This window comes from Lepidothrix coronata, unplaced genomic scaffold (assembly GCF_001604755.1).
Source record: "Lepidothrix coronata isolate B3197 unplaced genomic scaffold, Lepidothrix_coronata-1.0 Scaffold112, whole genome shotgun sequence".
Lineage (NCBI taxonomy): Eukaryota > Metazoa > Chordata > Aves > Passeriformes > Pipridae > Lepidothrix > Lepidothrix coronata.
Genome location: NW_016690292.1, coordinates 238,975 through 308,856, shown reverse-complemented (window position 1 = coordinate 308,856; position 69,882 = coordinate 238,975). Strand labels below are relative to the sequence as shown.

Sequence of the window (69,882 nt, the reverse complement as noted above, 5' to 3'; positions counted from 1 at the left end):
TTCCTCTTTGAAAAATGTGAGACTGTTTTAATGGAAGTTGTTTGTCTTTCTCCCTCACTTCCTTCCTTCCTCCCTCCTTCCTTCCCTCCTTCATCTTCTCCATTTCCTCCCCCTCTCTCAGACAGAGCCACAAAAATAAAAAAAAAAATCTATGAGAGCAACTCTGAACACCCCCTAAAGAAGAGATTGTATTTTTCCTAGGAAAAAAAAAGTAATTATAAATTTGTTACATTTCAATAGCTGCTAAAAAACATCAAAAAACCCCGAACAAAAAACCCTCGACACAAGCAAATAAAAAAACCCCACAGACCCAATTTTTAATTGCTTGTTTCTTTTGACATTTGCCATCAAAAACAAACATTCCTTGCTCGTGCCAGAATTCTCTCATTTCCCGTTGACACTTGTCTTTCAAATCCTGCCCAGTACGGATGCTGCCAGGAGAGAACTAGGAGCTACAACCACTGTGAAAAGGGCATTTTCTTGGCCTGGTGTGCCAGTGTGGATAAAAGGCAGCAGAAAAAGGCAGATCCTGCTCAGCTTGTCTTCTTCCATCACAGCTCTGTACCCAACTTGTCTTTAAAAATGCCTTTAAGCTGCGACATATTTTCTTATTTATGTGCTGTTGAAAACTCCAGGTTTCAATGATAGGGCAAAAGGGAATCACCCCATGCCAGCCTCATCCTCCCCACACTACACAGGGTTCAGCTGGACTGTTTGCTCCTCTTCTGAACACATGCACAGGGTCAAGAAAAAAACACCTCTTGGCATTTTATTAGACATTTTGTTACTCCACTTGTGTGTCCCCGAGGGCTGATGCTGATCACAAGCCTTGAATAAACAGCAGGGAGACGTGGTGGTGGCCATGATCCCTCTTGGTCCCTCCTTTCAGGAGAATGTGTATTTTCCCCTTCTCCTCCCAGGCAGCCTGGATGCTACAGTGGGGTCAGCCAGGACCTCACCTGTCAGGGCACTCTCTGGGAGCTGGTACCCAGAACCTGTGTGTGATGGGACACAGACGTGGCACCAGAATTGGGCTCCAGGTGTGCCCTTCTTTTTCCCTAAAGATCTGCTCAGTAGCTTCACTGTGGCCCATGAGTATTTCATGGGACCCTCTGGATGATATTTTTTACGTCAGTTGATTTTGGCATGGATCTCTGGGCAACACTCACACCCTGCACTGTCTGTGCCTGATGCTGCAGCTCCATATATCCAAGGGCAGCAATGGCCTCTCTCCTCTGTCTCTTGTCCTCTCTGAGCTCCCTACTCCTCTGTCCCTGACAGGAGCTCTGACAGCACATTCACATCAGCTTCAGGACCTATAGCCTTGGAAAATTAGGCTGAGAAAACACCTCTCTGATCTGTTCCACCTTGTCCTGGGCTGGGAGGACTCAAACTAAAAATCACGGAAATGAGAAGAAAATCTTCCTGCCTCTGCTGTGCCTTATTGTCGGGGGGTGAGCCTGCATCTGTGATTCCCCCTTGGCTTTCCCGTCTGTCCAGAGGGCATATTCCACCCCTAATCATCTCTGAGTGTGGGGGAAAGCACCACTGCAGATAGGCAGGATCCCAATGTGATGCTCAGAAAGGGAAAACGGAGCTGACTTCGCTCTGGATATTCCCTCCTGCCCAGAGATACCGAATGGAATGAATAATTTGCTATCCGATCATCTCTAATCTTCATCCCATAAAATCAGCAGCAAGCTGGGAGGGTTTTTGAAGCCTCCAGCTGCAGTTGCTGATAAGACATGAGGCAGGAAAGATTGGAAGCCCATAAAAATGATAATCTCAGGCTTCAGTGTAACTTGGTGGAAGGGTTTTCTCCTGTCCTTTCATTAAGGATGGATTTCATGATCTTCCTTAAATAACAGCAAGCCTTCTCACGAGGAATCTCCCACCCAAAAACTGATTGCATTGTCACTAGGAAACAGGAGGCCAAGAAGCCAGAAAAAAATAGATGGAGCACAGCTTAGAGCAAGGACCAAGGCCAAGGGGTGGGAGGAAAACAGGGGACTGGAAGTAATTTCTGAGCACAGAGAGAATCTTTAGGCGTTGGGGCTCTGCCTGGGAGAGTCAGGCACCAGCACCATGTCAAGCTGCTGGCCATGAGCCTGGCTGTGGAGTAAAGCCTCATCCTCGTCATCTTTCACCTCCTTGGCATGAAGAGAAATATCACGTCCCATTTCAGTGTGGTTTGATACATCATCCTTGTCACTGTTCCCAAAATCAATGAATCGGGAGAGAAGAAGGGAAAGGAAAAAACCCAGCTCATCAACCATTTCCATGTGGATCTCAACCAAGATGGCCAAGAGGAGAAGGAAAAGGTGGCTGGCTTAGTGGGGGCAGATAGTTTCAGGAAATAATTACCTCAGATACCAGAATAGGAGAAAATTAAAAGTGTAAACTATAATCAGATGTTAAGTTGCTTTTCTTCTGCTAATTGAAATAATGTTTTCTCTGCTACCCACCACTCTACCCCTTTCAGATGCTAATCCCTATCAAACATGGACTTACAATTACAAATTCATAGGCATTTTTCCCAGGAGCAGAAATTGCTTTGCCCTGTAACCTCTAAGATGAGGTCTTAATAGGAATTCACGAGCAGTCGCTGGTAAAGCTTCATTAGCCGGAGAGAATAGACAAGGGCAAGTTGCAGTGCTCCCTAACCACTCTAGGGAAAAATTAATTTAAATTACTTTGTAAAGTAACAAGGCCAGATAATGTGTTTCCTTCTTGGATTACTGTTTTCCAACACCCTAATGTGCTGACAGATTAGGTTACTTTGCCTGTCTTGGTGGTGGTCCATGCTAAGTTGTGATTTATGGAGTGCAGAAGCCTTTGGAAGAAGAAACACTGACCCCTTGGGCCAGAGCTGGATGGAGACGAGGTGAGGACCTGGCTGGATCTCACCAGGCTGGGTTGCTTGGAGGCTGTTGGGGTGGCAGCCACCTCCAGCACAACTTCAACACAGCCTAGAAGAGAATCCTGGCTATTGAAGGTGACACTTCAGTATTTCCCTGGTTGAAAACTGATCCAAGACTCCTGCTGCTTTGGAGCAGCTCTAGATTTGTTTCTCGAAGCCCAGACCCTGAGTGATGCTGAGTCCTGTTTTCCCAAGGGCTGGACCAGTTTGGAAAACCTCTTCCAGAAGTCCCTCAGGAAAGGTACTGCTTGGGGCTGATTCCCAACCAGCTAAAACATGAAATGCACTAAAATATGCTACAAACCAAGTCAGCAGCCCCAGGATGGGGGGGCTGTGATTTCACATACCCTCTCCAGCCCTTGCCGAGCCTCCCCAAAAGGAGCTATAATTCTCTTCCCCTGGCACCAGGCTGGATGCTCTTCATGCCAGTGTGTGTTTATGGAGCTTTGCAGCGAGCCAAGTGAGGGGCCACAGGAAGATGGGGCGATAAGGGCTTGGCAGAGGGGCTGTGACTCTTCCCAGCAGCCTGGGCTTGAAGTCAGCTTCCGTGGGCACTGCCAGTGCCTGGCATTATTAACCTGAGACTTGTCACACAGAGTGGGCCAGTCTGGCTAAATCCTCAGGGGATGAGAGCATCATTCAGCGAGGAGACAAAGAGTTCAAAGGGCCCTTCGGCAACAAACAGCGCTGATCATCTCAGCTGATTAAATAGGTTCCCAACTGAGCTGGGAGTCCTAGGAGACCAATCTGAAGCTGGGAAGATTTATGGACAGCTACCTGAATTGGAGAGGGAATGTATTGATTTTATTCCTGGCTTCTGAAGGGGATTGCTGTTGTTTTTCAGAGCAAAGATAGGGTTGGTGAGAGATGCATTGAGACAGAGGGGTAGATAGGAAGGTAGAGGGTTGCACAAACAGAATTGCAACCCATCTAATCATTTTCTTGTCCCCACTTACCTGGGGGAAAATAAAAACCCCAGATCTAAATTCTGTTATTCTCCCACCTAAAACTACAATACTTCAAAATGGGATTATAACCCCCAAGGATGAGGTTTTGTGTCACCCCAGTTTCTGCACTTACTTGAATTTTTGTTCATCCTCATCAGCAACCCATTGCTGTTCAAGCCCTGACAAATCCTGGACCACCTTTGCTGGTGACAAGCTCTGTGTTTCGATAGCTCCAAGCACAGTTAAATGTGCCCTTGAGTTTTCTTAGCTTTGCTGTCTTGCATCAGGCCGCACTCAGACTCCCAGAAGGTAGAGGAACATCAGGAAATGCCATGTCCCATGAGGAAGACAGCCCTGCATGGCCATCTAGGCCCCCAATGGGTAGATAAGAGCCTGATTTCAATAGGGCACCCCTGCTCAGCACCATCTGAGGAAGGTGTTTTCCTTCTCCAGCCTCACAGCCTTACTGGGGCAGAGGAGGGTCCCTGGGCAGAGTGAGGAGTATTCCCAATACAGATCAGCCTCAGCATCCTTGAACCCTGTGGTTCAACCTACAGAGCCCCGCCAACAGGCACCAGCCCTATCTATTTCCGTGCTCATCAGCAAGAGCAGCACATTTTCAGGTGTCATCTCTCTCCTCTTCCTTCTCAGCACCAGAGGTTTTGCCTGGAATATGCAGGGGGGAAAAAATAACAGGGCCATCGGCAGCGAGTGAAATGAATCTAATAACCTCCACTTCTTTTCAACAAGCTCCAGTTGTTGCTTTACAAGTGTACTCCAACCCCGGCAAGTGCCAAACAAAAGCTCCCCTCTCCTTCTCTGAGCCTGTTAAACAGCCTTATTATTTCAGCGAGCTGCATCTGCCGGGCCGGCAGCCGCGATTACCATAACAGAGGGGCGCTATTTTGGTCTGGATGCTTCCCCCTCGATTCTGCAACAGGCGAGAGAGTGTTGGTCTGGTAGAAAAATAAAATGAAAAATAAAGGGCAGGAAGAAAAGATTGAATGCATGAAGTCACTTTTCTGGCTGCTACCCAAGCAAACAGATGCAGGTAACGGAGGAGATGGGAAAAGTCACCTTCTCCTCTGAGCAGCGGCTTTTGTTGCTGGGGAAGGGAATGGGAGGGACATGGAAAGGCCAGAGGGATTTCATGTGAGTCCAAGGGCTGAGAGAGGCATTTCTGGGAGTATATTGATGTTAGGAGAGCTTTTCGGGAACCTTAACCCATTCCTGAAGCCTTGGAGGCTGCCAGCCCCACCAGGATGCTACTGTGACCAAGTTGAGTACTATGAGATGGGGGCAGGGATCCAGGGCTCCTGTGGGAGGGATGGGATTGATAGGAAAAGGCTGAACAATGCCAAACTGCTGTTGTGCCGCAGCAGCTGAGAGCAGGCTGCACTTGGATCCAGCCCTGAACAGGTTTTGCGGACAAAAGGTGAACACTCCTGAGAGATGCCTTTGCCTGGGACTGAGGAGGAGAGACTGTTTCCAGGACTGGGAGGGACATTAATTAGAACTCAATAAGTAGCAGGGCATTGGCACAGCCACCGGAGCCTCCACTGGGAAGTGTGAGTCTTCCCAGGGTCACCTCACCTCTGCTGAAATCCCAGGAGACTCAGCACCCTGTGCTTTGCTGGCAGAGCCAACAAGGAGCCAGTGACCACAGGCTCAGAACCCAGTGTCCCCACATTCCAGGGAGTGGGGACCAGAGGACTAAGACCTCCAGAGCCCGGCTGAGCTGTGGGGAACACCAGCTCTTCTAAACTTTCTCTCTACCTTTCCACCCCAAAGTACAGAATTCTACAGGAAAATAACTGCGGTGTTCAAATATAGTGGGTTTAACATAATGGTTGTCAGTCTGTGGTAACTCCAGGAAGACCTGTAGAGGGTGGAAGAGTGGGGAAAGGGAAGGAGAGGAGAGGGAGAGAAAAAGAAAAGAAAAAAAAGAAAAAGAAAAAGAAAAAGAAAAAAGAAAAAGAAAAAGAAAAAGAAAAAAGAAAAAGAGGGAAAGAAAAAGAAAGAAAAGGGGGAAAGGGAAAGGAAAAGGGAAAGGAAGAGGGGAAAGGACATCCTTCACATACTTTATTGGGAAGACACCGAGATCCCCCAAGCCCCCACTGCCGGCGCTCCGCTCCCTCTGGCGGCCGCGGGCGGAGCGGCGGGAGCGGGGCGGCTCCGGCCCCGCGTCGGCCCCGCCGCGGGGCGGGAGGCGCAGTTGCTGCGGTCGGTCCGATGTGCCGTCTGTCTGCGAGCGGGGGTTCCCCCAGGCCTGTTCGCAGGAGGTGCCGCCCGGGCTCTGTGAGGGGCTCTGGTGGGACCCACTGGGACAGCCCCTCTGGCACCCCCGGCACTGTGGAGGCGTCGAGTGCGAGCTCCTGCTGCAGGGCGGACGGGCGGGCAGAGCGGTGGTGTTGGCATTGTCAGCGTGGGGACAATGTCCCCGCCGGAGGGAACAGACAGGCTCCCGCTCACGCCTGTCCCGTTGCGGGGTGTGGATGTAGGACCGCATCCCCAGTCCCCGGCGCCTGCACGCAGCGATAGAGGGGGCAGCTCAGAGCAGGACGGAGCCAGCTGGAGGGTGGCTGGCCCCAGGAACGGGCAGACAGCCGAGATAGGAGCAACGGCTGCCACTGCTGGGCCAGTTCAGCCTTCCTGTAACCCTAAGAACACCCTGGGAAAACCATGGTACCTGCTGTGGATGGTTTGGTGCTATTTGACCCAGAAGAAGGGATAAAGCAGCTCAGGGTTTGCTTGGATGAGGCAGAGAGCAGCTTGGGAGTGATTTCTGCTGACGTAGCCCAAAGCAAAACCACCCTGGTGTTTTGTCTGGTGGGGACAACCAGCAGGGCAGCATGCAAGGGACAGAGGACATGTGTGTGAGCATGTCATGGGCTTGGGTGACTTGAAGACACATGCAGGACTGCATGTCCACATCCATCCAAACGTGTATTTAGGACTGGTGCATCCGTGGACATGGCCACAGGTGTGGGACCTGCAAAAATGAGTGTGTGCATTCGTGAGTGTGTTTGTGCCCCATCACACCTGTAACAACACATGGGCTGTGCATTTGTGAGCAATTAGTGTGCACACTCACCTGTCATGTGCAGGCACAGGTGTTTGTGGAGTGTGAGTCTGTTTGTGACTCCTTGTCACATGAGTACTGATGTGTCACTGGTAACACAGCTCAGTGATGTTCCACATTGGAGCCTCATCCAGGCCTGTTCCTTGCCTTCCCCCTAGCCCAGTATTCACAGGGCACCAGTTCACCAACAAACACAGAGCCTTCACCACCCCAAGCAGCAGCTTCCCACCCACAGCATCCATAATGGCACACTGCTAACAGTCTCCATCTACCTGCCAGGCCACCCCCACCAGCCCCCTGCTCCCATTTTAATGCCATTCCTTGGGATGGAGCAGACTGGATGCTCAGAGGAGCAATGCTGTGATGCTGGATAGTTGCAAGACACACGACTGGGACGGTGTTGATATGTTTTACTTCGGCTCCAGTAGTGTGTGAAGGGATATATCACAGCAAGCAAAGTGCTCTGGAGATGTGACAGCTGCTGTAAAGCATTCCCTTGCTCCCATCCCCTCCCAGGGATCCTTGGATGGGCAGCAGATGAGATCATGGCTGGACCCTTTAGACATGCAGGAGGGCCCTGTCTTTGGTTTCTGTGGGCTCTGGGCAAGCCCTGGGGCAGCAGAGTGCTATTCCTGCCCCGGAGACTGTGATGTGGATGGTGATGATCGTGGAAGCAAGACAGTTGTAGGATAGGGCTGGTCCTGCTCCCTTCCCTTCCCTGGGCTTTGGCCATTTCACCAGCTACACCTCTGGGGTTGTTCCCATCCACAAAGGGTGAACAGGGCATCCAGGCAGTCATGCTCCTCTGGCCACTCTAGGCTGTGATGCTTGGCATTTTTGGAGCCATTCACTCCTCCCAAGCCCGACTCTGGGTCCCACATCAGGAAGGACCATGGCTTGATGGCACCTCACACCTGCCACCTCCGCCCGCTGTCAGCCAGCTCATTTCACATGATGCAATCCAGGATGCTCTGTCATGGCTTTCCCAGACACCTTTGGGCAAGTCCTCAGACCTCTTCCAGCACAGTCACCTCCTCCCCTTGTTTCCAGCATTCCTTTAGCAACACAATGCCAGCAGAAACCTGCCTGTCATTTCGCACCGTGCATGCACCGAGGAGCACGGTGCCACCGCGGCTTTGCCAAAAGCCCTTTGCTGCAGGACCCATTCCCACCCTGGCACGGTCAGATTAAGCTGGTGCCATCCAGGATTTACCGGAGGGATGGGCAGGGAGCAAAGCCCCCGGCCCAACCACGTGCTGCCGGGCGGGTTCGGCCCCGGCACATCAAAGTGCCGGGGTAGTCTTAACTGTGATCCAGACGCTCCCTCCCATTTCCTGCTAGATTCCCGTCTCGCTCCCTGTGCCCGCATCAGCAAAACAGAGTGCAAAAATAGAGGCTGGGCTTTACCATAACACAATAGTAAATTGTTCCCCGGAAAGGTCACTGGGGCGGCTGAGAATAGCTTCAAGATCAGGGGAAAAGGAATGTCTACCGGGGGTGCCTGCTGGACCCCCCGTCAGTGGTGCAGGTCCGTCCTCCCGAGCCCCTGCAGCCTCAGAGCATCCTCATCCTTCCCCACCCACCCCCAGCCCTGATGAGCTGTGGGGCTCTCCCCGCACCCCGGGACCAATTTTGGGATGGAAACTGAAAAAAAACAAAAACAAAAAAAAAAAGAGAGTGAGAATAAAGGTGAATGGAGAGGCAGGAGGACCAGAGAGAAAGAGCAGAGGTGGGAGGAGAGAGGGGATCCTGCTTGCTGCTCATCTCCTTGCTGTGTGTGACAGTGTGGTGTCCCCTGGGCACCACTGGCCGGCTGCAGCCTTTGTGCGGCGGTGGGAATGTCAGGGATGAGCCCCGGGATGAAGAGCATATTGAGCAGTCCCAGAGAGCCATAAATTACTCCCTCCTGTTGTCACTGGCCTGTCGTAGCGAAGAGGAGAAGCTTTCTCATCAGCTGCCAGGGTGGGAATGTTTGGGTCCTGTCGTTCCTGTGAGCATATTTAATTCAATTATGTGGGAATGCCCTTAATGAAGCAGGTCCTTGCTCCTGGCTTCAGCAGTGTTCCCAGGCAGGGCAGCCAGTGCAGGCTGCCCTCAACGTGGCTTTGCCAGAAAGGCTGTAATTAAAACCGGACGAGGCTTGAAAATAAAATCTACTCAAATTTTGGTTGGTTATGGGGGTTTCTTTGTTTGTTTCTTGCACATCCCTTGCACCTTCTCTTTTATTTATTTCAATTTTATCCTAAAGTCACTTCCTCTCTGTTCTCGTTCCCCAGTGTCATCCATACAATGGCAAGGGAAATTTTCTGCCACTGAGAACCTGCCACCAGGCTCCTGTGACACATTAGAAACATGGGTGAACAAAAAATACCCTTAAACACACCTGTTTCAAGCTTGTAAAGAAAACACTATTTGCCAAAAGGTTTCCTGCACTACAGACCAGAACCCCCATCACCTTGTGGTGCCACCAGTGAGAAATGGTGGCAATGCCAAGGGCAATGCCACCCACAACACCCTCCTGCTGCGCTGATCCCTTCTGTGCCGTGGAAACCAGGGCTCTAAGGTGCTTTTCCCAACTTTCCTTTCTGTTTTGCATGAAAACAGAGGAAAAAAAAGAGGTTGAGTTGGGGGTTTTCTCCCATGTATTTGAATCCACAGAGCAGCACACATCACCATTTGTAACACAACACAATTGTGAAAGAAATTACCATTTGATGAGAAATGAATTAAATTTTCCACCAGAAGACGAGAATGAGAAGGGCTTCCGAAAATTACTTTTAAAAATAAATGCAAAGGCAGGTGAATATCTGCTACCTTCTGTGAAATATGCATCTTGGTGGCAGAGCAGCAGCAAGGTCCAGATACTCTGGAGAAGAAGATACAGGAAGAAGGATACTCTTCTCAGCATGGCCAACACAAAGCTACCAGACACCCAGATGGGGACAGAACCCTGGAGAATGTCCCAGCACAGCAGCACTCATGGTCTCCCCACCACCAGAGTCAATCTGGAGTGATGCACATTGGCCATCCCACCAGGGAGCAGGTGGCACTGGCAAACTCTCATCCCTTTCCATCGGTTATGGAGCTTATAAATGTGCCCAGAGTGGTTTGAAACCTTCACCTGGAGAGTGGTTTTCCTTTTGCTGGTGGTAAAAGCCGTGTGTCCATGAAGGACATTTTAACTGAAGGAAGAAAAAAATGCAGAAGGGGGAGGTGGAAGAAGAATTGCCCTGGTGATGGAAGGAGGGAGGGAGAGAACCAGGAGGTGGGAGGCAGAGATAACCAGTGGCTGAGCTATCAGCTCGTGCTGGGCTGGCAGCAGGGCGAGACGGGTTAAACCAGCTGTGCAGCCCTGATCTCCCAGCTCCAGATAAACACCCAACAGCCACACACTGCCCCACACCTGCCCCGTGCCTGGTCCCAGTGCCTGGGATGAAACCAGCCCGGTCCTGGCTGCAGGGGCTTTGCTCAGCCTGGCTGTCAAGGAGGGGCCCACGTCCCTAGTCTGGGACTGTGCCTGGGCAGGGCTCCCTGCACACCCAGGTTGGAGGTTGAAACGGGGTCCCCTCTTTCACACAGGGGGAAATGACAGCCAGAAACTTTAAAAGCAAGAGTTGGCTGCTTGTCTGCTGTGGTGGAGGCTTTAGCAGCTAAACTTCTTGGGGCGATGCTTTAAAAAAGCCGAGGATGCTCTAAAAGGCTCTGTCTAAATAAGCAATGAGTCTGAAATTCATAGAAATTAAAGACAAAAAAAATACTTGAGTTACCAGTCCTGGTGGTCTGCTCCGTGCTATTGGTATGGTGTTGACCACCAGCTGCAGCATGGTGTTTTATGTATATATATATATATAAAATATATATAATATATAAAAATAATATTATGTGTATAATATAATATATATATTAACATACACATGTTCAATGGACTACTTAGCCTATACACACTCCCTAATTACTACTATTTTTTTAAAAAAAGTATTTGTGCACATGGCTGTGATAACTTCTTAAAAAAAAAAAAAAAAAAAAAGAGGAATTGCAGTCACTGCCTATTAAATCATGGCCGAATTGTCAAAGGAAGTAGCACGGCCCCCCAGCAGCCCCTTCCTTGCACACTCACCCTCGCCAAAAGGAGGGAAAAGGCCATTGGAGCCTCTGGGGGACCTGCGAATAACGTGCTGGGGGTAAGGGGGCTGGTAACGCTCGCCTGCGGCGGGGGCATTGCTTCATCGCCCGCCTTCCTTCCTGCCGGCCCCGCGCGTTCTTCCTCCCGCCTGCTCTCTCTCTGAAGAAGCCCAGCCCAGGCTGGACGGTGTGAGTCAAGCAAAGAAAAAAAAAATAATACGTCCTTTTGCAAGGTTTCTACTGCCTGATTATGACTTTTGGTGGCTGGGAGTGGGCCACTCTGGCGTCTTCATCCTGCAATGAAATACTAAAGTAGTGATGGGTTCAAGCGATGAGGTGGGACAGAGGCAGACAGCAAGTGGAGGCTGCTTTGTAAAACTTTATTTAGAAATATTCTTGATATATTCATTATATATATATATTTATATATACACACACATTACAACAAATGTGTTTTCTAAATAGCACGTCCACAGAGGGTTTAGACTCAGGGTACCAGGTCTGGTTACTTCATTTCTGCAGAAAAAATGCAGAAATCCAAAGGGAGCGTGGCAGAGAAAGGGAGGGGGCTGAAAAAAAAACCCAAAATCGTAAGGCAGGAATTCACTCACACGGTACAACATTGCCCCAGAGCGCCGCTTCCGACAGAAACAGGGGATGATGGTCCGCACAGCGAGAGACGAAGCAGAGAGGAGGAGAGGTGGGCAGAGGAAATGTACCATTCAAATCACAATTAAGTACAACTGTACATACCCCAGGAGACCTTACAGTGCGCTCTGCCAAGGGCTACGAGCAGGCACGTGTGTGTGTGAGGGGGTGTTCGAGGGTGCTGCCAAAGTTGTACCATTTTCCCAACTATTCAGCTACCAAAAAGATTTAAACAAAAAATAATAAATTTGTGCAGAATGAAGAATTTCTAGATGTTGGTGGTTTGTTTTTTTTTTGGTTTTGTCTTGCAATAGTTTAATAAAAAGGTTGTAAAGGGTTATTTTGAGACCAAGAATGGCTTTACTTGTGTGACAGCATCCCCCTCTCTCCCCAGAGGGTCCCCTGGCAGCCCCCAGTGCTTGCCTTTCCTACCCCTGGCACCAGTACCAGCCCAAACCTCTTCCTCAGTGTCACTTTGTCACCTGCCAGCACCTCTTCCCTGGCACAGCCCTGCAGGTAACCCCTTCTAGTAAAAAACCCCATGCATGGACAGCCCAGACCCAGGAAGAAGTTTTCCTCCTTTTCCCCAATTTAAGATGGGGGAGATTGGTGCGTTCCAAGATTTGGGGTCTTGGAAATCCTTACATGGGCCAGGATCCCCTCTCAGGCAACTAATTCCACCTAATAAGCCAAGCCACACGCCAGACTCTTAACTATTATTTACAAAGAGGCATTAGAACCAGGCAGGGATGGAAATGACAGAGCTCTGAAATAAGCCTGGATGGGCTTGCAGACACCCACTTAAATTCTCTGTGTTCCTTTGTACCTCAGCATCCTTGGGAAGAAACAAGTGAGGTGGAAGGTGTCCCCACTTAAAAAGATTTATCCCCTTCCAAAGGATGTTTGTGTGTGGTTTGTTGTTTTTGGGTTTTTTTTTACTGTAGCATTGTAGAGATTTCTGTGCCTTCTCTGCAGAAGGAGAGGATGGACTTGGGGCAATTGCCCCACCAGGCAGTGGGTGGGTGGGTGGGAAATGATGGGATTGATGTGGAGATAGCACAGGGTGGTCCTCAGCTCCCAGCCCCCACAGCAGCAGCCTCCTGGTCCTCAGTCCTTCTGTTTCCCAAACACCCTCCCGGGGGGGCAGCAGGGATCAGAGGACCATCTCAGTCACAAATATCAACTTGGCAGCAACCTGAGCACTTGGGAATGGAGGCTAATCCCACCATTGTTGTTAGTGCTTCCCCTGCAAGGTTCAGAGAGGCTGTGAACTCCTACCAGTCTTATCAGTAAGGACCTCCCTAAGGCCAGAATAAATCCAGCACTATGGTCCATACTGTGGGCATTGGCACAGCTGAACCACCACCATTTTCACACAATAAAATCAAAAACTTCAAAGCATACCATTAAAACCCTTTTATATTCCTATGTACACGCACACTGTTGATACATCACTGACTCCTTTTGCCTTTTTGTTGCTTTTTGATCATAAAAATCCTCCAGTCCAAGGAGATACTCCACTAGCAAGTATTTTTTTCCCTTACCAATTCCAAAATTCGTCTTTCTTGAGAGAAATTCTGGCCCTAAGAAACCACTGGGAAAGCTCTAGTAGACCACAACAGGCTTGGAGCTCACCTGCTGAGTGTTACCAGCAGAAGAATTAGGGACTGGGAGGGTGGCAGAAAACACCTATGTACCTTTTCATTCAATGGATACTGCATGACAGTGTTAAACAGAAGTAATCCCACATCATAAATACTACAACCCCAAACAATTCAAAGTTAGGTAGAAGGGAAAGGAGGAAAGGGGAAGAAAAAAAGAAAAAAAAATAAAAAGAAAAAAAGAAGAGAGAAAGAAATAGTCTTAATCCTTTTAATAGTTCTTTTGCTGAGGGTATTTTTTCACCTCTTTAAAAAGATACAGACAAAAGCTCTCGGACAACAGGAACACGTGGCCCCAGCTCCTGTTCAGACCAGCTGTGTGTGCCACAGGCTGGAGAAGTGCTGCACTGGCATGACGCAGCAGTCTCCAGCACCACGTGGAGCAGGAAAGCATCAGTGGCCTCTGCCAGCAGTGAAAGAGGAGTTTCATGCCTCAACCAGGTGACTGTTTAAAAAGCAATGGTCATCAATTGGTCTGAAAGCCCTCTAAATGCTGGAGAGGCGCTGGCCACGTCTCCTCCCCCTCCTCAGGGTCACGTCACGAGCAGTATGTACAATGAAGATGACTTCAATGCTTTTCTTCTTTGTACGATCACGTACCTAAATACTGAACGTCCATCTGGGTTGGTCTCGTCCTCAGCCAACGTTCCGGCCGCTCCGCCCCGGGCTGGGGAGAGTGGGGAGCTCCCGGGGAAAGGCAGAGTCACAGATCCCGCGAGCACAAGTTCCAGCATCCTCACGCTCGGGCCTTGCCTCTCCCCCTCGGTGCTTCGGGAGCAGTGCCAAGGTCATCACCGCTGCGCGTTGCCTTCTACAGGGAGGATGGCGTGGTGCAGGCTCCGCGTGTGCTTCGAGTCCAGCGTTTCGTGCTCTTCCGTGAAGCTGTCCGGGCTCGCCGCTCCGTCTAAAGAACTTCCACAGCTAGAGTTAGGAGACAACATGTCCTGCAGGAGGTCTTCCTGGACTATCCCAGAGTCTTTGTTCACTTTGCCCCTTTGGTTTCCTTCTTCCTCCTGGTCGTTGAGCAGCTTGGCCAGGAAGTTGATGTACTTCATAGCCAGGCGCAAGATCTCGTTCTTGCTCAGTTTTTTGTCGGGCGGGTGGGTGGGGATGAGCTTGCGGAGCTCTGCGAAGGCTCCGTTGACATTCTGCTGTCTCCACCTCTCCCGGCTGTTGGTAAAAATGCGGCGAACCACCTTCGTGTGAGGACCTGGAATTCCAACCAGATAGAATTAGGAGCAGGGAATAACAGCTCAGGTTTACTTTGCTGAATAGGTCACTGTTTCCCAAATTGACTAACTGACTTATTCTAGTGACTGACATCAGCAAGGCGGTGAAACAAGAGTTTCCAGCTAACTGGAAGCTGATATGATGAGCTGAGATATCCATAACTTCTGTTGAATCCAGTGGAAGGGAAAAATGGAATTGCATCTCTTTGGGTGTCTCCTCAGATGTGTAAATTTACCTCTCCAAGGAGGAAGGTTTAAGCCATGACACGTGTGCAGAAGGCTGCTATGCTTTTAGGGTATCTCAGCTCATCAAAAAGGGTAACTCAGCAACAAAGGTCCTATTAAAAGCTGATCTCACCAGATAGTTTTATTTTGTATCGCAAAAGTGTCTAAAGGACACATCATTGAGACAGGAGGAAATTGGCTTGAGCAGAGGCTTCGACAACTCTAAGATCCAGAGACCCTCCCTGCTGCAGGCAGGATCCAGTGCTGACAGAGATCATAGGATTGCCACCAGCCCTCTGGGCGTTTTGTATGAAACAGGATGGTGGGATTTGCCCCATAGCAATGAGGACAGGTAACAATGTGACCCACAGAGTGAAGGCAGTGTCCTTGCTGGAAGGGTGATCATGAGGGAGGATGAAACAGTTTCACAGCTGAACCGAAGGGCCTCCTGCTCTCTCTACATATCACTGCCACAGGGCAAAAACTCCCTCTGACACTAACTGGAGAAGTGAAAACATTGTTTAGTTATGTGTGAATTCCAGTTAAATCCCTGACATTTTACAGCCATATTTCTGACAGAGCATATTACACAGGATGGACACACAAAACACATCAATTCTCCTTTCAGATCACCAGAGTAACTCCTCTTGCCATGAGAAAAACATTCCTTCTGTGCTAGAAGAGACCCAAAAGCACATCTACTCAAAATATACTGTGCTACAGGAGTGAAAATTCTGTAAATCAGGATTGCAGGTCCTTGGGTCCATGGAAACCAGCTCACATAAGGGGACACTACCATAAGATACTTTTATTATTACAGCCTTTCCATCCTCATCTCCAGGAGACATCAACAGTGGAAGGTCACATCAATCTCATGGAAATCTGGGAGACTGACCATGGCAGAAACTCCCAAAGGGTAGGAAGCATCACATAAAATGAAAATCATCACAGAATGTGAAGCAAAGACTTGCAGGTAACACATCAGTGAGTTGTACCCCAAAGGACTGTGGAATCCCCATCCCCACGGTCTCTCCCTTGTATTCCCCACATTGAGACACTTGCCTAATTACTCCCTTCTGGAGGGAGCAAGTCCCTGGCTGTGGGAAGCAGTTTAAGCTACAGCTCTGCCATCACCCAGCGAAACCAGCACCCCGTGGGACATTTAAACATCATTATTCTTGCCTAACAAAACTCTTGGCTGCCTTGACTGTGACGGAGCAGCTGAACAAATGTGACTTTGGAAGCATGCTACTGGGCTGCACCTCGACAGATTCCACCTTCCACAACACAAGAAGAGGAATCCCACATTCCAGCTGATTAAACACCATCACACTTCACTCCTTTCAGGGGAAACTGAGTCCCTTCAGTCCAGCACATCACACAGAACACCCAGGGTTTGTATGCAGACACATTCCCAAACAGCCAGGTTAAAGGTGCCACCTTCTCCAGAGTGTGAGCAGCCACTTCTCCTTACAGCATGCTCAGGAGCAGGGAGGCCTCCAAAATCACAAAGGGCCCCTGGGATAAGCTGGGGGATACAGAAATGAGAAACACATCTTCTCTGACCTCCACGATTCCAGTCTGATGCTTTAATAAAGGTAATATTGACCCCTAAGCAGCACATAATGCCCTTTGTATGAATTAATTTGCAAGAGCTCATGGAAAGGGAAGGTCTCTTGTCCCTGATGTGCACAGTCTGCTGTGCTACAGGATTGTGGTGGGGACCAAGGGGACCTCAACAGCACTATTAAGAAGGCATTGAAGAACGTGCTATAACCCATTACAATAATACAACAATTTTAACACTTCAATGCTCTTTCCAGAAAAGATAAAGAAACCAGCCTTGAATGCAGAAGAAGAAGCAGCTTAAAACCCATATACTCCCATTAGGTTATAAGACAAAAAACCACATTGGATATTGTTTATTAAAAGCCAAACCAAAACAAAAAAAGACCCCCAAAACCACCTCGAGAGACTTCCAGTCCTCACAGGCTTCAAACATATGTCTGTGTTCACTGAAAGTTGACAACTAAAAGGCATCTATTCATAAACAGGTCAGAAATCAGAAAAAAAAGACTTGTTCATTTTCATCCGGGGCACCCAAACCAAGCTCCAGTATATAACACAAATTCTGACACCACTCATATTCTTGATTCCTGCATAAATGGAATTAACAATATCTTTTGGAAAGAGGTCAGGTTTGGGCCAAAACATGTCAAGCAATGGAGAAAATTAAAATGCCCCATAGCTGTGTTATAATAGAAGATCTATTTCTTATAAAGAAATTTGCCTCATAATTAATTCAAGCAGTCAGATGAGAATTTTTGCCTGGATTTTGTTCCAGTTGATTGACTGATGCTTTTAAAATTGTAATTAGAGATCTAAGGAAAACTAATAAAAAGATGAGCTTCCAGAGTTCCAGGGTATACTTTTTTACTGATACTTTTTCACGTTTTTATCTCCATTTATAGCTATTTTTAAAGAAGATATTAAATGCAACGAACTTTCCACAAAATAGATAAATGAATAGTTGCAAAAAAATTCCGCTCATTTCCTTACAGAGAAAACCAAACACCAAGTGCCCGGCAAGACTTTTCTGCCCTTCTGCGGCTCCCAAGGGCTGGGGACTCTGAGGAGTGATGCTCCTGTGTGCCACAGATGTCACCTGGCAGGTGACCACCAGAGCAATAAGCAAAGCCCATCAGACCACACAGACGCCTCAGCATGGGATGTACATTCCTGCAAATTGCTCCTGTTTAGACATCATCGTCTGATACATATTTTTCTCCCCCCCAAAAATGTTGAGCCCCGTCTTGGAAATTCACATGAGCCAGAACTTTCAGGATTGGGCCCAATCTGTACACCTGAATCAAAGAACATATCCAAAAACTTGGCTGCAACCAAGTATGTCTGTAATCCTTAACACCTAATTAAATAGCAAGTCAAAAGCTTTACTCGGACAATGTGATTTGATGGACTTTCCACCGTAACCATTAAGCCCCAGAATTGAAAGCCAGACAAAAAGCCCTTCTTGTGCCAGGGCTGTGACATCCCCCTGTCCCACGGGACTCCGGTCTGAAAGGACCAGGAGAACACAGAGTGGGGAGAGAGAGACTGATTAATGCAGATAATACCCTGAGCCCGTCATTTCGGGCTGTATTGTTTTAGAGTGATGTGGATTAGGATTTGATCTTAGGTTAGCCGAGTAGAAGGCACAACTAGCTAAAAAGAAGGAAAATAATTGTCCAGCAATTGAAACACAGTGTTTACAATTGCTAAAGAGAAAACACGTTTCAATGGATCTCGTGTGTACGGGCTGTTAACTCCGCAGATGAACGGGTTGGCCTTCCACGTGTAAATCGTTCTTGCGAACACCCCTTTGCGTGGGCAGCGCTGCCGCCTGCACGCCGCATCCCGCACCCCACACCGGCTGCCGGGGAGCAGGCAATGGGTCCTGCACTGCCTTCTCCCTCCTTTCCATTCTCTGAAACTATCCCGCGGCTCCGACAGGAATGCCCATGCCTGGGATCTCTGCTCAGACACCAGACTGTCACCCGCCGTATTTGCTCCCGCGCTCTGCCACGGGATATTTCTCCACGGCAGACAGCAGCAAGGTGTGGATGTACACTGAATTAAAATGCAAAAGGCAATCCCATTGCGCCCTTGCAGACCTCAGCACAGGGTTAGCTCTTTGCTTCCAGGCAGTTTAAAGGCAGGTTGTCCTTTCTGCCCAAGGCTGTGGTCTGCATTGCGAATGTCTCCTGGCTGAAAGGGTTTACAGACACAGCATCTCACTGCAGTGACCCTGATCTGAACTTCAGCAAAGACTTACATTTAGGGTCTTCCTTCGGATTTGATCTCTGAGGGGTGTAATTAGCCATTACACTGAACTGCTTCGCTGGGTGAAGTCAAACCCACCGAGCACGCTGCTGGGCGTTAGTGGGGACGGGTGTGGGCTCCACTATCCCGAACCTTACCGCAGAGCCACCCTGACTCCCTAGACGTCCTATTCGCATTTCACGGTTTGGGGCTTTAGTCCTTTTGTTATTTGTTATTTGGGGGTTTAATCCCGGAGTATGGCGCCGTGCAGCAACTTGCCCCCCCTCAGCAGAAGGGGACCCCCCTAAAGACCAGGCGCAGGGGCGAAATGCTCTCACCGTCGGTGATCTCCATCTCGTACGGAGACGGTCTCCGCTTCACCCGGTTGCTGCCGTACATGGAGAAGGAATCCGGTTCGCCGAAAAACCCGCTGCAAACGAAAGGCAGAGAGGCCGTGAGGACACTCCGGCATCCCCCCGCCCCGGCTCCCGGTGGGGGGAGGCAGCGTCCGGGGGCAGCTCGGGGCCGGCGGGAAGCAGAGCTGCTCCGTGACCTCGGAGCGAGCTCACGGCTCACGAAGCCGAGCCCTGGGTCGTGAGGCGACACGACACGCGGCCGCCTGGGGACACGCAGCGAGGGACGCCAGCCCCCCGTGAGCAGGGGGATGTGGGCAGCTTGGAATATCCGGGCTGGAGGCTCCAGGCAAAACCCACCCGCATCCCCGCGGCTTTGTGTCCTCCCGCAGGCGGGCGCGAACGTCCAGTCGGGCCGGGTCCGCACCGGGTCCGTCCCCGCACCCCCCCGGGCTGGCCCAGCCCCTGCCAGAGCCTTTGCTGTCCCTTGCGCTTATTTGAGGGACTCGTCGGAGGACAGAGAGTCCGAGGAGCTAAACCAGCTCTGGCCCGTTTACTGACGGACTCCCTTGCTCTGCCCGGGACGTTTCTACTGTGTTTTTTTTTTTTTTTCTAGGAATGACAGTTTTTCGTTTCCTCTTTTTTTTTTTTTCCCCCTCTCTACCCTTTTCCCTTTCTTCCTTTGCAAAGTTGCATGCAAACCCGCGATGACTAAGCCCCGAGCCCCGCTCGGAAGAAGAGATGCTGCAGCTCCCCTCTCTTCCCCGCACCTCCCTCCCTCCGTCCCCGGCGCCGCATTCGAGCGGGGCACCCCTCGGGGAGACACGGACCTGTTGATGGTGGCCAGCGGCTGGCCCAGGTTGTAGAGCATGGCCCTGCCGTGGGGCTGCAGCGGGAGCGCGGGGGGGCTCAGCTGCACCATGCGGGCCTCGCAGGCGGCCTCGGCGGCGCGGCACGGCTCGGCTCCCGGCGCTCTCTGCATCGCCTCTCCCGCCGCCTCCCGGCCTTTTATGTCCAGGGAGCCCCCCCGGCGCACCAGCTCGATGACGGGCACAGGGGCGGCGGGGGGCCCGGGGGAGGGCCGGCCCGCCTCCTTGGACGCCCCGTTGAGCAGCAGCTGGGGGTCCGCCGGCGCCTCCATGCCCCCGCGGCTGCTCTCCGGCTCGCTCGTGGTCTCCGCTTCCGAGTCGTGCCGCCGGGGGGGGCGGGCATCGCGGGGGTCACTGGGGGGCGGCGGGGCGGGCGGCCTGTCCATCGTCCTGCGGAGAGAGGCAGCGGTGAGGGGCGGCCCCGCTTTGGGGAGGGGGGTTTACCCCTCCGCAGGTACCGCCCCGACGGGGGTGGCCGCTTCGGGGCTCGGACTTGGCCGGTGAGAAACGGGGGGAGTTACTAATCACCCTAAAATCATTTAGAGTTTGCTGGCGGCACCGGGGGGTCTGCGGGTCCACCCCGCCCGAGCCGTGCGGGGCCGTGACGTCACGGAGCGGCCCTGCCGTGACGTCACGGAGCCTGGCGGAGCGGTGCGGCACTTTTGACGTCCCGCAGCGCCCCGGTCCCGCAGGACGCACCACCGCGCCCGACCCCCCATCTCCCGGTACCCGCGGAGCGGTGGCACCGTCGGGGTGGCCGGTGCAGCAAGAAGGGCTCGGCCAGCGCCCGGCGCACCGAGTTAAATTATGCGGCCAAATGATGGAGGAGGCACAGCGCGCGCCCCCGCTTTTTTGCGGGGTACTTCTCTCCACATCGGGGGCCCCGGCGGTGTTTGCCGACCTGCGGAGTCAGCCCGACCGCGGCCCGGCCTGCCGGCAGCGGCCTCAACCTCAAGAGTGGCCCCTTTTCCTCCCACGTCTAGTTTTTACTATTATTATTATTCGTAAAACAGCGAAATATACCCGACACCACTTTTTGGGGGAGAGGGGGTTAAACCAGCCCCTAACGGAGCCAATCCCCCCGCGCATTCACTACCGCAGGAAGGAGGAAGGGGCCCGGCCGCGGACGCACACAGCATTGTCCCCCTTCTCCCATAGAACGAATGCTGTCGCGACAGGGCACCTCGCGCCGAGGGCAGGCAGCGATATGGAGATTATTGCCATGCTTTTTCTCCCACATATCCCCTCGTTCGCTTTCAGATGTTTTGTTCGTTTGTTTGGTTGGTTGGTTTATTTTTTCCCCATGTAAATAGGGAGCTTCACGGAGCAGGGAGCTGCCGCCCATCCTTCTCGCTCCTTTGCCTTGGGTAATTTTTTTCCCGCTTTTGATGGGCTGAATTGCGAGAGAAATCCCATTTTTTTGCCATATCTCACCATCTCTCTGAAAAATAAAAAAAAACCCCAGCCACCCAACATAAAGCACAAGCTCCCTGCCTTCCCTCCAACCCTCTAGAAAGAAAAATCTAATTGCCTATTCCGATATTGTATAGGAAGAGATTACTCACATGTGTCATATTTAAGTAGGGACACCGCAAGTCTCTCCTGTTTCAACAAAAGCGCTCTCAGTGTCAGGCTGAATTTACTCCTCCCACCTCAAGGTACTTACGACTTTACAGAGAGGAAGGACACCCGCATCGGGATAAAACTGCTAAATCCTGGGAGGAAGAGAAGGGAGGGGAGAAAAAGAGGAGAGGGTGGATCTCGTGGGTCCGGATTGCCAAAGATCAGTGGAGAGAGAAGGGTGCAGGGGAGAGGGAAGGAGGGAACAGCACCCCGGGGCGGCCCCTGTGACAGGGGACAGCGGCCACCCCCGGGTCCCCCCCCGCCGCCGCCTCGCACAAGGGGCCACAACGAGCGACGGGCACGGCCTGGCGTGGAAAAAAAAATAAACAAGAAAAAAAAAAAAGGCGTGAAAAAAAAAAAAAGGCCCTAGATTTGGGGCGAATTGGGCGGTTTTTTGGATACATTGCAAGCCCGATCTCTCCGGGAGGAAATCCCAGACGGGCCCGGACACGGGGTTGTTTTTCTCCCAGTGGGCTCGCACGAAGCGGCCGCGGCGACTGCGTTTGTCCCGCGTCCGGCTGGAAAATTTAATTCCTAAAGGGGCAATTTAAATTCCTCAAGGGGCCGGTTACCAGGCGCGCTCCCGGCCGAGGAGCCGCGACAGCCGGGACCGGGCCGGCAGCGGGGTGAGCCCGCTCCCCGCCGCCGAGCAACAGGAAGGCGAGGCCGGTTCCCCCCCCCGCAAACGAAATCACGAAAAATAAGGTTTATCTCTTTGTAAAAAAAAAAAAAAAAAAAGAAACAATCCCGATGGCGTCTCCCCCCGCTTTCGTTAAAAACGAAATACATAAACCCGCACAGATATCTGCGGTATTTTGCCCTAAATTGGGGTGGTTTCGTTTGGAGAAATGGAGGGGGGGGGGTAATAATTCCCCGCCTGCTCGTTTCTGCTCCGCAAAATCCTTTTGTTTTCCAGCAGCCGATCGGCAGGAAATTTCCAGCCCGAAAGCGCACCTCTCCCGCCGGTCGTTTGTAGGGAAATCGCCCCAAAACGACGGGGTGAGAGGGAGCGGGATATGGGGGGACCCCCCTCCCGGGAAGAAGCGGTCAGACTCCGGCCGTCGGCCATGCCGTGTCCTGGTGTTTTTCCCCTTGGGAGAAGCTGGGGGACCTGGGCCCAGTGGGTGCTTCACACCCGCGGCCGGTCCCCGGGGGTCCCGGGGCGGTGGGGGTATCGCACCCCACAATTTCAAAGGGGAAAGCGCGTTCTCCTCCTCACCCATCCCGCATCAAAGAATAAAAAAAAAAAGATTAAAACCCAGCGGCGGAAAAAGGTTTTGTGTTTTTTTTCCCTGCTCGCCTGCCTCTCACATGGGGTAGAAGCCCCCCCCAAAGCCCCCTCGCTGCCCGCCGGAGCCCCCCAAAACCCCATCCCGCTGCCCGCACCGCCCAGCTCGCTGCAGGGCCGATTCCTCTTTACTCACCATTTGCTTTTCATTGGGAAAAGTGAGTGGAGCCATTTTGTGGCCTACGCATCGTGGCTATATTTGTAGTAAGTGTTGGGTGGCTTCAGCTGGGTAGGCTCTAATTCCACATCACGTCCAGTTTCCTATTTAGTATGGAGAGCGGAACACTACTGCAATGTGGCCGAGAGAGATAAAACCCCAGCAGTGGCCCGCCTGCCCTGATAAGCTTCTAAACCCATTATTTATGAAATGATTCATTATTATTTGGCAATTTTATCGAAGGAAAGCGGAAAATTATTGCAGGGATATGCATAGGAATAACTCCGGAATGCATGCCTTCTAGCTTTTTATGTGTGTGTGCTTAGATGCTCTTAAAAAGACACTGCAAAAAAAAAAAAAAAAAAAAAGTAATAAAAAATTGCACTGTGGCTGCCCGCATGTGAATAGTGATTCTTTATTTTAGTCCTCTTGGAGGTTATTATGCCCCTGTTTCCCCCCCTCCCTTTTTTTTTATTATTATTAAATATGGAACACCTACTCCGTTCTTAATTAAATTTAATGAGCCAAAATAAATTGTTGGAGATGCTGAGAGAGGGGGAAGGGGTGTGTGCTGCTTTGGGACGAGAGGAGGTAAATAAAGCACATCTAGAGGAGATGTTTTGGAGAGGTGTCCCCATCCCCAGCCTTCCTCCCCCCGTCCTGTATGTTTTTGCTAAAGGGATGAACTGGAACGAGCTCCCCGTATTCTCTCCCGTGCTGGGGCGGGGGGAGTCCCAGTATCCTTGCGAGGCTGGGGGATGCTGGGGACTGGGAGCAGAGCAGGTACCCAGCCGGCACCTCTCGCCCTCGAGAAATTTGGGATGTAAGCGGAGAGCAGCCTGGAGGAGAGGGATTTGGGGAAGGGGAGACAGGGCCCTGGGTCTCCCTGTAGCAATGCGGGGCAGCCAGAGGGGCTCGGGTCCGTCTGTGCGCCCCGTCGGGGAAGGGGCTCGGCCCTGCCGCGGGGGTCTCCGAGCCCGGGTGGACGAGGACTCCCGGGCCTTCCCAAAGCCGCCGTGCAGCCGGAGCGGCTGCCAGGGACGGGAGGCGGGCGGTGCGGGGGTCGCAGTGCCCTGCGCGGGGGTCGCAAGGCAGCGGGAAGAGTGAAACCCTTCTCGAAATGCCAGAGGCTCCCGGCATGGAAAGAGGGAAGGAGGGGGGCCACTGTAGGGTCGCAGACCCCTTCCTCCGGACGCCCACGGGTAAAGCGGTCCTAAAGGCTCCTAAAGGGAGAGGTTTTCGACAGCTCGGGGATCGGCCTGCGCGGGAACAAAAAGTCAACGAAATCTCCCCCGGCTCGGGGTGGGAAGGAGGGGGCCCGGGCTGAGCGCCTCCCGGAACGCCCCCCGGTCCCTGCTGCGGGGTTTGGGCGAGGCGGCGGCCCCCGGCCGTGAGCGGAGCGCGGGGCTCGGGGGAGAAGCGGCGGTGCGGACCGGCCGCACCTGCCCGTGCGTGGCGGGGGCGGCGGCGGGGCTGGGGTGCGGGGGTCGCTATTGTCTCCCCGCCACCTGCACACCCTCCCGCAGGGGGGAAATGCCGGAGCTGTTATTCTTCCTTTCACTCCTTCCCCTCAGCCTCCCGCTCTGGACGCGGCCGTGGGAGAGGTTTCCCCAAGCTCCCCCCGCGGCACGGCCGGGGCCGGGGCCGTGTCCCGGCCGGCAGGAGCCCGCACGATGCCGGCAGCGTGAGTGGGGCGGCGGGGCAGGGGCGGTCACGACGCGCCGGAGAGCCCGCCGTGCCTCCCACCAGGAAACACGACCATTTTCAAGCCGGCTCCTCTCACCAACAGGAAGCGTTAAAGATAGAACAGCCGGGGCTGGGCGGGGGAGATTAGGAAGCCGAGCATCTTCTGAGCACCGAGGGCCGCTGCGGGGCCATTCCCAGCCGTGCCGGTCCCCGCTGCGATGGGAGCCGTGGCTGAGCTCACCCCACCTCCGCCCGCACGGCAGTCCCACCCCGAGCCTGAGGGGACCCACGTTTGGCACCTTTCCCTGCCCCTGCCCTTCCTCGGGTGGGCTTCCCGACCCCTCACCACGCTTTCACTAGACAAGAGGTAGCAAGTCCTGCAAACAGAGTGGGGAGAACCAAAAAGGTACAGAGTAAAGCAGTCAGTGATGCTCCGAGGAGGACCAGCACCTTTTAATCAAGCACTATAAAAATCTTTTATTATAATTAAAGATAGCTAGAAATCACAGAAGAAAAATAAAAAAACCCACCCCAAACCCGAAACAATAAAATCTTAAACTGTGCTGCCCCACCCCCATGTCATTCCCTTGTGAGCCAGTGCTTGAATTTGGGCCCCAGTGCCCAGTTAACAAAGCCAGACCTGGCTTTCCATGTGTTTTTTACTTCAAACTGCAGTAGATGCTTCAGGAAAAAAAAAAAAAAAGAAACACTCAGACATCTTGAAATTACTCAGCACCACACTATGAAAGGAAAATGCCGCTTTAGGGAAGGGTGGTTTTTTGTTGCTTTGGTCAAGTAAATTAATGTTTCGCTCGCTCAGAGGTTGCTGTCCAAGATTATATGATTTGTGTAACTTAATATAACACCACACCCTTGTCCTGAGCTGTGTGCAAGTAGTTTGGCTTTTGTTTTCAAATTGTTTCTAGCCCTCGAGCATTTGAAGAAAGTCTTTAAAATATTAACCAATACAACTGTCATCTTCCTGTGTTTCCAGACATTTTACAATAGGAAACAAAGAACAAAACCCTGCAACAATAGCTCAGAGGTATGAATTGCCTCATTCATCTCACTGGAATGTTCAAAAACATTAACTATTTTTTGACTGATTCAGCAGAAAATGTGCTGGCAGATAATAAGCTTATGCCTGATCCAGGGAAGATTCAGGGACTGAGAAAGGTTTTATTTTTCTGCACAGCAAAAGTAGCACCTTTCCTGAAAGGAAGCAAATATTCTTGTTGATGGAAGAGGCTGCGTGAGAGGAGAAATTCTGACATGGCTTAAAGGGAGCTGCTGCCTTCCTCTCTCTGTACTGGCTTTGAAATGGCACATGGCTTATCTCACCCCAATTCTGTAATAAATTAATTAGCAATTAGTGCCCAGTCAAACATACCATGAACTAACACTGCAGTCCTTCGGATTTGACTGGGAAAGGCCCAGGATTTTATAGGGAGTTGTTTTAACCGTTAGTTTAACAGTCAGAGCAGGAAAGCCAAGGTCAGCACCACAGCCTGAACTGCTGTTGAGACAATGTCAGCACTAAAACAAAGTTTGTTCCAGCGCCCGTTAGAGCACGTCGATGTGCTACAGGCAGGGAGAAAACACATGGCTCGACCGCCATCCTGAACTGCCCTCCCATCAGGAATGGTGGGAATGGGAGTGAATCACCACTTCCAGCACCGGTGTCTCATTCCCAGGACCAGGAGGTCAGCACAGGGCTGTGTTACACCACAGCCATGCATCCTAAGCCACGTCCTCAGAGGCACTGGCCAAAGGTGGGCAGAGCTGTCACAGCCAGCGCTGGGCACCCGGCGGGGCTCCAGCACCAGGGACAACACATCCTGACCCCAGAGAGGCCTATGACACCTGAAAACTGAACAAGAGTCAAAGTCTTAACAGAAATGGACCTGTTAAACAATACATAATATTCCACAAGGTGAAGAAGTTGGTTATCAGCAGAAGGTTATGGAAAAGAGTTGTTTCATTAATAGACAGACTGCATTTGTATATTAACTCAGAACAAAGTAAATCTAATATTTTTTGCTTACCCCACCACCCAGTATCAGAATTCTTGAGTTAAGGAGCAGGTGAACCAGTGAACTTCCAGTTAACCATTCTAACAGTGACTGGGAAGCTGCATGTGTCTTAAATAAAGGCACCATCAGACAACTGAAGACTAATTTTTTTTTTTTTAATGAAACCTTTGACATTTATAAGCAGTATGTAACCTTAAATAAATAGAAAACATGGGGGGGAGAGAAAAAAATTCACAAAAAAAGTTTTTAAAAAGTGCTAGTTTCTCCCAATTTCCTTCAAAGATTTCATGATACAGAAAGTTACATGTGCCATTTTGACTAAATTCAAGATAATTTTATGCAAAGTAAAGCCATAGTTATACTTCCCTTCCCCCCCCCCGACACAACCCCCACACAGTAATCCAACCATTTCAGCAAATTTCTAGAAATTAGTGCTTTAGCTCTGCCCTGCTCTGCCATACACGGTATCAGTGGCTCACAGTTGGCACAAACATGTAAAAATCAGTGTTTTTAAAAAGTCAACAGAAAAACATTTAAGTAATCGCTGTTAAAATTATATTAAGAGTATATCTTGGGCTCAGGTTGATTCAACTTTCATATGCTTTAAAAAACACACCTAACTGTAAACAAAAGTGCACATGTGTCAGTGCTGACCTGCACTGCCTCAGCCAGGCACTTAGAGGTGGCTGTCCCTGACCTGGGCTGAAAACTCAGCTCTGCAAAGTTTTACACTGCTGCAGCAGAAGGACCTCTTCAAAGACAGCTTAATCCATGGTTTCCTATCATCTTTTACAGAGAGGTCCCTCTGATTTGTAACAGTGGTTGCCAGTCATCTCAGGGGACGTTCAGAACAACTTTGGCAACTGCCTGAGCTGTTTCACATCAAGAATGGTGCCAACAGAATTTAAGCTGTTTGACTGGTTTAACGTTTCAAGGGTTGGAGTACGTAGATTTCCAGGGAACACCTGAGTATCTCCGTCTTTCCTACCAGGTTGTTCAGTGAATTCAATCCTCCCAGGTAGCAGTTTGGTTTTTGACTTTAAATCCTTTAAGAACTGAACTGAGTTCTCATCTGCTTGATCTGCTCTGGGAGGAAATATTTCATTTGCAATATTTCTTAATACAGGGTTGTTTAATTCCGGTGGAGAAGTCAACTCTCTGCTGTGACCTTTTAGGTGAAGGGGAAGTCTTCCATCAATTCTTTTGGATAATTCAGTCCAGTGGTTGAAGCTGTCCAACACAGCGGCACAGTTTTTGCCTGGCATGCTTTCTCTTTTGACAGTGCCAGAATTGCCATCTTGAACCTGCAGTTCCTCTTCGTCTTCACTGCTGTCACTGCCCTGTATCAGCCCATATCGCTTCATGTACTTCTTGGTTGCAAAGGACATATTGTTTGGTGAAATTAAGCTAAGACCTACCATGCTCTTGTCCACATTTGAATGCAAGATGTCTTGGAAAGAGAAATCTGCAGGAGGATTTTGGCCCGAGCGACTGAGAGACAGTCGAGATAACTGGTTTTCACTGAGATACTTGAGTGCTATAGCGTTTGCTTCCATGCTCAGATCAACAACATTAGGAGTTAAGCCACACATGCTGACATTGGCAAGTGACATATAATTTAATCCAGGCACCACTGCTTCAGGATTTATGCACGCCAAGATGCTGAAATAAAGCATCAAAAAGTTAGTTTAGCATTACAGGGAAAGTATGAGGTTCACAGTATAATCATTTTGCTCACTGTACTGATCTGTCCTTCCTCCTGAACACCACAGCTCCATCAGGCTGCTCAGCACCCAGACTGCACATTCTGTGTGTACTGAGAGGCAGCTACTCAACCCCACAGTACCCAAACACTGTTAGAGAACGGATGATATTCCCTTCTGATTCAATACAAAGTGCCCTCATATGAAGAACTCACCTCTAGCAGGTTTCAGAACTGGTTTTGGTTTTAAAGCAGGTTTTTCCTCAACAGTGAGGTGACATTATGTCTCTGATCCTCAGACTTTAGATTTTACCATCCAACCCAAATTTTATAACTAGATAGAAGATACAAGCCCAGTGACAGAGACCAAGAACAACTCTTTCCCACTGTGTACCAATTCCAGGATTTTTACAGAAACTCTGACATAGTGTCTCTTTCCAGAAGCCTGCAAGGTTCTAGTTTTTGAAGGCATCCTTCAGTAAGGAAATGTTCATTCAGTCTGCTGCTTGGTACACCAATTTCTTGCATACATTATGTGTTAAAGACTGAAAGGACAAACTCTGGTACACCAGCAGTGGTTATAAAGCAGTGCATTTAGTACACGTGTCATATACTAGTTCTCAAACCCAAATATCTCATGTCAACAGTTAAGAGGCTTCCTATTTAACTGAGCACCAATTCTGAAGTTTGCTTAGGGAGGATAAACTGGCTCAGAACAACAACCACTCATTATGCTGTGGAGTTGCACTGTTGTTTCTTTCTCTTCTGAGCTGTAGACCTTTTCTCGGAATTGTTTATCAGTCATGAAAGTGGCAGAAGGAAGAACTCCACCCCACTCCCCAAGTTTGAAGACAAAAAACCCCAAGAGTTCCAGTTCTATCCTATGGTTCACTCATTAGCACACTAAAGGAACACAGACAGACTCTCCCAGCTGGGAGTGTAGCCCAGAAATTCCAGAAAAACACCCAGTAAAATTCAAACAAAAAGGAGAGAAAAGAGTTAGAAACTGTATGACTGGAAACAGCTTTTGATACGTGGCTGAAGAGATGATTAATTAGGAGGTGGTTAGATTTTTTGTTTACATAACAGCTACATACAGGGATCAAGAAGACAATAAGTATGACAGTGAAGCTGTACCAGGCAATCAGCCTATGCCCAAGCAGCTACAGAAGTAAATTCCTGTGCTAAAACCCCTTCTTCAGAAGTTACTTCCGCTTCTTCCTCTGTTTCAACAAGGCTGTTTCCCTCCCCAGCCTCTGCAGTCTCTCCATTCAAGGCAAAGCACTGACAGTAACAAGCAATTAGGACAGAATCAGTTTTGATTAGATACCAAACCCATGATAACAATTTCATGTACACTGGTGAAGTGCAAGACAAAGGTTAAGAAGCAATGAGAAAATACACAGCTCTTTAACATTCAGTCTCCCAAATCCAGTGTTTCTCTGGAATACTTTGACATAGCCCAAAGGATTGAAATTACTCAAGCAGCCTCATTATTCTAGGAAATTGCATGCTACTGCATGTACAATACTTCAAGGATCACCAGATGCTCTAGCAGCTAGAACTACTTGTGTTATATTTAAATAATCTGACTTACTAGCAGAGCTCTTAAACCTATCTGAAATGCCCATAGCATGAGCCAGTGTTTCATCTTTGCAGGAAATGTAGATCAAGTTGCAATCAAATCCCCAGTGGCAAGGAACACAGTCTCTTCTCTTTACCCATTGAGCCAATCTTCATTTTCAGCTGGATCTACAAATTACTATTCAAAAACCATCAGTATTTTACCTGGCATTCTCCACTTTGTGTGTATTTTTCTTCATATTCTCAGGTGAGTCCAGTGTCACTCCAAGACTCTTCAGCTGTTTGAGTGTAGCACTAATGACACTCTCTTTATCCACCGCTCTTGTGTCAGTCCCTGAAGCCACTTCTGTTGTACCATCAATGTCCTGATACTTAGGACCATCATCATTAACAAATACAGATTTTACAGGCAAGTGATCTTGCTCTTCTGAGGACTTCAAGAGGTGGTTTACTTGGCCCTACAGAAAAAGGGAGCGGGGAAGAGAGCACATGACAAAAAATATGACATGCAGGACTTGTCAAAAACCTAAATCCTGGTTTATTCTTATGCAATTTCAAATACAACTTGATGGGTTAATAGCTTATTCTGACAAAGAAGGCAAATTCAGATTCAGTTCAGATGCAATCACTTAAACTCAGAGCTGTGTAGCCAAACACTGGAACATCTTATATTTCAAGCTTTCTGTAAGAGTCTGTTCTGAATTTAAGCACATCATATACTGATATTAGTCAAGATTAAAGTATCTAGCCTTTAAGAGACTTGAAGGTAAAATGCTCTGTTATTTTAAAGGCCACTAATTTGGGGAGTTACCAGCTGATATCTTTGAAGTAAGGAATTACTATTTATTAGACAGTAGACAGTACTCCTTGTATGCATGAAAGAGTGAAGTACAAAATAACCACTTAAACCTTTAGAAAAAAAAAAGAAGAACCACAACTTGGAACTTTCAGTAGAGCACAACATGTGAACTTGAAAACCACACGCAGTTTTCACTGAGGCCAATACCACATCATAACTTCAGCAGTGGCTGTTTTGACTGTTGGACTCAGTGTAGAATATAAAATGTGCATGAATTACCAGCAAGTCCTGGTAAAGCCTGTGATCCCCTGAGGGATGCCGAGGCAGCAGCGAGGTGGGTGGCTCCGAGTTCGGCTCACTTGTTACCACCACCTGGTTGCTGGCTCCCTCTGATGGTTCCTTCTGTAAAGACACGCTGACACCTTCTTCCATGGATGAGCGGCGAACAAGTGCTTGGGAGACGTTTCCATTCCTGGAAAAGAACACCAACAGAGCTAGATGCTCCTTTGAAACAGAAGAAGCATAATTATCACTGCATCTACCTTATCATTTCATGAACAGAGGAGGATTAAAATCGAGTACTGGAAACAGATCCTTTTGGTTTGTCTGCTGCTTGGAGGCTTTGCTCCTTTCTGCAGTCACTTTCTTTCAAAAGTCATTTGAGGACTGAGGAAACAGTGTAACACTACAACAGTTTTTCAAAAGATGATTTAAAAGTGGCAATGGCTTCTCTGGACTAGTCAAAACTCAATGACACTCTATGACAACCTTAAGGCAGATGAAAGGAAGGTTATTAACAATTTGAGTTCTTCTTATGTTTCAGCATTTGTATGTGCACTTGAAAGCCTTCAGGAAAAAATATCTTCCATACGCTTTGAAACATTTATTCAAAAAGTTGGTTTTACCAAGGTGAGTAACTGATCCTGTGGCAGTTTAAAAACTCCCCAGACACTTACAGGTACACACATGCAGTATCACGAACTGAGAACAAACACCTAGTTGAAATATTTCCCAAAATCAGATGTGAAAGAGGAGCAATAAAGGGTAAAATGGGTAAATACTCTAGAACATGATGCTCTGCATCCCCCTCAGCCAGCTGGTGTGTGCAGTGCATAAACCTTTTGAGACCAGACATATCAATACTACCATCATCCTGACGAGATCCTTAAGCGACCCTCCTCCCCCTTCCTGTTCCTCCTGAGGAGACAAGTGTAAGATAAGGGAATTTCAGAACTCAACTGATCAATTGCCTGTGTTGAAAGAGATAAGATTTAAACCACGTGATAGACCAGATAGTCAATGTAGGTTATCAGCTACTGTTACACTAGCAATTATTCATCATTTCCAAAAAATGTTCCCCTCCTCCTCAAAGAAATGTGGGTGATGCTCTACATTCTTACTAGGATACTTGTACTATTTTGCAGGTTTATGAATCCAAGTTGAAGAGAACCTTAAATGGCATCATCCTAAAATACAACATTCAGAAGACTGATTTGAATCCATCATATTTGTGGTAGCAGTATATGTTTGCAGAGAGTACTTTAATCAAGGACTGTGAATGTTTAAGTTATAGTTTAATTACCAACATCTTTCTCAATATGATTATTTTAGAAACCTAATTTAACCGGAAGGGTATTCTCCCTCTTTTGGCTTTTTACACTTAGAGAATATTATATCACTAAAAGTGCTAAATTTCTGAGCTATTCCCTATAGAATATATGTAGAAATAGCATCCATTTAGAAAATTAAAGTTATTTTATAACTTCCAAAATCAGTTTGGGATTAGTCGTTGTACTATAAAGAATCTGAGTTTAAAAATCATTAAACTAACAGCAGTGAAGTCAGTACCTGCATTTACTACACACAAAGTAATTAGGTATAAAATCTAGAAAAATTCAGGGAACAGTCACGTAATCATAAACTCTTCATCCCAAGACCCTCAGAACTGGAAGAGTTCTGAATGCTGAGAGGGAAAAGCCACTGTAGGAAAACAACTGCCTATAGCAGCATCCCCTTTTTCAGTCAGGATTTAAGGTAAGAAAAGGAATGCTGCCAGCACTGTACATGCTTTTACAAGTTAAAGGCTTTTACCATCAGCTCCTGCTGATAGGTAGGCAAGCTAAACCTGCATGACTGATAAATGCAGACTCTAAAGGCAACTGTGTTTTGGTGAGCTGCACAATTCGATGCACAATTAAAAAAGAAAGAAGGAAAGAAGACAACTAAAGTCAGGTGACTATTTATAATTTCCGAGGATAAAAATGTTATGAAAGTAGTAACTTATGAAAGGCAGTTCAGCCTATTATGTGAACACGAAATATTTCTGGTTACTTACTGGGGAATGCTCTGATTAGTTCCTTCTTCCACAAGATGAGTACTCTCTACGAAGCTGGGAATGTCAACCACTCTTAAAGAAGAAGCAATACTTGTATTACTTGCATCTTGTTCAGCACTAATTGAAATGCTTATGTCTTCCTTGGAAATCTCTTCATCCTCTTTTTTCCCTTGGGGTATGGAATCGTCTTGTTTCTCTGAGGCTGTATTCCAAAATAAACTAGCACCTAGGACAAAAATTAAAGATTTACCCATTTAAGAAAGTCACTACTTTCTTCTGAGACGCTTTGGCTTTGTAAAGTCAAAGGAATAATTTTCTCCAATTCACGTTTTTTTTGCCATTTAAAAAGTGATTTAGGGTTTAAATCAGCTAAGAGTTGCCAAAACATCATTAAAGTCCTAGTTTCTTCCAAAGCATACTTGACAAAAAGAAATTGTCATATTAAATCATTTTAATGCACTGACCTTGAGCCTGTTTGAAAGTTTCCTCCAGACTAACCACAATATTTCCACGGATTTAACAGGAACCAATACATTAATATGTAACTTTGCAGATACAGCTGCATAACTTGCCTAAATTAAAGCAAATACAGTCTCCTCTTCATGCATGATTTACAAACAACATCGATAATATATTTATTAGAACCCTATATGGCACAGAAGCTACTACTTTTTGAAACAGTGTATTAATTCAAAAAAGATGTGGATTTTTCTTTCAATAAGGCACAGTTTTAAATACAAGACCTTTCTAAAGCTATCGGACAAATAATTTTTTCAGTGATGGCAGTCACTGCCATTATAGCCCAAAGACAAAAGTAACTCCAGCCTAAACTTGCAAGTAACACCAAGAGAACTTAGCTGGCTTGTGGATCTAGGTGCACGTTTGCACAGCTTCAGCAGTTCTGCAAAACATTCCCTCCCTGGCCAAATAAATCCCAGAAACACCCAGAAAAAGCGGTGCCAGTCTACTTTAAAAGAACGAAGCGTTACCTGTGCTCACAGCAACGCTCACACTTCTCCTCATGTGCGAACGTGGTGAGGTCTGTGTTTCCATAGAAACGAGGTCCCTTTGCTTCTCAGGCTGCAAAGCATGGATTGCTGCTGCCGGCTCGGAGGAACAAGCCTGGCGAGCCTGTGCTTCCAGTAAGCGCTGGATCTGTAACGGTTATCGGAAAGTTACGACTTGCACAATTACATACGAACTATAATAGGCAAAAGTGAATTACTAAATTGGGTCCCTCTAAGATCTGGATTCAAGTCCAGGCTGCACTGCCAGAGAAGTTCTGATAACCTTCCAGTTCTCAGCAGTGCACACAGCATTAATCAAAACACCAATTTTGATGTTGGCAGAGCTAGCAAAGAAGAGGTTTAAGCACACTGGCAAAGCCAGCACCAAGACAGCTTGAGTAAAGCCTATTTGCACCACACTTGTTGGAAGTATTCCTTGTCCCTTTCATTCATACACAAAGCCTATTACCCACTTACCAGCCAAGCATTTATATGCCAACTGTCCCTATACCAACTTTGTATTAATTACTAAACTAAGCACTTAAATGACAAAATTAAGGTTGCCCAGGCAATCTTCACTCTAGGATTTGCATCCATTCTGTCCACCCATTAGTTTGCAGCTCCAGGGAAAAATAGCAGTAAAGGCTGCATTTCTGCAATAAGGAGAGGTGTCTCTCACGCACAACCCATGTTTGAGAGCTTGATTTGACATACAGGAAGTATACCAAAAACTTATTTCAGCTGTAATTTTCTAGTTTAAGCACTGTAAACAACTTTCCGATTTGTATCATTCAGCAGCAGCAGCAAAATTTAAACTCTGGCTCTTCAGCCTCAAATCATACTCTGCAAAATACAGAGACAGCAATTTAATTAAGGGGCTGATACTTTGAAGAAACTTAACCTGGTAAGGTAACACAACTCAGTGAGATTCCCAAAGTCCACTTCTCCAGCACAGCAATAAAGATCTAATGAATCCTGTCAGTCTGCTGCAGACAACTGAAATCTTCAAAGCAAAAGCTTGGGGAGGTGCAGACTTGCAGGTGGACAAAGCAACAGATGAGAACATTCCATGCTTCATCTGTATGCTTACAATAATTTCAAAGCCTAAGCAGTACAGTTACTGTTTTTACACAGACAAACATATCTGTGACAAGGCATTTATATATTTCGCATTGCAAAAGAGTGCTAAAGGGAAACTTTCATGTTATGGTAATATGATAAAATAAACACAAAACTGAATTAGATGTGAGCCAAATAGTTTTCATTTAAGGAACACCAACGAGCAGAGCTCATGAGGACCCCTCTCCATCCCCAGACTGCAGCTGGTATGACAGCCTCCCTTGCTCCAACACGGATAGACAACAGTTAATTTAATTCCTTTGGCAGTGGAACTATCAAATCATAATCACTAAGAGGCCAGAGGAGAAAGCTGCCATTTCCACAAACCTGAGCTTGAAGTAATTTGAGTTGTCTATCTTGCTCTGTAAGAACCCGGTATGCATCTGGAGATAATCCCATCATTCCATTATCTGATCCTGCTTTAGAAGCAGGCGTGTGCAGGCAGGGCGAGTGGGCTGCACAGAACTGCGGACTCGAGGGGCCCGCACTTGACGGCATCCTCGTTCCCGGTGATAAGCTGTTGTCCAGAGAACAGCTCCCTGCTTTCCCATGACAGCTCGGGCTTATAGGGCCGCTTGGGGCATATCCTGGATTGCAGCAAATATTTGGGCAAATGATATTTTGATGGAGCACTGCACACGGCTTCTGTTGAGCCATCTCCAGCTGGATCTCCGCTCCATGTTTGGGGTTCATTTTAGCAACTCCTTGCCACGAGTTTACCGGATTATAGTGGATGGAAGCAGGACACTGACAGCTGCATCCTGGACAGCAAGGTGGCACTTGAACTGGCACCTGCAGGTCTGGTGGGTGTCTGCAGCTCTCTGGTGAGAAAGCAGAGTTGTAGAGGACTGGCTGTGTAACAGCAGGAAGCTGCTTGGAAGAGGATACCGATGTTCTCCTAACCGGAGGCTCTCCCTGTTGTGCGACACTTTCGGGATTTAATACAAGTCTCTCTGATGGCTTTCTGGGGTGGTGCACAGATGTATCTGGGGAAGGCCCACTACAAGGGGTTGAAGGAGAAGACGACCCTGAACTTTTTCTTGATGGAGGGCAAGTGTTCTTACAGTGCATCTGCTGCTGTACTAGAGCTTGCTTTCCTCTGGAAGGCATTGAAGTTGGAATTTTCTGGTTTATAGGATTTGGTAATTGCCTCAAAGAGGGATCTCCCATATTAGCAGAAAAGTTCTGCCTGTCTTCAGAGTGCTGGGTAGGGTGACAAGTAGATCTCAAGCAGGACTTCTTTTTAATAGGCTGATTTGGCACTGAGGGTAGACTTTTAGCATTTGAAGTCCCCATAGGCTTAGACAATTGTCCTGATTCCACGAAACTCCCATCCAAAATAAGTGACAGTTCTGGCACTGAAGGAAAAATCCTGGTAACCTGAAAGGACAATTACACAAATTTAAGATAATTTTAAAATATTATCTGATCATTACATGCAGAATTTCCTCAAAGAAAATGTTTTAATTTAAAATCAATGTATGATGATCATCAGCTCGAAATCAATTACACATTGAATACATTCCTAAAAGACTGGAGAATCCAGATACAGAAAAAGCAGCAAGCTCTCTAGAGTCATTCTTAAAGGAAAAAATTGCTTTCATGAAACATAACAGACATGTGTACCAAATGAATGGTCCATGTCATTTCAAAGTATGCGTATTCCCCTTCTAGAAGGGGACTACATGTTCCCTCTTACTATTTTTAGACCCAGGAGGTTGGTACAACAGAACATATTTAATAATCCACAACTGTTGCATCCTTCTAGATCGTACAAGGGCTGCTATTTGTTGTATTTGTATACACTTTAGTAAAAAAAGGACAGCAGATCTTTATTTACTTATTTACCCAAAACTACATGAGTTTGCTGTCTCTGTCGTTGCTTCTGACACCGCAGCTCTTCCACTGAACAGCAGCAAGATTCCTAAAGTAGAAACTACTATCTCTGTTTCCAAATCCTAGCATATACAGGAATTAAAGTGTCTAGAATACTGGAAAAAAGGCAGGTTAACTAGAGCAGGAGTTAGGACTCTCAATTTCTTCAATTCTGTTTTCCCCTTCCAGCACTTTGAGACAGAGGCTTTACACTCTCTGGTCCCCTTACAATGAGTTCTGCTGCTCCAACTGTCACATTTGAGATGCCCAGAGCAATTATTTACTTACCTGTTGACTCACTGGGTGAGGACTTGGAATTGGTCTGGGGGATAAATCCTCATCTTCTACACCAGAGTCGTGATCGCTTGCTGACAACTTGCTGGGTGAAGAGCCCTGGAGAGGACTAAAACCAAAATAAATCAAAGTAAAAACGTTTGGTTGTCAGATTTGGCAGCAGTAACATGAAATTTCATGTTTTTCACTGTGCCATCTACAGTGCAATATCAGCATCATTTTTCCAAGAAGCAGTTGCTATCCATCTTCTCCCTGGTTAGACAGGGAGTTCACACAGCAAATAGTTTTAAGATCAAACAGTGAAAGTACAAATGCTGCTTCTGGGCAAAGAGATACGAACCCTCCCTCCCCACAGCCTCACATATACACATCTTTTAAGTGACATTCTAACAGCAAAGCACTGATTTATACTAAAGATAGAAAGTGCTACAGTAAAGATTGTAACATTGTTTGAAGGAAAATAAAGGCCACCTCAGTTACAGATAAAAATTTGATGGATAAGCCAGGTTATTAAAATTGCTAAATTTCAACCTATCCAGGTCTTGGAGCTGTAAGAAGTGGGAAGAAAAAAGGAATTTTCACCAACTTAAGTAGATTTCAATTAGAGATTTGCTTCAAAGGACAGATCTCAAAAGCTTAATACAGTGAACTAAGCTTCATCAGTAAGGAAGCCTTTTTAGAAACATTGACTGTATTACAACCACCAGTACCAAGAGCAGAACTCTGAGTAGTTTCTCTCGGAATACAAGTCAACTCAACCATCTCACTTGAAAAAATATGAACTCTAGGAATAATAAAAGCACATGCACAGATTTTAATGCAACAATATGTATACATAGCTAAACTGACACATGGCACAGAAGAGGTCAGAAACCTCATCAAATAAACATTTCATTTTTGCACATAAATGGTGTCTGAAAGATTTACCTTCTGATTGGAAGTTTCTTGCAAACTCTGCTGAAGAACTCAGTTTCTGCATTTTGGTTTTCTGCACTCAACTCAAATTGGATAGGGGTCTTGTCTGAGGGTTCAACATTCTGGAAAAAAGTGTTCCATATTTGTGAAGCATGAAACATTCAGACTTTCAATCACTGAGGTACCACTCCCAAAGAAACAGTTTTAAGGACGTTTATAGGATTATTTTCAGCTTGTCCACTACTTTCAAATTTTTCACCACTACAAGCAGGGAGGCAACTTCCCTTCCTGTTTAACGCTGTTCCCCTGCTACTCTGTGAAGTGGCTGGGCTAATTATAGCCATGAGCAGATGCTTCCTTGCTGTGACTGCTCAGACACTCCTCCACAAGCCTTCAGCACTATAGGAAACAGCAAATGTTCCTATACTGCTTCACACACCACAGCTGGGCAAGTCCTGGAGGCAACAGAAGTTGAGAGGATGGTCATCTTCAGAAAGCTAAGCTGCACTTAGGCTAAAGGTGGAAGGCAGCCCTGAATAGGGAAATTTAATTGGAAGAACAGGGTAAACACAGCACAGGACACACACTACAGTTGCTGCTTCTTTGTCAGAGCACAGCAGCACTTATTGGGCAGATTAACAATTCAACTTCAGATCCTGAACAAGCCTAGGAAAACATGCAAGGGAATGATATTTCCTAGAATTTCCTCAAACCTTACTAGTTATGTCCCAGAGGCTGTATCACAAAATTCTTTCAAAGAGCTACTTTGCAAAAAGATAAAATTGTTGGTACTTGATTACTGCAGTGCAACAAGAGACCTGTTGATTAGTGACCACTGAATTCCTTTTTGCATTCAACTTCAAGCAAAGCACAGTCCTCAGCTTTGCTCTCTAGAAAGCATCACCCACAGCAGCTGTTAGATGTGGCCAGTGCACACACAGCACACCAGATTAACAAATGCTACAGGAAGTCTGAATCTCTGCTCATAAAGCCAAAGTCACTGGCAGGAGAGCACAACACAGCACATTTCAAAGACAGATCCTTAATGCTGTTAGAAAAGTGAGCAGTGCTGACTTTGGAAGTCATCTCTCAGTTTGAGGGACAAACTGAATTTACACTAATCACTGGGAAAAGGTAGCTTTATAGAGCTGCATCATTTTCAAGCACCGCAGTTCCACTCAGGTCACATTACAAAGCCAATCTTTGAAGTACCATGATGCATTAGGAAACCAAGCCACTTACTTTGAAGAGCTGTACTGTCTCATGGCAAGTTAAGATCTGAAACCCCAGTTCAGCCTGTCCACTGCAAGGAACACACTCATAAAACTCTGGTTCCTTGTGTGTCAATGAATAAAGCACAGTAAGAAACCTCCCAGATTCCGAAAACACCCTAAAATAGAAGAAAAACACATCTTTAAAAAACTTAAACATGAGGAAGGCCCTTAGATTCTCAATACAGGGAGCAAATTTTCACACAGTTTAGCAAACTGGTGAATCACAGCACTTTGAATGGTACTGAGCTACAGATGAAGCAGGTGGATTTATGATTGAAACCACATACAAGAATCAAGGAAAAGTAGAGAAATTCATCTCCTTTGTAGTTCAAACCTGTATGATAACTTGGGACTTTAAATGACTTCCTGGAAGACTTCAAGAATAGCATAGAAGAAAACATCTGTAAAAATGATACTGTGTTAAATTTTCTTTTCAGAATCTAATTGAAGATGTATTATAGAGACACTTAGTGGTTCAGTTATCCCTAAACATCAAAAAAAAATTCTCATTAGCAAAGAAATTAAAAGAAAAAATTATATTGAAGGGTTTTTTTTCCTACAAGCTGAGAACAGGGAGTAACAAGTCAGCATTTAACACAAAAGTTCAAGGATAATGACAATAATGTGTTTCCAGGAAAAGGTAGCACTACTTTCTTTTTATAGCACTTGTAAAACGCTTGTTTGTGGAATTTTTTTTGTTTGCCTTTTCTTTAAATAATATATTTCTCTAAATCAGTAGAAACAGGATGCTTGGAGAACGCATTTACATACAACTTCAAAATTATGCTTACAATGTAAAGAGTTAAAAATGTTTGAGGCAGATTAACCAGTTAGCCTGCAGAGGTTAATTCTGTTTGCATGGTTCATCAAATCTCCCTAATCCAGTTCCATGATGAAATCAGTGAGAGATAATGAGAGTCAAGCATCTAACTTCTCTATCTAATAATCTAATTGGGCTCTTATCTGTATTTGGATGTATTTAAGTTGTTAAGGCAAGGAAGTCTATTCTGTAAGTAAACACACATTTGTTCACCAAATGTGGTTTTACTTTATAACTTAAAAACAGGTGTGGTCAAGCAGAAGAAGTGCTTATGCATAAAGCATATTTTAAAGTTTCATTTAACTGAAGTGCAGTTTTAAACTGTAAACACCTGAACTCCCTCCCAGCTTCCATGTAAATGTAACTTGGCAAACATCACAAGTGAAAAGATTTAGAGAATGAGGAATGATTATCTACTAACATCATAATGAAAAAAAACCACCCCAGAATGCAAATACTATTAAAAAACCTGACTATTTAACAGGAAGGCATAACAGGGCAGTATTAGCTGCAAAGCAATATGCTTTAGTATGTTGGTCAGGTACAACCAGGGAGAAAGCCTATGTCAAGGAAAATACTCATAAGAAAAGTTCAAAACCAAAACCAAAACCCCATTACTGTTTAAAGTACTATTTCCTGCTTGCAGCTTCTTATTTAAACTAAAATGCAATGACCTTCATATTAATGTTTACCCTCTTCTGTCTTTGAGATATCAGCCCAGCTTTCCAACAATTCAGTCACAGAAAATTCTTGAGGCAGAAGCCAAAACCAGAAAGAACATTTAAAACAGACAGCTCTACCTCTATACGACATACATATCACAGAATTCCCTCAAGTATCTTTGAGCAGAGCCCATGCTGCCATGCATTTCTGTGGAATACATTTTCAGGCAGGCAATAGCTTCTGTGTTTTACCTATAAAAGTGACTTGCCTTTCTTGAATTGAAGAACTGAACAAATATCGCAAGCAACAGGCCCAGACTTGAGGACTACAGATATGGGTAACTCCACTCAGCCAACTAGAAGAAAGAAAAGATATCCAGTTAGAGCCAGTTCTGTTACCAAGCTTCCACTGTGTAATCCCTCAGATACATGTCAAATCAATGTGTATTAACATGGACAAACAGAGCACAACACTTACACTCCAACTAATGGCAGAGCGTAAGCCTTGGGATCAGACTCAAGCAGCAAAAGTAATTTCCGTGTTTGGTCCATAGTAAGGTAGCTGAAAGAAAGAAAAAGTTGGGGGTTTTTTTAGTATTTTGGAAGGCAGTCTTTCAGAAAAAAATCCTGAAGAGGAAAAATACAAGTTTAGAAAATACTGTGAGAAAAGAAAAAAATAAAATAATCAAAACTGCTCTTATTCCACATTTACAGCAACTCCTCAGCTTTTCATCAAGTCCCCATGTATGAAAGAATTATCAAAGATAAAATGTACTTATTAGTAGTACTAATTCTAGTATTTTAGTGAATACTAGAATTAGTATTCACAACAAATCCAGAAGTGCAAGTCATGTTAAATTTGAAGAGTAACTTTCAGAGAGGCACTCAAAGTCTCTCTCCAAATAAAATGACATTCACTTGCTTCAAATTGTTTCCCTGATCTATCCTTAGCTCATCCTACTAAATTAGTTCCCAGTCAGAATGATGATTCCCCAATACCATCTTAGAAGCACCATTAACAAAAGAAGCTTTGATTTGCATTCATCTGATTTTCATTCCAGGACAAGCGCTGCTGTTGTTTAAAAAGCTGGATGGTGTTTATATTTATTATGTTATCCAGAGGTGTGTCTCCCCACCCCAGTAGGAAGATCCTTCTACTGAAGCCAAGAGCAAGAACTTCTACTGAACCAGTTAATGTTTTTGCTCCACCCCATTTCCTGTTTCTTTTATGCCAGCTATTTTACTAAAAAGAAAAGTANATATTTATTGTTATCCAGAGGTGTGTCTCCCCACCCCAGTAGGAAGATCCTTCTACTGAAGCCAAGAGCAAGAACTTCTACTGAAACTTTCAGTATTTTTCCAAGACCAGAAGTTATGTTATTTTTATGCCAGCTATTTTACTAAAAAGAAAAGTACAGTTGAGGTTTCTCCTACCTACCTCCTTTAAGAAAGGCAACAAACTGCCAGGCAACTTTGACAGCTTTAGCAATACCCTTTACTCACCCACATTTACAGGTTCCTTGAACTTGTGCAATACTCATAGGGCTGTTCAAATTTCTTGCAAGGGCTGTTGGAATAATTGGGACAGACTTCACGGGGGTGTATTCCAAGGTATTTGCCACAGTAATAGAAGCCCAGCGAAAATTAAAATGTAGATTATCCAGGTTTTCTGTGAAAACAATGTGAGCTCTAATAGTGAGCAGTTTAGAAAGATCCAGTGATTCTTTACTGCACAGACTGTTCTGCAGACCCTAGAAGCAAGGAAAAAAGAAGAGTTAAATACACTTATCTTTCTGTGATTGCCATGATTCAAGATGTATTACATTAGGAACTCAAATCATTCATCATAGCTACTATTGCAACAGGTACTACACAAAAAGCCATTAATCCGGGTCTCCAAAGCTCATTGCTCTACCAAATATAATGACTAATGTAGAATACACTTGAAAATTAGTGATGCATACCTTAGCTTTATGATGTATTAAAAAACTTAGGGTTACTATATTTTTATATGAGTAACAGACAACTAGAAGGCTCAAGCTGATCTGTCGAAGTTTTCTTACTTGCAATCAGGAAATTTGTAATTTAACATCTGGATGTATAATCATGAGAAAATTTAGATGTGAAGCAAGCTTAATTTGTGCTATAAAATACACACTACAACAACTACAGGGAAAAATTTACAGGACTGGACGGTGGATTTAGTAGACTATGTCTACAGCAGAGCACAGAAATGACAGGCACAGTAACTATGGTTACTAACCTACAGAAGGCTTTACATGTTTCTTGTGAGTCACTTCCCTAGCAACACCTTATCAACAACTGCCTAAATACTGCAATTCATTCATGATAGTTTAAAAAAGAAAAAAAAAAAAAAAGCTGTTTTCTCTTGTTTAAGTAAGTTTGCTGCAATCACTGTTTTGCTGGTTATGGTGGCTAAACCAGCTGAAAAACCTTGGTCAGACAAAAAGATTCTAGTCTAAGATTAAAGACTGTGGGATCCCCAAACACCTGTGATGACTAACTGATTTCAACAGTTTTCAGTACACTTTTCAATGACACTCAGGCAGCTCATTTCACATAGTTAACTACATAGCCTTGCCTCAACCATAAGCTTGCTGTGTTGGAAATCAAGCCCTGTGCATAGTCCAGCCTCCTGCCTGGAGGAGTTTACTGTTTAAGAGACCCAGCTAAGAGCTGCCAACCTTGAAAGCCGAGCCGATATCTTCAGCACTGTGCACTATAACATTATCTGAAGAAGGCCCCCAGGCACTGACTGTACATGGAATCAGAAAGTCTCCGGGAAGAGATGCAGTCGGAATTTTGCCCGATCCGCCAGCAACTTCTCGACCAGGATCGAAGCGGTCGACTGTCAGTGTTACGCCTTCCCCATCTTTAAAACAAACAAATAAAGTTAAGAGTCCAACAGCAACAACTCAGGCTGCTTAACATCTTACTCAACCAGCCAGTATTGACTGTCTACCTGATGCTTAAAATTACCTTCGCTTACTGCAAGGGTCCCAAGCAGAAAACAGGAAAGCAATTTCTTTTCATTCTGCTTTGCATGGCGATAGGCAAGGCGTAAGGTTTTCTCCAGCAGAGATAACTTGGGGTTTCTGAGGAGAGACAATAAGCAAGTTTAAGTCACAAACCATCTTAACAAGAATATTTGGCTTGACTAGTCCAGCAAACCAACATCAAAAGGAAAACAATTTTTCCTATGGAGAATAAATAGCAAGGAGAGAGAAGAGTTTTTTTTTTTTTTCTATGGAGAATAAGTAACAATGAGAGGGAAAAGCTTTTTCATCTGAAGGGCACTATTGTCACAAAAACTAGAGATGAACACAAGTGAATTGTTTTAATAGCACACGGGAAAAGTTAGAAACGCTAAAAGCAAAACACAGAACCTTTAAAAAGTCTCATAAGTTTAAAGAGTAGAATAGGCAAAAAAGCTTCACTAATTCTGAAGTGGTGTTAACTCATTTTAGCACTTTATTTACTGTGGATGCTTAAAGCAGCAGCACACTGGGCCCAGTGACACAGGGATGCAAGTATGGAGAAAGGTTAGGTAATTATAAAACCACTATTTGGTAAAAATCGTAGTAAATTGGAATCTAGGGCAGTAAATACATCAATGTTATTTTAGCTTGAGAGAGCTTATCTGATTTCGGCCTGGAAAGCAGTCAAAGTTGAAAATGAAGCTACTGGTTTATGTGAATATGGTGATGGTGCCTCATATCCTACTGCTCAAGATTAAGTGAAGTGCCTCCACAAAAGTAATTTATTTTAAACTCTGTTAAAATGTTGAGGTTTTAATATTAACTCAAAGAAGACTGTGTGGCAAATTCAAGTGGAGGTCCCTTATGTAAGGGCTACCCACCACAAAAGCCACATACTTGCTCTAATAACTACAGAGAGATTTTTGTAGCACCTACAGAAAAATCACCCATATAAGTAATAATCATTAAATTTTACCCTCCATTTGTTTTTCAAGTCAGATTTGGAATATCCTGCCCTAGAAATTCCAAAGTGGTTCAGATTTGCCCCTAGACCAATTCTAAGCAAACAATAAGAACCAAAACATAGGAACTTTTAATATTTCAATCCAGATTACTGAAGCAAGTCAAATGTTTAGTTGTAAGTTTTACCTGAGACACACCATCTGCATCCCATTTGTAAAAAAACCATGCTTTTCTCTGTATATATTTAGAGACAAGGAAAAACGTGTTGAAGAAAGCTACAAACATGCAGTTACTTGAGAAAACTGAAAGAAACTAAGTTACTTTAGACTGAGACCCCTCCAACCCCACTTGACTGTGCTGCCCCACGGAAAGGGAAACTCAAATCTTTCCAATAAAAATCCCTATATTCTTATAACATAAGTCTTTGTGCCTTGTCATACAACAGCATTAAAACCTCAAAACGAGGCTTTGAATCACACAATTCGTAATTTATTTTAACCTTCAACTTCACAAAAAGGGTTATTGATACCTGTAGTAGGTAACATGTGCGCCAATGACATCTCCCATGGGGACTGGGTCCCAAAGTGCACACTTGGACAGAGGGAAACTGAAAGGGACCATCATTTCGGGAACAAATCTGGGAAGAAGATCACAGAGATAAAAAAATGGACAAAGGTACATCATTATTTTATTATGTTTCAAAGAAGGAACAAAAGGGTGACACAGTAAAAACAAGAAATAGGATACATAAGCTGTTGGTATTTTTTTTTTGTTTGTTTCAAGTCCAGCTCAACAAAGCAGAAAGTTTGTCCTACGAAGTTGTCAGAGTTACAAAGTCAACACAAAACTTTTATTTTCCGCCTGACAGTTTCTTCACGCAGATGAGAAGTTCAAAATACAAGTTTGCAGATAAAGCCCAAGAAAAAGCTGCTCTGGATAGAGTTTATAGAAGAAGAGAGTTATCAGTAATTAGGAACTCCCATAGCACACAGAAAAGCTTGATTTAGCAATATAACATGAGTGCAGCCTCCCAAAACCGTATTTTAGTCACTTTATTTAAAGCAAGCACACAATCCACTTAAGCTTTGAAGGCCTCTGAAATAAAGCTTTGGCTTAACTCAAATAATATAGTGCAAAACTTGCCATCAGACTTCAAAGAGCCCTGAAGAAATTAGTATGTAACTATGTTAAATTATTTACACGAGCAGATTTTTTTTGAGTTTTGTAAACCAACTATACCAATTAAAATACAAAACAACTGACAGCCCACATCACTTGGCAAATGCCTCAACACCTTTTAACAAATAAGCGAGAAGTTTATTTTGTAGTTATTTGAAGCGCGAAACTTTGCCAAGAAAAGGTGCTTCCTTTGCGTTTCCTCACGCTGCCAGGAAAGGACTTTATTTTTAAGGCAGTCCTTTAAGGAGCTCATCCACCTCTCATGTTTCTAGCGGCACTCAAGTGATTCCCGTTAAAAGTCAAAAACAAAACAAGTCAAATAAGCCAAACCAAAACAACCCCCAAATTTAAGTTTGCAAAAGGGGAGACTCCTTTAAAGCCCCGGTTTCCACTAGTTGTTGGCAAGCACGAAGCAGAAACCCTCCCTCCCGTAGCTCTTTATACCCAGAGGCGCACTCGCAGAGGGGCCGGGGGCGATGCGGGCCCGCCCGGCGCGGAGCGGGTACCTCAGATCCAGGTCGGGCAGAATGGGGGGTCGGAGCAAGGCCGCAGCTCTGCCCACCCTCCTCCTCGTGTGCCCGCTGCAGCCCGTGGGGCAGCGGCGGGGCCCTGCGGGAGGAGAAGGGCCGGTGACGCCGCCCCCCCAGAGCCCCGTGAAGAAATCCCAATCCCGCCGCTCCCGTCCGCTCCGGCGCCTTCGGCGGCCTCCGCCCGCCCCCCGCTCCCCGCGGACCAATCAGAGCGCGCGACCCGCCCCCTCCACCCTCTCCGGACCAATCGGCGCGCGGCGGGCGGACCGCCCGCTCGGCCAATCCGAGCGCGCCCCGGGCAAACCAACCGCCAGCGCGCGCGCAGGGGGTTTAAAAATGCCCTTAGCGGGGCGGGCAGCGCGCAGGCGCAGTGCGGCGGCGTTGCCATGGCAGCGCGGGGTGCTGCCGGGTCCTTCCCAGACCGGCTGTGGCGGGCGAACCGCGAACCGGCACCCCCGGGGCGGGCGAGCCCTGAGCCGGCACTCCCGATCCTACTGCAGCGCCGCTCCGGTTTTGCCCGTTCCCAGCCGCTGTGCCGGTCCGTGAGCCCCGGCGGCGCCCACGTGTCCGTCCCGCCCCGCCCAGGACCCGGAAGCACTTTCCTGCCGCGGGGACAGCGCGGCGGTGGCTCCGCCACAGCCCCAGCCCCGGTCACGGCCCCGGCCCCCGCCCCCGCCGCTCCCCGCCCGCCGCACGGCCGCCGCACGGCCGCCGCCCCGCCGCCGCTGTCCTGCTGCTGCTCCGCCGCCGCCTCCTTCTCCTCATGAAGCCCGTCGTCGTCTTCGTCCTCGGCGGGCCCGGAGCGGGCAAGGGGACGCAGTGCGCTCGCATCGTGGAGGTGAGACGGGGGCACTGGTGGGGGCTCTGCGGGGCGGCCCCGGGGGGCTCTGGGAGGTGTCGGATCCCCCGCAGAGGGGTCCGTGACCCTCCTTGCGAGGGTCGCTTGGGGCAGCGTGTCCTCCTCCGAACCTGCCCTGCGGTCTGGTCTCTTGTGGAGCTGTCGTCCGTCCCCCGCCCCTTGGAGGCGATAAATAAACATAACTGACCCACATCTCCCCCTTAGCTGGTGAAGTGGTGGGGCAGCCCCCACTCCTGCCCCTATCAGGCCGCCTAGCCTTTATCCCTTCTCCTGCCTTTTCCCTCAGCCCCGCGGGATCCCACTCTGCCAGTGGGTCTGCCTGCGCTGGCTTCTGACTTGGGGACACCCATTTGGGGTTTTTGTGTCGACTTTGGGGACACCCGCTTAGGGTCTGGAGGCTGCCCCGCTGTGCCTTGGTGGAAGGGCGGGACAGCGGCCCTGGAGACATTCCCGGCTGCCCGGGGGAGCTGCCTTGCCAGGCCGGTCCTGCAGCCCATCCCGGGTGAGTGGCTCTGTTACACGTTGGCACGGCCACATAGGTGGCTCAGATGCTTAGACTGCCGGTGTCGTGGCCTGGAAGTGGATCTGAGGTGTCCCACGGCGATTGGGAACACGTTAGCTTCACATGTGTGGGATCAAGGTCCGTGTCTTCTGAAGCCCGTCCCATAAATGTAACAGTTGGCGCAGCAGGCATTGCAGGGTGTTGGCTTTCTGGCTCGGTGCCATCTCAGTAAGTTGTAGAACTAAAATGTTAAAAATAGAATGAAAATTTGGTTCTGTGACAGAGTACGGTAGAGGTCAAGGAATGTCCTGATCCCACAGATCTTGTTCCTGCTTTTCAAAGAGACTAAAACTGGCAGCATAATTTGACAAAGCTTTCAGTTATATTATCAGATTTTCAGTTTTCCAAATACATTTTTACAGCGCTCTGAGACAGAACAAGTATCTAAGAAGGAACGGTGAATGCTGCATGGTGTAGTGCTGCCCTTTTAAAAACCAAAAACCACAGGGGTAATTATACTGTATTCAGGTGGATAATTACGGAAGTAGTTAAGGCTGAACGCTTCCAAACATGTGTGTATGTTGGATTTGAAACAGCTCTTTGATTTTTTTTTTTCCATTTTTTTTTCTGAGCAGTTGTATGTATTTTTACTGATTAAAAGCCATGTAGGATCAAAGCTTATCCATACCCTCACTGAAAGAAATGTCTAAGAACTGTGGTGATGCCCTTGTTCCTGAAACTATTGGTGGGAAAGAATTCCAGAACTCCTGGAATGGACACGCTGTGTGTGTTGTCTGTTCTGGTGGTGCCCTGGCAGTGCTGTTACAGTTTATCCACGCTGCTGTTATATCCCAGACCTCAGTATTGTATAACTGAGTTATGTGAATTTGGCCCAGACTGAAAAATGCCGTTATGACTTTAGTTCTGCAGGATTTCAACCTCAAATTACAGACTCGCATTCAAACCAGCATATTCATTAAATTAAATTGTGGAATGAAAGGTTCGTGGTGCTCATAAAGCCTTTTTGGTAAGGTCAAATTCAGCCTCTGGCATGCAGCAAACAAATGAGCTTAAACTGTAGGGGAATCTTGTAGGCTGTCATTAATGGCTTTCACCAAACCATTAGTGTAGCCTCAGGGCTGAAGTACCTTGTGTGTGGCTGCTGGCCTCTGTTTAGAAGTATAAATGCCTTTGGCTGGATAGGCTGATATAATTGGATAAAGACCACTTTATTAGGAGGAGTTCAAATGAGCCATTGCTGCTCAAATTGTATTTGCAGCTAGAAAGGGAAGATGGAAAAGAAAAATTTTGCTTGTGCTGTATTTATTTTCTTCTCTTCTCTAAGCCTGGAAAGTGAAATCCAAATTATAATAGTGCAAATTTGCTTTAGTTCTGCTAATCCTGTTCACTGCATGGAAAGAAGTTTATGGAAGTCAGTGGGCTGACAGTGGAAAGCACTCGGACCTGTTGACTCCCATAGATAGCCGTCCTGCTTGCTCAGATAGCTCCGTGGGAGTCACTGGCTAAAACCTGGGGGAGAGAAGGTCTGAGGTAGCTTGAGGGAGAGTTGGACTGATGCAAAGCTGCTGGAAAACTTAGGAAAAGTGGACAGGAGCAGGGAAGTGTGGGTGAAACACAGCAGAAGTACTGAAGAGCAGTGGCTTTTTAAAGCACAAATCCTCGGCCTGGCCCCTGGCAGCCCCCAGAGAGCCCTGGTGCAGGCGGGCAAAGGGACCTAACGTAGTCAGTGCTGTATTTAGGTTGAAAGTGTGTTTTTATTTGCATTTTGAACCCTGTTGGCAGCTTGCCACAGAGAAAAGGGCCTGTAGCTGAGTCATAATAAACCTCATTCATCCTTGTTGTAAATGGACTGAATAATATTAGTTTGCATTTGGAATGACTCTGACCCAGTATCTTGCTGTAAATCTGAAGGTTGTGCTGAACAAAAAGTCAGTATGAGCTATAAATATGTCTTGGTTGCTATTCATACTGGAGATCTGGGACAGAGCACATCACATGTGGAAGAAGTCTCATTTGGCTGAGGTGAGATCCTGTATTATTTTAACATCAAACTATTTTTATTAAAAACCAAGGGTGTCTGTCTTTTGTAGAGTAAAGGTGTTACGTTACTTAGTACCTTGGAATGATTTCTCAAAGAAGTGTTGTAATTGTTTTGCTGACTACACTTTATGTTCCCAAAAAAGGGAGATGGGCATCCCGTGTTGGAGGTGAAATATGTATTTGTTAAGTACTAGCCTAAATCATGACTGCTCAGTATGTGTGTGCTGAAATCCCTGATTCTAGAGAAGGCATGTGTTCATGCCAAACTTGGACCCAAGTGGAGAAATGATTTGAGGGAAGAAGACATAATAACAAGCGGAAATGGGTATTGACACAGTGTAGGGAAGGGAACAGCAGGTAAGTGATTAGGATTCTTTATCTCCACAGATAAGGTTGGGTGAGACAGCTGAGCCAGGCTGGCTTTCCCCGACACAGAGGGAAGACTCGACTCTTGTATGTTCCACGAACGCACAGAATTGTCAGGGAAATGCAAATGCAGCAGAACTGCTGCTCCTCTGGAGCACTTCCTTCTATTTAGATAGGGATAAAGCAGCATTCCCTCTTAAGTTCTTATCCTCTCCCTTCCAGCTCTGCAGATTAACTCCTGAAACCTTCCGCAGCTCTGTTAGGTGGAGCTTGGCATCATCTGGGACTGTCGTGTAGCTGTCATGTGAGGCAGAATATTTGAGCGGGTAGTTGAGTGATGTCATTTGAATGCAGGTTCTTGCAATAACCTTCGTGCTTTCTACAGTGTATTTTCTGTGACTGTGAGATAGTTATGTGTGCATAGGACAAAATGAATGAGTCTTATCGCTGACTTCTGAACTTTGCTTATGAAATCACGGTGGTAAAGTCAAGGGGAAAAAAATACGTTTGTCAAATCTGCACAAAATACGCTTTCTTGTACTTGAATTTTAAATCCTTACAGCCTTTGCCTGAGATGCAAAGCTCTTTGGTTGGTGCAAAGAATAATAACTAAATCATTTGTTGTTATTTCAAGCAAGATTTGACTTGTATTTTTTGTCTTCTTTGTTTTAGCAAGGTGATCTGTAGGGATTTGGGGTATGCAAGACATCCCTTTATAAGTGCCTAAAATATAATTCACCTCCACCACAACCCTAGACTGTATATTTGTGGTTAAATCTAAATTAATTCCACAGGGTGGGATGCTGAGCCTTCTCCTTTTATAAGAGCATAAGTTAATATTCAAATAGAAAAAGCTGTTAAGTTGCTTTGGATATATGATAAGAAGATTTCCTAGGGTGAAGGAAACAATGCAAAGAACAACTCATTGTATCAGAAACACTCCTCTGAAAGTAGCAGAGGATTTAGGTTTTGCTGTCATGTAAATTGTCTTCTGGAAGTCTGCTGAGAGACGGCATTAACTTCCTTGAAATAAAAACTTTTTTTTAATTGTTTGCTTTAAACTCAACTTCTGAAAGCTCTTTCACGAGTGTCTGGTATTAGTATTCTTCTTAGCCTTTAGTTCTCATAGTTGTTTTTTGGAATAGGAATTTATATTTCTGAACTTTGGAGCTTTTTTCCTATTTTTTTTTTTTTTAAATATGGTGAGTGATAATTTAAATCTTCCCCCTGAAGATTTATCCCTGTATGCTTCCATTTTGCAGAACACTGGGTGTTGAATTTTGGACTTCCCCAAACATACTGGGTGCCTTTTATTGAGCTCAATCCTCCTGAAGCACTGGGGTGCCCTGTTTGCCCCCCTCTTCCCTGCAGGCACTGTCAGTGGGATCTCCTTTGTACATTTTGGTTTTGTTAATGTGGTTTTTTTGTTTGTTTTTCTTCCCCCAGAGGCAAGAAGATATTTCAAACTAAGAAAATGTCTTAAATTTTTTTTTTTATTTGGAATAAGCAGATGGAAGGTCTGCTACTGCATTATAATCTGTACCCCAAAGCTTTAATTCCCTGTTCTAATAGGAGAAGCAAAAGCTTTCTAGGTTAAAAAAAAAATATGAAGGTTGCAGGCTTCACACAGTTCTATTTTTATTTTAACTAGTTCTTGAATGGTGTATGTAGCCAAAACTTTGTTTTTTTTTATTAAGGTTTCCCAAGATATGACAGGTCAGCACTAGGGCAATAAAAGTTTGTATTTTATTTGTTTAAATCTTAAGCCCTGTGACTTTCATTTTCGAACTAACAACGATAAGCTAAGCTAAGAGTCAAGGTCAGAGGAGTAATTTGTGTTTCTCTTGCTTTTTCTTGGCTTCTGCTCACTTAAGGAAGTCTCAAGCTGTGTGTTTAGTGGAGAGATGTGCTGCTGGACCACACAGGGCTGAATCAGAAATAAACGCTGTGCCCCTTGAAAGGGGTCCGTGTCAGGAGTCCCCACGGCAGCTGCCGCTCACCACTGATCCTTTCTTGCTGCCTCGAGATTGCCGGGGCAGGCTCTGCCTGATTCCAGCCTGACACAGATATGACTCATGTGTTTTCACTTCTATTCATCTGTTTATTGCATTTACCGAAAACAAAGCATGTTCTGTCTGTGGAGTGGAAGTTGCAAATCCTGGCTGACAGGAGAAAGCTGGAAGGGCTGTGGGACGGGAGAGAAGGGCATCCCAGGGAGGCTGCGGTCTCGGGTTGTCATGTGGAGATGTGGAGCACACAGCCTGTGTGTCCCAGTTTGTCCTGCTGCCTGGGGACTGAGTGAACAGGCCACTGTGAGACAAACAAGTGAGCAGTGCCCTGCTCTGCTCTATCCAGTGCTGCTGAGTGCTGTTCTGAGGAACACCGCTGTGGTGGGATTGATGGAGACTTGAGCTTGCCTTCCCACTTCACTGGGATGGATTTATCTTTTTTTTTTTTACTTGTTATGTTTTATTTTTTTTATTTTTTAAAGCAAAGGTGGAAGATGTCTAGAGTGGTGCTGAAAGCAGAACTTTTTCATTCACAGTTGATTTTTGTATGTTTTGAATTATGGTTCTCCTAACATAAAAATAGTTTTAAAAATAATGAGAACTAGTGCAATAGCAACTTACTGATTTGATCTTTTTTTTTCCTTCTTCTAGAACACCATGCCAGTCTGCTAGCATAGCAGAAGACATTATCTCTGAAACATTTCAGAATAGTTAATTCCATATTTTCTTTTTTCTTCTCTGTAATCTCAAAATCTGTCCAGATTTTAGGTGCTTGGCGTCTGAGTATTTGGAAATTTTTTTTAACCTAGTTTCTCTTCAAGTCTTCCTTTCAGTCTGACATAATGCATCCTGCAAGAACTGGAGAAACTGCTTTTTCATTGTTCAGCAACCACAGTCCTGCTCCCTTTTTGATTGCAGAGGAGAAGGATTAGGCAGTAGTGGCAACAAGTCACGTTCTGGGGATTGCACCAAGATGGACTTGGCACTGCTGGAAAGTCCTGCTGGCACAAGGCAAACCTTGTCAAGATACAAAAGTGTTTTGACCCTTGCAGTCACATCACAGCCCCTTCTGCGAGCTCTTGGGGTTGTGATGATTTGCCCCAATTCAGGACTCTTGCTGAGGGTTTATCTCACCTAAGATGAAAGAAAACTTTGTGCCCTGAATGCCTTGATTAAAACTGGCAAGAGTAGCTCGAGTGCCACATCTCTGAAGCCTTCTGTGTGTGAGCAGCAGCCAAGCCGTTCTCCCTGCTTGTTTGCATTGTTTAAACCGACATGTTTTCCTTGGCTCTTGGCTCAGTACAGTTAACAAATACATGTTTTGCCCCTGAAGGAGAGGTTTGTTTTTCTTATTGCCTGGTTAAGCCATTCTGAAGGTTACTCTTGAATACAATTTATTGTTATCTAAAACAAGTCTATTTGTACAACAGCACTTTAAAACACTTCTGTCTTTTCCTTCCCAGTTTGGCTGTTAAAAACTACTTTAGTTTGCTTTGCAAAAGACAGAGAATTCCAAAAATTGTCTGACTCAATTTTGTTTTCATGCATGAAAAGGGAAATGCCAAGGAAAATTAAATGGTTTGGTAATCCTCTAAAACTGAAGGGATTATATTTTCCTCCTGTTTTCTCCTTTGTAGAAATTTGATGTTAAAAAAATCACTGTTCTTTAACTTCAGCAAGAAGAACTAGATGTTAATTTAGTTCTTCAGCAGAGTAATGTTTCGTGCTTATAAGGAAAGATTTATTCTGGTTTATGGCTTCTGTAGGTCATAGTTAATATTTAGATTTGCAATTAAGTAGGCATATCCAAATGCAATGCACATTAAAGCAGGAGTACAGTGAGCTTACAGAGAATGTCTGGAACAGTGAAGCTTTTTCTTCACAGTTATTTACAGTAAAATCTTGCTTCTTTTTTTTGCCAACTGTGTACAGTTTTGGAGATTTAGGTAATTATATCCCTTCTTAAATTATGACTATGGCAGAACTAACTTGCCATGCTTTTGTGGGTGAAATTGGAAAGCAACTGAAATGTTTTAGAGTCACTTAGTGGGTTGTGTAATATTTCTGTTGTACCTAGTCCAGTAGCCAAGCTTTTAGTCCCAAGTTCACAGCCTCACGAAGTGTATAGTCACATTATTATGCCTCTCAGACACCTTGTTTGAAATTTGCTTTTGGATGTTGCTGCAGCCAAACTGCTAACCCTGAAGTTTTTTGCTGTTGCTTTTGTTTTGTGTAAAAACTTTAAGATGAGAATGTGTATGTGTGCTCTTGGATATCCAGCTAGCTTGGGTAATAACTAAGGAGATGTCCTTATTGCCTGTTTTTATGGACTATACTTGGTCGAGGAGCATAGTACATGTGGTCAGTTTTCTTGTGGTGTTAAATGAGCTGAGAAAAATTATAGTTTTGTGCTCTGAAATCTCCTTTATAACAATGTCTTTCTCTTTGGTAGGAATATATTTTTATGCTTGCACTAGGTGTCTATTTACAATGATAAATGTCTGAGAAATTCAAGTGTAATAAATACTTTTCATTGGTATTTTGTATTAGTGACCTTTTTTAGCTGTAGTTTGAGGTGAAAGAGAAGAGCAATGGTGTGTGCTGTTTTCCTGCATGCTGCCATCAGATTGATGATCTGAACCTGATCTCTCTGCTCTTTTTGTTTACTGTACACGGCTGACAGAGGGTGGCACCAGTGTAGCTGTTTTACCTTCATCTGCCACGTCATCCTTAGGAAGAAGGCACTATCCTCTTCAAGGGCTGCCCTGAGTTTGTCATGTTCATCCCAGGAAAGGAAGTAGCAGGGGCAGGCGTGGAGGAGTGGGTTTGGAGGAGTGCAGGAGGTCCTTTTGTGCAGCTGCTGTGTTATAGGTGATTGCACCAAGGTGGAGGCGGAAGTTGGTGCCAGAGCCACCACAGGAACATAAGGATTTCTGACTTATGCTTGGGATATTACTCCAGCTCCAAAGGACCTGGAATCACCTCATCTGCTTTTCTTTAAGTAGGTAGTTAGAGAAAATTATTGTCTTGTCTTGTTTCCAAAGATAACAAGGTTGCCTTTGAAAGCTATACACAAATACCTGACCAAAGCCCTCTTGAGCATTTTACTCAGAGATGTCCAGTTCTGGGCCCTTCACTCCAGGAAAGACATTGAGGTGCTGGAGCATGTCCAGAGAAGGGCAACAAAGCTGGTGAATGGTTTAGAGAGTAAGTCCTATGGGGAGCAGCTGAGAGAGCTGGTGGGGCCTTTAACCTGGAGAAAAGGAGGCTCAGGGGAGACCTTGTCACTCTCTCTACAATTATCTGAAAGGAGGTTGTACCAAGGTGGGGATCGACCTCTTTTCACAAGCAACTGGCAACAGGACATGAGGAAATGGCCTCAAGCTGCACCAAGGGAGGTTCAGGTTGGACATCAGGAAGAATTTCATCACTAAAATGGGTGTCAGGCATTGGAACAGGCTGCCCAGGGAAGTGGTGGAGTCGCCATCCGTGGAAGTGTTTAAGAAATGCCTGTTTGTGGCACCTAGTGCTGTGGTTTAGTTGGCATGATGGTGTTTGGTCAAAGGTTGGACTTGATGATCTTGGAGGTCTTTTCCAGCTTTAATGATTCTATGATTCTCTGGCTGCGCTTTCCATGCGTGGTGTGCTATATTGTCAGACTGCTCACTGAAGAGCGAATAGATCCATCACCAGCATGATGCTGTTCCTTGTGTTTTTCTGTTGCAATGCAAAGATAAATAGGGTTGACACTGTTGCCTGATGTTAACCTTGCACATATCCGAACTGAAGGGATCCTGTGCCTGTTTGTTTTGCATGTTCCAGAAATACGGCTACACGCACCTTTCTGCCGGTGACCTCCTCCGGGATGAGCGGAAAAGGCCGGGCTCACAGTATGGAGAACTCATTGAGAACTACATTAAGGAGGGGGAAATTGTACCAGTTGAAATAACGATCAGCTTGCTGAAGAGGGTAAGGAAAGGGCTATTTCCTTGCAGGGTCACTCCTGCAGGCTAAGCAACAAAGCAGTGGCTGTGTTCTGATAGAGCTGCCTTTCCTCCAGCGCTGTGAGTTGGCAGACACGTAGGTGCTTCTCTCAGCAACCATTTGTGTTTCTTTCCGACTGCTGGAGAGGTAATGTCCTCTGATACCTGGGGATCTGTGAGAAGGGATTATTTTTATTTTATTTTATTTTTTAGTAGCTCTAGGGAAATCAGTGAAACTGTATTTTTTTTATTTCCCTGCATTAGCTGTTGACCCTCTTGGTCTGCTCGGTCATATTTGATTGGAGGGTAGAGGCCTTAAAGGCACTAAGATTTGTAAATTTTATCAAAATAGATAGTCAGGTGAAGGAGAAGAGCATCTCCTGATGTTCTTGTGGAAAGGTAAGCTCCAGCCTTTATCCTTATTACATGTCCATGAAAACAATGAGAGTACCTCCTTTAAGACAGAAAAGGCTTCTGTTATTCATGGCACTACATTTTTCTGGAGCTTTTCTGCTGGAATTAATTCTAGATCAGGAATGTTTTGATGTCTTACTGTGTAACAACGCTTTCCAGTATCTTGTGGAAAGTCAACTTTAAAGCTGGGATTTGTGTTAAGAGATTTTGAGCTTTATGAACCAATTAATTCAGTGTGAACAATAGCTACGTTGGTGCATCAGTGACTAATTAGCACACATTGAAGGTGAAACAAAAATACATTTTGTAAATCTGCAATAATCCCAAGATAAATGCTTTTCAACTTACCATGTCAACATTTGGGGGTAAATTAATAAGTAGATAAATCAGTGTATGTGTGGGAGACTGTGAATTGAATTATCTTTTATCAGGCTATGGATCAAACAATGGCTGCCAATTCCCAGAAGAACAAGTTTTTGATTGATGGATTTCCCAGGAATGAAGATAATCTTCAAGGCTGGAATAAGACTATGGATGGAAAGGCGGATGTTTCCTTTGTTCTCTTTTTTGATTGTGACAATGAGGTAAAGAAGTGTGTCATTCTGTAACTTCCTTTCTTGCAATATTGTGAGAATCATTCAAGAAGAAAATAAAACTCTGTCAGGTAGAATGGGCTAGTTTAAGAGTAGAAAGAAAACTTGGCCTGTGATTTTGAAGGATTTTTTGGCAACTTGTTTATACAGATGAAAAGCTGCATGTTTATTGAAACAGGCAGCTGATGACTCTTGGTCTAATCATATGTGAATAAATTATTTTGAAGAAGTACTTCAGGTAATTGCATTCTTAAAGAAAATTTATCAAAACTTTAAGTATGTTTTACAAAATTATTTGGTTACTTTTCAGAAATATTACTCTGCTTACTCTTAGTAATTTGTTGTTTAGTCCAAAATGAACTCGATACAATGTCTGCTTTAATTCTGAAGTGCAGCAGCAATCTTTATTTTCATAGTAACTAGCTGTGCTATAGGATAGCAGTAATCAATGTTCTATTCAGCAAGTCATTAGATTACAAGGGCATTTTGACAGTGATGCATTATATTCATTTAACAAGTGCCATGATATGCTGTCTCTTTAATATGTCAGTGCCCTTGAGGCGTAACATAAAACTGATATAAGAATCCCAGCACCTTAAACTGACTTTTTTTCCTTTTATCCTTTTCCCCAACTTCCTGAGGTTTTGTTGCATTTTTATTTTAACTTACTTGCATCTATTTTTTAATCTGAACACATAAAGGATTTTTTTTTTCTATTCGAAATCTTAAATAAGATTAATTTTTTCAATTGGTGAGGAGTTAATTTGGGATTCTGATTTTTTTTTTTTTTTGCTAGATCTAAAAATAGACAGTGCCTACATGATCTTCTTGGTTTGCTTTTTTTTTTTACTATGATTGCATTCTGTAAGAAAAAGTTATTTTTAACCATTGTCCTCTTGCATCAGTAGGATAAATGTATTCATGAGGTGGCCATGTGTCAGCTTTGCTTATTTAACTTTAGGTTTAAAAACGTAGTCCATTGGGAAGCTTTTAACTATGGTTAGTTCCTTCTTCATTTTTTTACTTATCTTTTGAAGTCTTTGTTATAGTCATGTCAAGTAAGAACATTTTACCTGACAATAACTTAGTTTTGTCAGTTTGCCTTACAAACAGTGACTTTCAGGCAGGCATATATTAGTAATCTCATTTGACATGCTGCTTTTCAGAAAGCCTGAACACTCCCTTGAAAATCTAGTGATTTTCTTCTTTAAATGTCTTAGGTTGGAGACCCAGTCAAACCACAAAGCTTGATGTTACTTTTACTTCCTCTGACCCCAAACCCATTTTAACAAACTGATGAAGTGTAAAGCTACCATCCTTTTCCTCTGGAAGAATCTAACTTTCCCTGTGAGTTCTGATTACCTCCACCAGATCTGGACAGTATTTTGTTTCTCAGGCCTATTTAGATGTTCAGGGTCTTTGTTTTGTTCCTGCTTTCGAGGTGGCACTTTGTGTTCTTGGTTTTAATCATCCTTTTTGATGTTTTTTCTTGTAGATCTGCGTTGGCCGCTGTCTTGAAAGAGGCAAGAGCAGTGGTAGGAGTGATGATAATCGGGAGAGCCTGGAAAAGAGGTACTGTCTTCAAAACTTTTCAGTTCCCTTCTGTTTATATTTTACTATGTAATGTGTTTTTGTTTTTTCTTCCCTGTGCTTTCTCCTAGAATTCATACATACCTGCAGTCCACTAAGCCTATCATAGATTTGTATGAGAGAATGGGAAAAGTCAGAAAAGTGGATGCCTCTAAATCTGTTGATGAAGTAAGTGTATAAGCCAAAAAACTGTGGGGATGGCAGTGGCAGGGTACATATTTTTGGCACTCTTCTGAGATGTGTCTATGTGTGATTAGTGTGCTAATTAAGCACTGATGTGTATTACCGAGGGAGGTTGTGGAACTCTCGTTTTGACTCTGGAAGAACCGAATGAGATGTGAATAACTTTAGGAAATTGATTAGTTCTGCTTGAACATGAGCTCAACTAAACATATTTTCAATGTTTCTGTGTTTAAGTGCCTTGCCTTTTTCATTTTCATGAGCTTTTGCTCTTCTGAAGTAGTGTTGCTCTTCTGTCTGTTTGCCAGAATTGATGCCAATTTCACTGTTAAAGAATTACTGTGAATGTTCTAAAAAACCCTGTATATTTTTAAAAAGCTGTCAAATACTATTTACGTTGGTTTGACTTGAAGTAACTGTTTAACACTTCATAAAATTAATATTCTTCTTTATCTTTTTAGGTGTTTGAAAAAGTTGTACAAATTTTCGACAAAGAAGGCTAATTCCCTGCTTGAAACTTCATTTAAACTTGTGCTTGAATCTTGCTTGAATAGCTGCTACTGCAGTCCACTCTTTGTAATTATTTTAAAAGATTTTTTAATTTTTTTTTCACATATCTAATGATGATTGTAAAAGCAGTTAATTAGAAATTGATCTGTTTCTTTAAATAGGCAATCATTTCTTGTGGCTATAGTATACAAATTTCAGGGTTCTCTGTTAGTAGCAGTCCAGTTACTCACATGGCAGAATCACAGTTAATACATCTCTCTGAAGAAACTATTTATTCTGTCACAGTTCTGTGCCTGTCATGGGCAGGCAGCCCTTTTTATTCCTTACTGCCATACACCTATTTTTTTTTTTTTTTTTTAACGATTAACTGAACAGCAGCATTAAGCAATGAAGGACCCATGTGCCCTTGTTTGTTTTTTGGATGCTTGGACCAAATTTAGCAAGTTTTTTTGTTGTTTTTTTTTTTTTCAAAATATAATTTTGTCAAAAAGTCACTGATGTCCCCAAACACGAATTCTGGAAGTCAAGCTACAGTTAGTATGAGAATCTGTTTTAGCAGTTCTCAAAGAACTGCTTTAAATATGCTTTTCAGGAATAGACATACAAAATACTTCATGGAAAGTGGTGCTTTCTTATGACTCTGGATGTAAACTGTCTCCTAAGTTCTTGAGTACCTGGATGACTTGGCTCTGGGATTTACCTTGTTTTCATTTGTGAAAGATTAAGAAAGTCAATTTAATATTTCAGTGCTCATTTATTTTAAATTCTGGTTATATTCTTAATTACAGCATGGTCTTCACAAGATGGCAAAGCTCTTAAATAGTGTAGTAAAAGCAAAATCTTCTAACAGTTCTGTCTTAGGTAACAAGTGGAAGGGATTTTTCTTTATTATTGCTGAAATACTGTGTTACCAAATGCTTTAAGGTTTGTTACCTGGGGAAATATTTTTATGGTTAAACCAGTGAATTTGTTTCCCTAAAAATGTATAATTTTAATAGCTGTTTGTTTGAGAAGTTTGTAAATTATTGCACTTTTGTTACAATGTGGTCAGCTGAGGGGAAGATAACTGCAGAAAATGTTTCATTCCCTTAAACAGATTGAGTCCTGCTTCACCATGTTCTCTTGGAGTAGCCAAGTACAGTCAACAGCAAGCTGGGATAAGCAGAGAACTAATTGAAACAAACTGGTTTAAATGTTTGCACAGATGTGGTGCAATTTTGTCTTTTGTTTAACCTTCTGTCTCCCCTGTATAGCATGCATAGGTCTGTGGGGGCCCACCCATGCATTCCTTGCATGCCCTGAGCTTCCACTGAAGGCTTGAAGGATGAGAGTTTTAACTAATTTTAGTGATAGAGTGGTTCTTCCTACATTAACTGACGCTGTAATTGGTTTGTGATATGCTAATTACACGGAACTGCAATTTGGAAATCTTGACGTTCAGCTTTTCTCTAGTGATGACTTTGTCCATTTAGGAAAAGGTTTAAATTATGCCTGGCTTCTAATTAGAATCAGATGTGTTGGTCCTCATCCTGCAGTCAGATCTGTGCAGGCAGATTTGTATTTGCAGGAATTCTCATCTCGCTGAGGTTGTTGAGGCTGCTGGTCTGGGGATGAGATGGGTACAGAAACAAAGGGTAAAAACTACAGTAGCTTTTCCAGTCTGGTAGGAGTTCAGACAATGGACTGGGCACAAATAGCTGTTTACTACTGCAGAATATATGGACCATGACTACTTTTGTGAGTGTGGGAGGCTGATGCTTTCACTGCGAGTTTCCCCTTAAAAAAAAAAAAAGAAAACATGGTATTTAGTTCTTACTATATAAGTATACTGACATAGGATAGGATCCAGCAAAACTGCATGTTTTGATATGAAGGTTAGAATCAGGGTTTTTCAAAAAATATTTCAAACAGGATTCTTTAATCCAGTTAGATTTAATTATCTTTTGTTTCTAAGTTATTGGTTTTTACGAGTTCTGTTCAGAATAGAATATCCATTTTCTCTCATCCTACACTTTTCTGTGTATTTAAGTGCTGAAACAAAAATAACTTTTGGAGCAAGTTTTAGAAAAAAAACCCCAATGTTTTGGCAGTATTGAATTTGGAGTGGATTGTAATGTGTCTGTGCAAGGACTAGATTTTTTGTCATTTTATTTATTAAAGATGCCATTAAATGTGTTACCACTTCTTCCAAGTTGGACTTATGATTGAAATAAAGATTAAAGGCAATATGCCAATGTGTTGTGTCCATTTAGCAGCAAAACTGTATAAAGAATTTGAGGAGATCCAATAAACTCTCTTCTGTGGCTTAATGAGTGCTTGGATACCTGTCACAAGGGATATTTTTCATATATATCTGTCTATATAAAGTGAGTTTTTATTAGCATTACCTACTTCACGTGGCTGCATACACACAGGTATGTGTATAAAAGTTATAAAAGCTCAGTTTTCACAATAAAAACTGAAGTCCCTGAAGACCCTGTTAGGCAGAGGATAAGACCAGGCAATTGCCTGGGGAATTGGTACCTTTTCTTGGTTATGTAGGGTTATCAGATAACTCTATTTGTATAGTTGTGCAGTGGTAATTCCTTTGGCACATCTGTGAAAGAAAAGGGGCTAGAAGTGGTCTAGGAAACACAAACCTGTTGTGCAGCTGCTGTGGGAGACACTTTTTGTCTTGGTTTCTCGTGCTTCCTTGCCCAGTCACCAGCTGATCTGAATGCCATTCTGCTGCTTTGCATCACATGCCTATGTGCTGTACTCCAGACTGTGTTCTTAAAGGAGATTGGCACAGCATGATATTCTTTATACAAGAAACTGAGAGGGTGCCAGGCTTATTTTAAAGTAACCCATTTTGTGTAAAGGTTTGTCACAGAATGGATTGTTTTGTCACGCGTAGATTCCCAGTAAACAACACGTTGGACTTGGAATTGTAGAATAATTTATGTTGGAAAAGACTTCTAAGGTCATGGAATCCAATCCTTCCAACTTGAAACCTTACTCTGGGAAGATTTGCAGAGCTGGCCTGAAAGGGGTGGGTAAAGGAGGGGATTTTCCAGCAGTGGTAGGTATCTTTCTGCTGGTAAAACCTCACAGACCAAACTCTTGCTGGAACCTCACCCTGAGGTTGTAGCATGTCCTCAGGGACTGACTGACAGGGAGGGGCAAAGCTCCCCATCAAATTAGCACCTTCTGGACAGGCATTTTCTGTTAAGTGTCCCACTGTGGGAGTGGGGGCAGGCAGAGAAGACCATAAACATGCAGTTGAGGATTGCCTCAGTGTAAGATACTCCCCACTAGCAACATTTGTCCTTAATAAGAAGAGCTGGCTCATGAGGGTGTTCCAAGGTCTTGTGGAAAATTCTGTGTCTTACAACAGTGGGGACATCTATGTGCTGCTGCCCAGGCTGAACTGGGGAGAAGGGGAGAGTTAAATGGAAAAAAACCCTCAGTTCAGACCGGAGCTGCCAACTGTCGTTACCGGTTGGCAGTTTGTAGCTGCCAGCATTTAGGAAAGTTGCAGCTTAGGGGATTACTTTTCTGCTTAGTTCGAGGTTCAATACCAGTTCGGTCCCTGTTGTGACACAGATGTCTCTGAAGGCTGCGATCTGTGACGGCTCCCCTGGCCTTGTGCTCGGGTGGGGAGGGCAACACTTGGCTCCTGGGCACAATCAGGTTATTTCTTCAAGATGTGGTACAGCAGGACTTGGAGACCTGGGGCTGTGCCCTTGCCACAGCCCAAAGATCCCAGGGGTTAACGGCTGATAGTGGGAACTGCAAGACAATGTGAAGAGGATTCAGCTGATCAGGTAACAAAGGAGACAGTAACAGAAATACTAATACTTGGTTTCATATAGCAGCAGTGCACACACTCTTTTGATCTGCAGAGGTTTATAAACCTTCCAGTGGAGATAGGGGAGCATGGATGAATTTAATCTTGCAGCTCTCTGCTGTTTTTCATGGATTGCTTAGTTTAAGATGGTGGTTTTCAGTCTGTGGTCTGTCGAGTATTTCTGTTGGTAACAATAGGCGTCTTTATTGAGTCTTCTAATCTGCTCAGCTGAAGTATGCTCTATCCTCTTTGCTTTCTGCCTTTTAATGCCTTTTCTTTACGTTTGTGAATTGCAGATGTTCTTTGGGATAGGGAAGGGACTGTGCTTACCAATTTCTCTGTGCTGTGCAAAATAAAGAAAATCTTTAAACCTTCAGCTGGAGCAACCTGAACCTATTTCTGACATGAACTTGGCACATAAGCTGTTACAAACCCAACATTGCACATTGCTTTTTTTTTTTTTCCCCAGCTACAGAAAATCTGTGTAGTACCTCTGCTCTTTTCTCCTGTGAGTCAGATCAGCTGTGTCTGTCATGCTTCAGCACAGTGCTTAACAGTGGTTGCATGAAGAAACCTCTTCAATCACTAGTGTTAAACCAGCAGTGACCAGTTATGCTTCAATGGAGGCAAGTGAGATGGTTGAGGAGGAGAGGGAAGATGCTTAGAGAAGCTCAGTCAATTCTGCTTCACTAGTCAGACTTCAGCTTTAGGTACGTACCTGTTCTGCACAGCAGTGATGCTTGTGGAGTCCAGCTGTTTCATGATTGTGCTGTATGGAAATTAAGGCAAATGCACTCCCTGCCTACAAGTTTCCTGTCTCCCCTCATCGACTGCCCCCTTGAATTCCAAGGGTGAAGACAGGAATTTTTCTTTGGGATAATGCCATAGAAACTGAACTGGGCAGGAAGAAGGCAACTTGAACCTTGCTTGTGAAGCATGAGAAGCACAGTGTACTTCACTGTGGGCAGCAGTGCCAGGCTATTTTGTCATCCTGGCTTATAACTGCATTCAGACAGCAAAAGCAGAATTTTTCTCTTTCCCCTCAAATGTTTGGCAGAATGCTCGCTTTTGTCTAAAATGCTTCTTAAGCACTGTGTGAACCATTCAGTCCTAAACCAAATACCAGTTTGAGTTGTGCTTTTTCTTTCTAATTTACAAATAGGAGGGTTTGGTTTAGTTTGTAATAGCTGCTGCAGCGAGACTACTCTTGGAAAATACAAGGCGCTGTCCCAAAAGATATTATCTGCTTTGTTCTGGAGGGCTTCTTAGCACAATGCTGTTTCTGTGTGGTAAGAAATGGCAAAGATTGCTGTCAACTACCAAAGTGTAATGGGATGGGGATGGTACATGGAAAGGGTATCTTGGACAACTTCTGTTCTCAGCATGCACTTTTATTTAGAGTCATGAGATAAGAGAGATTTTGGGATGGAATTAGATGAAGTCTTAGGAGTGATGCTTAATCTATTCTGGAGGTCTTCAAGGACTATCAGGATCTATTGGGGTGTATGGAGCATGTAGTGTGTGGTGGTCCTCTCTCCTGACTAAGCATAGGGCTATCTCTTTAGGTTCCTGTTCAGGGCTTTGCTACTGTTGTCTTCTTAAACCAGAGCCAGCTGAAGTTCCCAGCTATGGTCACCAAGTATCCTGAGATCTGTATTATGTTCTAACTCAAATTTCTCCGTTCTTGTCTGAATACCCTCTCTAGTTTCATTTGGATATGAGGGAAATCATCAGTGCCTTTATTTCAAGGGGAGGACTGGCTCAGTTCAAAGTTGAGCTGCTGCCCCACCTCGTACTCCACACGCAAGCTTCTGTGAGAGGGAGATGGTTTCTGTGAGTTTTAGTGGCTTCCTTCCTTCCATTTTCCCTTCCAGGCCATGCATCCCAGATGCACAAGATTTCCCAAGGTATAGTAGTATCTCCATACCCCAAGAGGGGAGGTGATAGCTGGACCATGGAAGAAGCCCTTGGGCATAGAAGACAACAATGGCACAAAAAGTCATGGATGCATTTTTCAAATGAAAGTATAATCAGGAGCCACATTTTTGCTGGGTAATCAAAATGTTTGTGGAAAACAGAAACAGGGATGATTTCACCATGTTCTTTGTAATTTAAAAATTTCTGTGGAAATAAAGAGCATTTGACCGCTTCCCTGCAACGGCAAGCGTGGGGTTGTAAGAGCTGTTCCTGAAGCAAGCATAGCTTTTGGCTTGCTATGTGTGACTCCTTGTGAAGCTTCCCTGGGCTCTTGGATGCTGCTCTTGCCAGCGAGAGCAGATTGCTTCCAGCAATAAACATCCCACAAAATTATGTATGTTCTTTAAGAAAAGCACCAAGATTTTCTGCTAATTGCAAAAACACATAATGGATGCCTTCAGCATCTGTTATTTATTCTCCAACCAGCTTTCATCCAAAAGTAACCTTTAAACAAACAGTAAGATTGAGGGGTTTAACTGTTCCAATGTGTCACACATGTCTAAACCCTCCAGTTTAACGGTGTTTGAAACGCGTGCTTAGAGTTGACTTCTAGAGAGCAGCAGAAGCATATCTCTAGCTCGGAGACCTTCACAACCTGGAGAAGGTGATGGTCGGTGCCTGGATGTCTCTGGTGTTTACCTGTGGTCTTTTTTGGGAGCCAAAGACCGGCAGAGAGGATTTTGCTCACACGGCAGTTGCTTCGATCCGCCACAAGGAGGGGTGCAAGGTTCGCGGAGAGCAGGATGCAGCTTGGAAGTGGCGTTCGTGGGATGTACAGTATTTCTCGTGTCTTGAAAGACCTGATTTTTAGTTAAAAAGCCTGATTGTTTTTAACGGTGTAATTTTTTTTTTTTTAAAAATCCACATAAAGGAATAGATATTTTTGGACGAGTTTTTTGTTGCACTGAGATCTGCAATGCTGGTAACTTGGCAACAGTAAATGTCATGCCTTTTTTTTTTTTGGTCAGTTTATTTAATTGTATCTAATGAGAACAACTGGATGGGGCCAACTTAAGTATCGTGGCTGTTCTGTGCCACTACATTCGTGATAGGTTTGCCATTCCCAGCATGAACCAACTAGGCAATTTTCCGAGATTGACTTTTGACTTGAGAGCTTTTCACTAGTGAAGGAGTTTCATACCTGGTACCATGGCAGAATTCCTGGTGTCTCAGAAGTGAGATCTGCCCGGGGCTGGCAGGGGGAGGATTAGGAGTGAAGCTGCTGGAAAAAGCTGAGTGGTAAGCACCCGATTGCCTTTCACAGGGGGAATTGTATCCACTTCCCTTTCACAGGGAAATTTTACAGAGGGAAAGCACTGTAGCTACACAGGCAAAACCTTAATTGCTTTTTCTGTTGATTGATGTTTTTTGGCAAAATCTTCTAGTTGCCTTTCCATCCTATTATTCTTTCCAAATAACTCTGATGGGAAAGCATGGAGTAGTATGCTCCTTCGAGCACAGCTGTGCAGATTCTACCTGAGTATCCTTCAGCAAAAACAGCCCCATGCTTCCCAGAAAGGACCTCAGGGTAGGGGAATGGGAAGAGACAGAATGGAGTTGGCATCTTGGCTGGTGGAGGTCAGAGAAGGGAACTTTCGAAGTGCCAGCAGGGTTACACCAACAAAACTTTGTGCTGGGGCATGGCCAGTAATTCTGAACATGGGGCATGAGTAGGACTGGTACCAGCAGCCACCCCCTGTGTAGGCTCAGCATCTCCTGCTATTCCAGTGACATCTGGGTCTTGTGACACCTCCCAGACAGACAGGAGAGCAGCACTGTTGGGGGCTGAGCATTAATGACTTTGTAGCCCCCTTGCAGCATCTACTCCTCTGTGCTTAGATGTGTTCCTGCTTTCTAAAGCAACTTGTATTACAGATGGGGAGATCAGTGTACAAAGGGACTCTCAAACTCAGCAGAAGCACATCCTACGTGACTGGCAAAAGGAGAAATAGCCTTTGCAAAGAGCAACTGCTCAAATTTGACCAAACTGGCTCCTACTCACTGCAGTTAACAGGACAAGGTCTCAGGAAGGCCAGGCTTACTGGGGTTTAGCTGAATTCACTGCATCTCTTCAAGGAGTCAGGAGTCATTTACTCCCAAAGTTAGTCCAGGTGTTTAGGTCAGGATGTTAAACAAATTCTGCTGTTTATCCAAAGTATTGAGAGGAGGTTTTTGTTTGTTTGTTTGTTTGTTTTTTCAGGGAAATTCATCAATGCAGTTTTTTAGGGCACTTGCTGATGGTGGTAGAGCAGTGCCTCAAGAGCAAGTTATTCTTGAGTCAGAGGGCAGAGTCTGAGAACAAAAACTGTCTTGGAAGTCCAGTCCTCCTTGAAGGATGTGACATCTGTCAGCAGTCATGTCCAACCTGCTAATGTCCATCTGTGCTGCAGAATAAAAGACTAGATAATTATGTTTCAGATAACATGTGTTTTCAAAAGTTAAGAAGAACGTCAGTTAATTAAAATGGTAAGGCACAAGTGACATTATCATTAATAATAAGTCACAGCCTTAATTTGAAAATTACTGAAAAAATGATGCATCCATTAACGGACACTTTGATAGGGATTGCTCTGGAGAGGGGAGATTTTGAGTCTCTTTGGGAGAGCAGGTAGGTTTCTGCTGTCTAAGTAGGCACAGGGTCACCACAGCAGCTAATGAAGGTTGCATGAGGCATATGAAGACTCTTAATTAGCTTGGCTGTTATTCTTCTATCATGAGCAATTCATCAACTCCTGCCTTATCTACCCTACTGTTCCCTCCCTGAACTGCACAGTCCCTTACCAGTATGAGCTCTGGGGGAAAAGGATAAAAGTGGGGAGATGAGAACCCCCACAAACAGCTGAGGAGATGCTGAAGGGTGCAGAAATGGGGTAAGGTCTTTGGCAAACACCCACATGTGAGAGTCCTTGGCACAGAGTAACCCTGATGTGCTGCTAATTATTCTAATTGGTTCCAGCAGGGAACCCAGCCCAGATGGGTGAGGACAGGCAGTTACTAACTGGGCTCCTGCTGGTCCCCAGAAGTCAGTGTGCTATTGCTGACTAGAGCCCAGGACATCACACCCAGGGAGGGAAGCAGTGGTCCTGCAGCGCCAGCTTTGGGATCCAGGGAAGGAGCAGAGGTGAGAGCTCTGAGTTTAGTTATTACTGCATTGGTTTGCTCAGGGACAAAGTCGCTGGCTCATTTGGGCTGTCTGAGAGGGGCTGGGTGGTGTGAGGGGAAGATGCTGAGATATTTTTGAGCAATGCTGAGGATGTTTGGCTGTGTAGCCTCCTTGTATTTTATAGTGCATTACTGGAGGCAGAGACCTGAGCTCAAGACCTTGGGATCTCTTGGGCAGAGGTCTCCATCAAGCTCAGATCTTTCCCATGGTCCTGGTCCCTTTCCCCACAGGTAAATGCCTCAAAGCTGCCTAGCTGCTGAGGAGTTTGATGTTACTTTAAGGGGACTTTGGTGCCTCAAAACCTGCGTGACTGGAAAGCCTGCCAGTCACTCAGAGAGCATGAAGTTCGTTTAGAAATCATCTAAGCTTGGGTTTTTGAGTTGCTTTGGGGTTTTGTTTGTTTTTGTTTTGTTTTGCTTTTTTTTTGCTTTCTGTTTCCTTTTTTTATTTTGGTTTGTTTGTTTCCATCCAATAACCACAAGGAGTAGGAAAGATGGATGCTTTTTAAGTGGATTCAGATTACTGTATCATTTCTTGGAGCTTTATTTAAAGGAAAAAAATCCTACCCATCTCCCTTTAACTCCAGTGTTGAAAGCTTTAATGAAGCATTGCTAGCTCTGTTTGGTAGAAAACTTCTCATGCTGCCTCTGTGCTTCAGACTTTAAATTGAGAACATGAGTAAAGGACAAGAGGTGAAAGAAATGCTGAAGATTAAATGAGTTACCACACACCTGCAGCAAGTCAGGGAACCTCCCTTGCTGGAGAAGCTGCCCTGGTTTACCAGACCGGTGGCAAGATCTGCCTGCCAGGGCTCAGCCCTACCCACAGATCAGCATGTGTGATGCTGAGGAGTTGGTCTTTTCTTGGCTCACTTTTAAGTCAGAGCAAGCTCTAAATTATGGGCAAGTGAGCTGCATGAGTCAACCCTAACCTCTCCTCTGCAAGTGACAGAGGTAAGACACAAAGACCATGATCCCACCAACCCCATTCTCTGTTTCATGCACAGGTGATGCCATTTTCCCTTTTCTACTGCAAAGTGGTATTTTTAACACCTGAGACACATGAAAGAAATGAGAACTGCTTGGCATGGTGCTGAGATGCTGCTGTGCCTGGCTGCAGAGACAGAT

The 69,882-nt window shown here is 45.2% G+C and overlaps 3 protein-coding genes across 6 annotated transcripts; 1 reads left to right on the top strand and 2 right to left on the bottom strand.

Annotated features, from left to right (window-relative positions):
* Positions 1 to 12,001: 12,001 nt before the first annotated feature.
* On the bottom strand, positions 12,002 to 23,309 carry TAL1 (TAL bHLH transcription factor 1, erythroid differentiation factor). 3 transcript variants are annotated; one of them, XM_017824766.1, is made up of 5 exons: positions 22,923 to 23,097; positions 21,441 to 21,590; positions 19,837 to 20,265; positions 18,992 to 19,083; positions 12,002 to 14,590 (listed from the first exon to the last, which is right to left on the bottom strand). In XM_017824766.1, coding segments are annotated over exons 2-5 (942 nt in total). In that variant the 5' UTR covers positions 21,443 to 21,590; positions 22,923 to 23,097; the 3' UTR covers positions 12,002 to 14,171. The 3 variants fall into 3 exon arrangements, 2 of the variants coding, with proteins under 2 accessions (XP_017680255.1, XP_017680254.1); XM_017824765.1 differs by lacking the exon at positions 21,441 to 21,590 and having other exon boundaries at positions 22,923 to 23,089; XR_001876351.1 differs by lacking the exons at positions 12,002 to 14,590; positions 18,992 to 19,083; positions 19,837 to 20,265 and adding an exon at positions 20,780 to 21,316 and having other exon boundaries at positions 22,923 to 23,309.
* Positions 23,310 to 26,808: 3,499 nt separating this feature from the next.
* On the bottom strand, positions 26,809 to 46,894 carry STIL (SCL/TAL1 interrupting locus). The gene is made up of 16 exons (XM_017824727.1): positions 46,696 to 46,894; positions 45,540 to 45,647; positions 44,049 to 44,164; positions 43,754 to 43,941; positions 42,552 to 42,799; positions 41,527 to 41,610; positions 41,318 to 41,404; positions 39,535 to 39,682; positions 38,305 to 38,414; positions 37,372 to 37,486; positions 35,536 to 36,588; positions 34,072 to 34,237; positions 33,083 to 33,308; positions 31,027 to 31,219; positions 30,153 to 30,406; positions 26,809 to 28,324 (listed from the first exon to the last, which is right to left on the bottom strand). Exons 2-16 carry the CDS (start codon positions 45,632 to 45,634, stop codon positions 27,508 to 27,510), a joined length of 3,900 nt encoding a protein of 1,299 aa, XP_017680216.1. The 5' UTR covers positions 45,635 to 45,647; positions 46,696 to 46,894; the 3' UTR covers positions 26,809 to 27,507.
* Positions 46,895 to 47,344: 450 nt separating this feature from the next.
* Positions 47,345 to 61,651, top strand: CMPK1 (cytidine/uridine monophosphate kinase 1). Of its 2 annotated transcripts, none has more exons than XM_017824729.1 (6): positions 47,345 to 47,557; positions 56,339 to 56,485; positions 57,345 to 57,497; positions 59,002 to 59,078; positions 59,168 to 59,264; positions 59,738 to 61,651. In XM_017824729.1, exons 1-6 carry the CDS (start codon positions 47,483 to 47,485, stop codon positions 59,777 to 59,779), a joined length of 591 nt encoding a protein of 196 aa, XP_017680218.1. In that variant the 5' UTR covers positions 47,345 to 47,482; the 3' UTR covers positions 59,780 to 61,651. The 2 variants fall into 2 exon arrangements, with proteins under 2 accessions (XP_017680218.1, XP_017680219.1); XM_017824730.1 differs by lacking the exon at positions 47,345 to 47,557 and adding an exon at positions 50,065 to 50,123.
* Positions 61,652 to 69,882: the final 8,231 nt, after the last annotated feature.

Coding starts and splice junctions, on each gene's coding strand:
- TAL1 (XM_017824765.1), bottom strand. Junction 19,084..19,836: donor CCGCTGGCCACCATCAACAG/GTCCGTGTCTCC, acceptor TTTCGTTTGCAG/CGGGTTTTTCGGCGAACCGG. Junction 14,591..18,991: donor CGAGATGGAGATCACCGACG/GTGAGAGCATTT, acceptor TTGGAATTCCAG/GTCCTCACACGAAGGTGGTT.
- STIL (XM_017824727.1), bottom strand. CDS start 45,634: ATGATGGTCCCTTTCAGTTTCCCTCTGTCCAAGTGTGCACTTTGGGAC. Junction 44,165..45,539: donor GCACATGTTACCTACTACAG/GTATCAATAACC, acceptor GTCTCTCCTCAG/AAACCCCAAGTTATCTCTGC. Junction 43,942..44,048: donor GACCCTTGCAGTAAGCGAAG/GTAATTTTAAGC, acceptor TTTGTTTTAAAG/ATGGGGAAGGCGTAACACTG.
- CMPK1 (XM_017824729.1), top strand. CDS start 47,483: ATGAAGCCCGTCGTCGTCTTCGTCCTCGGCGGGCCCGGAGCGGGCAAG. Junction 56,486..57,344: donor CGATCAGCTTGCTGAAGAGG/GTAAGGAAAGGG, acceptor ATCTTTTATCAG/GCTATGGATCAAACAATGGC. Junction 59,079..59,167: donor CGGGAGAGCCTGGAAAAGAG/GTACTGTCTTCA, acceptor GCTTTCTCCTAG/AATTCATACATACCTGCAGT.